Here is a 69,183-nt window from a genome sequence, read left to right on the forward strand (position 1 = left end):
CTTAAAGGCGCGGCCTTGGCTGGTAGGACCTCCCGCCGCCGGCGCGGGCGCGCCTGGGGCGTGGCAGGCCGCTCCTCCTGGCGCCGCCCGACGGTGGAGGCCCGGCCGCCGCCCCCCCCCGTCGACCTTCTCCTCCCGCCCCCTCCTCCCGACTCCGGCCCTCCGCTCCTCCCCGTTTCGCCCGTTCATCGCGCACTTTGGGACCTCGGGTCTCCAGGTGCAGGCCGTCCGACGGGTCTCCGTGATCCTCGCAGCGTGTGCCGGCCCTGCGCCGGTGGTGGCGGCGGTGGCCGCCGCTGGTAGGGTTCCCCTCCGAGCTCCCGCACTCCCCCGTCGTGTGGCTCGGACTGTGGAGGCGGCTGGGCTGCTGGGCCCCGGCCCACCTCGTCCGCTGGGCCCGGATCTGGCCAGGCCTGCTCCCTCCCCCACCTCTCTCCTGGACCGGCCATGGCCGGGTGGGCTCGCTGCCTGCCCTAGGCCCAGTGCGGACGGGTCTTCTGTTTGGCTCCCGTGCGGCCTTCCTCGTCCTCCTCCCTCCCGTGCCGCCTCCTCGTCCTCCCCCTGCCTCCCCTCGACACATCTCTCGCGGCCCCGGCTGCCCCCTCCGCCCCCCTCCGCCGCCCACCCGGCCGACCTCCCCTTCCTCGCCCTCCCCTCCTCCCCCGCCTCCCCCCCGTCGCGTCCCCCATGCCGCGCGACTGGGCGGATGACACTCCCCGCGCCAAGCGGAAGGTGGATGAGATCCAGCGCGAGAGCTCCCGCCCCTCTCCAGACGCCCTCAGGCGCGAGGAGGAGCTCCGACGAGAGCTTCGTGAGCTCCGGGATGGCCGCCGTTCGCCTGCGCGTCGGGATGACCGGGGCTGGTCCCGGTCACCTCGTCCGGCCGCCTCGGGGGATTGGCGGTCTCGCCGGAGATCCCCTTCGCCTCCGCCTCGCCGTGGGCGTTCTCCATCCCTATCCCGGTCGGTGCGCCCCAGCTCCCCCCGTCCCCGGGAAGGGTTCCTCCCTACTCTGGCACCCCGCTGATATGTGCCTCCTCACGCTACCGCCCCCGTGGCTTCGGTGTCGGCCCTTGCCCATGGTGGTGGTACCGCCCGCGGTCGTTCCGGGCCGGCCGGCCAAGAAGAAGAGGCGGGGTGTTCGCGACGCTCCTCCCGTGCCCCCCTGCACGGTTCCGGGCTCCTCCACCACACCCGGACCCGTGTTGGGTCTTCCTCGCCCTCCCTGCTTCAACTGTGGGGTGAGGGGACATTCGCAAGTCAACTGTGTCAATCCCCAGTGCTGCTACCTCTGCAAGGACCCTGGCCACACCGCTCTCCTGTGCCCGGATAGACCGGTGGCGTTGGAGCTCATGATGTACGGGCACGGGATCGAGGGGTTGGGATTCTTCCACCTCGAGGTCCCCGACGTCCCTCCGCCGTCCCCATCCCTCCAGGCTGTCGTCACGGTTGTCGATGGGGTGGCATCCCCGGAGATGATCGAGGCAGAGCTCAACCATCTCTACCGTTGCCAGTGGGACTGGGTGGTCACCCCCACTGTCGGCCACATCTTCTCCGTCGTCTTCCCCGACTCCGTCAGCTACGGCTACGCGACGCGTAGTGGCCGGATCACTCTCGCTCTCAACCAACTGGTTGTTGAGATCTCCGAGCCGATCCTCGACGCCCAGGTCGTGGTTGTTCTCGAGACCGCTTGGATCCTTATATCCGGCCTCCCCGACATTGCGCGGTCCGAGCCCGTCATCCGCCAGATGTCCCGTCTCTTGGGCAAGGTGGTGGCAGTTGATGAGATCTCTTTGCGCAAGGAGGAGGAGGTCCGGCTCAAGGTCAAGTGCCTCGACTCCTCCAAGCTTCACACCTCCGTCCACGTTTTCTTCAACGACCAGGGCTTCGACCTCAGGATCGCCCCCGAGCCCCCCAACCACGTTGGCCACCCCCGCTCCTTCGACGGCGGCTTCCCCGGTGGCAACTCGGGGACCGGTGGGGATTACCACGGCCGCCACCGCTCCCGCCACTGCTCGGATGAGGATGGGGCGTCGGAGGACTCCCGCTGCCCGTCCCCTTGGCCCCTCCTGCCGCGGCGGGCAAGGGCCGTCAGGCTGCACCCAGCCTGCTCCTTGGCGGGCCTCCGGCTTCTGCAGCGTCGCCCTTCGAGGGGAGTGACATCTCCAGTGTGGGGCTGGTTGTCTGCGCGGCTTCCTCCCCATGCTCCCCCTCCTCGCCTCTCCCCTCCGCTCGGGACTCGACGGCCCTGCCCCTCGGCCGGCTCCCGGATGCTCCGGCGGCGCCCTCGATGGGGATGTCGCCTCCTGGGTTGGACTTCCCCCCTCCGGCCTCGCCACCCCCTGTCGTCGCCCCCCTTCTCGGCCTGAGGCGCCGCCTCCCTCGCCGGCCCTGCGGGCTGCCCTTGTGGCGGGCCTCGCGGCCGTCTTTGCGACATTGCTCCCGCCCTCCGCGCCGTCGTCTCCAGCTCCGCCCCTCCTCGGCTGTTCCGGGCTCGCTCTTCTGGCCTCTCCTGTGGCGGCTCTGCCAGGAGAGGGGGAGGCTAGGTTACCACTCCGATGGCTGCCCAGCCCCCTCCCCCCCGCTCCACCGCCTACTCGCGCCGCGGCCAGTCGACCTCATCCCGGTGATCGCTTCCCGTTGGAGTGCGAGACTGGACGCTGCTCACCCTGAGGGCAGCCCGGCTTTGCCCATCCCCGAGTGGGCGGAGCTACGCGCTGCTGCTCATAACCTGGAGCTAGGTACACCCTCCGTTCCCCCCTCTGATTCGTCCTGCTCCTTCTCTACGCTTGAGTCCATCCCTCTTGGCAACCTCGCTAAGGTGGCCTCCGACTCCGCGATCATTTTTAGAGGGGAGGCTGGCCCCCCTTTAGCCCAGATAGCCGCTATCAGAGCTCGCGAGATTCTTGATGGGAGACTCGCGGAGGCCCGTGCGGCTCTCCTCATGCCTCCAGCCCCCCCTGCGGTTGGAGTGGCCCCCCCACTGTCCATGCTGCGGGTGACAGCCCCTCCCCCCTGTGATTGGGGGGGGGGAGATCCGTGGTCGCACCCGTTCCCGCACGATGGCTCTTTGTGTGCAAAGCGCCTCTCGTGTCCTGGGGTCAAGCAGCCCCCCAATGGCTCCTTAATGCGGGCTCTATTCTGGAACATCCACGATTTTGGCCATGATGGTCGTCGCCGCCAACTAGTGGAGTACATGCGAGAGGAACACATCGACATAGTAGCCGTTCAAGAAACCATGCGTCTTGATTTCTCGCTCCCTAAGCTTGACCGTCTGAGTTCCCACCTCTTTGCGTGTCATTGGTTCCCTTCTAGTGGGAGCGCAGGTCACTCAGGTGGCATCCTTTTAGGTGTGAAGGATGCCATCTTCGAGGTGGGCAGCATGGATCGGGGAGAACTCTTCGTCAGCATGGAGTTGTTCGAGAGATCTCTCAACTTCAAGTGGGAGGTCATCATCGTCTACGGGCCTGCCGACCATAGTAGGTCGCCCGCCTTCCTTGAGGAGCTCCACCGGAAGATCTCTGCTGCCTCCCTTCCGGTGGTAGTGGGCGGCGATTTTAACCTCCTGCGCGTGGCGGAAGACAAGAGCAATGGTAATGTCTGCTTTGCGAGGATGCAGATGTTTAATGACTTCATTGCCGACCTCGTCCTCTGGGAGATCGATAGTATTGGTGCCCGGTTCACCTGGACCAATCGGCAAGTCTCCCCGACCCAGTCTGTCTTGGACAGGGTCTTAGTGTCCCCAGATTGGGACCTCCGCTGTCCCCTAGCCTCCCTCCGCGCCATCACTCGGATTGGCTCGGATCATGTCCCATGCTCCTCTCCTCCGCGGACGAGCGTCCGCCGGTCACCCCTCGTTTCCGTTTTGAGACTTTCTGGCTCTCCCAGGCTGGGTTTACCGATGCCGTCTGCGCTCGGTGGATCGAGGCTCGGGCACACCTCCACCCTCGGCCTCCTTCAGCCATTGACGCGTGGCACTTCTGTGAAAAACGCGGCATGCAGTTTATGAAGGGTTGGGGTGCAAATTTGGGCCGTGACGTTAGGGAGCGTAAGAAGGTGCTATTAGCCACGATTCAAGCTCTCGACCTTCGGGCTGACGTGGTGGGTCTCTCTCCGGACAAGTGGCTCTCCCGGTATGACCTTGAAGACCAGCTCTCCGTCATCTACACCGATGAGGAGGCCTATTGGCGCCTTCGGGGCGCGCAGAAATGGGTTTTGAAGGGAGACGCGAATACGGCATACTTCCAGGCCATCGCCAACGGCCGCCGCAGACGCAACACCATCCCCCTCTTATGGGACGGTGAGACTCTCCTTCAGGACCCGCGCGACATCAGGGCCCACGTTGACGGCTTCTATAGGTCATTATTCTATGCCGCTCCTAGGAGCGGCATCTCTCTCGCCCCCGATTGTTGGGCTGGTGCCCAGTTGGTGTCTGCCTCGGAGAACGCGACCCTGACGGCTCCCTTCTCTAAGCAGGAGATTTGGGAGGCCATCAAGGGCATGAATTCTTCCTCGGCGCCAGGACCAGATGGCCTCCCGGTAAAAAATTTCTAGGCCTTCTGGAACATGATTAAACCGGAGGTCATGGCCATCTTCGAGGAGTTCTATGTTGGCTCCATTGATCTTGGGCGCCTCAATTACGGGATCATCTCTCTCATCCCCAAGGTCCCTGGGGCGTCCGACATTCGCCAGTTTCGCCCGATCACGGTGATTAATGTGATCTTTCGGATCCTGGCCAAAGGGTACGCCAATAGGGTGACCCTGCTGGCTGACCGGGTGACTCACCCTAACCAGCCGGCCTTCATTAAAGGCCGGTTCATCCTGGATGGGGTCCTTGTCCTTCATGAAGTTCTTCATGAAGTCCACGTCAAACGCCTCAAGGCGGTTTTTCTGAAGATTGATTTCCACAAGGCGTATGATACGGTTAGCTGTCCCTTTCTCCGGGAAGTCCTTCTTTGGAAGGGCTTCAATGACCGGTGGATCACTAGAGTCATGCAAATGGTCTCTTGCAGTCGCACGGCGGTGAACATCAATGGTGAGATTGGTCCTTTCTTCCCCACCGTTTGTGGGGTTCGTCAAGGCGACCCCTTCTCCCCGTTCCTGTTCAATATGGTCGTAGACGCTCTTGCCTCCATCCTGGATAAGGCAAAAGCCGCTGGCCACATTCGTGGGATTACTCCCCACCTTTCCGGTGGCTCTGGGATCTCCATCCTCCAATATGCTGACGACACTATCATCATGGTCAAAGTCTCGGAGGCGAACATCGCCAACCTCAAGTTCCTCCTTCTCTGCTTCCAACAGATGTCGGGCCTCAAGATCAACTTCGACAAGAGTGATGTTATGGTGATGGGATACTCCCCCTCCGAGTCTATGGCCATCGCCAACAGACTTAATTGCCGCCTGGGCTCCTTCCCCACTTCCTACCTGGGGACGCCCATTAGTGATTCACAGCTCTCCGTCGCGGACTTGCGCCCCTCTGTGGCCAAGCTCCAAACTCGTTGCGAGCCCTGGCAGGGGAGGTGGCTGTCCAAGGCCGTTCGGACTATTCTCATCAACTCATCCCTCTCCAGCCTCCTCTTGTTTCTTATGAGCTTCTACAACCTCCACGAGTCTCTCCACAAGGAGATCGCCAAGATCCAGTCCCGCTTTTACTGGGCTGGGGACAATGGCAGGCAAAAGTACCATATGGCTGGCCTGACATTTGCAAGCCCAGGGAGCAAGGTGGCCTGGGCATTATGTGCTCCAAAAGGATGAATATTGCCCTTCTCTCCCGTTGGCTTTGGCGCATCTCGCAAGGTCACGGTGGCCTCTGGCTTGACATCATCCGAAACAAATACCTGCGTGGACAGCCCCTAGCCTTCTGCCAGAAATCGGGCGGCTCGCAGTTCTGGCAGTCTATTGTCCAGCTTCTCCCGGTCCTCCGCATAGGGACCTCCATCTCGGTGGGTTCCGGTCGCTCGACGCTCTTCTGGTTTGATCGCTGGGCCGGGGACTCTTCCTTTGCGGCCCGCTTCCTCGTCCTCTTCTCTATTTCCGTCGATCCCATGATTTTTGTTGATAGAGCCCTACTTGACTTAGGGCGCCTTGCTTTCCGTCGGCCTTTTGGGCCCGCGGAATCCGCTTCCTGGCGTGAGTTGCTTGACTGTGTTGCTCTCCATGAGCCTTTGGTGGATGGTGGCCCTGACCTGGTATGCTGGCGCCTTGAGCTGACGGGCCAGTTCTCCACCAAGTTGCTTTACTTGGCCATTGCCCCATCCTCCGCCCCTTCCCCTGTCGATGGTTTGGTCCATCTGCGTACCCCTGAAAATTCGTATCTTCATGTGGCAGTGGATTCGCGGTCGGGTACCGTCCGGGACGGAGGTACGCAAGCGCAATGGCCCGGGTACCGGCATCTGTCCGCTCTGCGGCGTTCTCAAAGACTCGAAACCCATTTTCTTCTCCTGCGTTTCTGCCCAGTTCCTTTGGAGCTGCTTTCACGAGGTGGTCGGTGGAAATTGGTGCCACACCAATTTCCCGGACTTATTTGCTGAACTGCAGCTGTCCCCCGCGACCTCTTGCCACATTAGGTGGCTTGAGGTTGGGGTTCTTGCCTGGACCCTCTGGACTGTTCGCAATAAACTTGTGATTCAGCGTACTCCCCTCCGACGGGCTACTGACGCTCTCTTCAAACTCTCGGGTTTCTTGCAGCTTTGGCGGACGCTTAGCCGCCCCCCGGACCGCGACGCCATCTCAGCCTTCATCGCCGACCTCCGCTCGATGGCCGTCCGCCTGTCGCCGCCGCCTCCACCGCCACCGCCGAATCCAGACTAGAGGCTTCCCTCGACCGGCGTGTTCTATTTTCTTTTGATTTTATGGGCTTGTTGAGCTGTGCCCTCAACAGAACCTTTGTACTTTGTCGTGAGACTTGGGTGTGTGTGTGTGTGGACTTGACTCTGTTTGTATGCTCTGTGGCGGTTTGCTTTATATATAAAGCGGGGCGAAAGCCTTTTTCGGTGATCATGCAAACACATGGCGTCAAACAATGCAGATATGCGGACGGACAAGACGCAAGGTGGAGCATGGTTGCAGTCAAATAATTTCGGCTGGGTCGGACTGGAAAGTCTGATGGATCAACATCAATGTTGGTCAATATAGAAGACGGCGGTGATTTTAGCGACGTCGACATAGGGGCGTGATGATGATGGTGATTGACTTCTAGGGCGTGGAAACACATGGTACAATCTTGAGGGCTTGTGCGACTTAGACAAGACCATGACACGGGGTTGATTCAAGGCAGTGTGCACACGAGAGAGCATGAAGTCGACCGGGCGCGGAGTGAGCGACCAGCTACATGGATTCATGCTGAAGGTGGAGCTGGAGTCTAGCGGAAGACTTCACTCTGTGCTGATGGAGGGGCTACAGTGTAAGATATTGGAGTATCAAAACCTATTTCAGCGGGATAGCGAGACAGATGGATTGGACTGGGGCATAGTGGTCTCATGGAGACATATATCATACTCGACATCGATTGGTGATGATCGGTGGTTCTCTACAGTGGGGGTTGAGTGTGTGGGTTCGCGGCCCTGGAGACTCGACCAGGACAGCAGAGACTCCACGCAGTGGTAACAACAAGGCGTGTTGTAAGCACGAGACACATCAATAGACCAAGGCACTGGTGGTCAGACAAAGTGTGCAGATGGTGCTAATGCAGTGTTAACTAGTACTAGATTCAAATTGGTGGCCGAGTCTATCGATGCTAGTTGGTGGATGAGAGTTGACCATGGAGAATCTAAGAAAGTGGCAGGAAAGTCTGAAATTGTTAAAAGCTGAGAGATTGCATGGCAAAGTGTGGATGACAAGATAGAAGGAGGATATAGCGGTGGGAAATGTCAGAAACTATACGGAAAAGGGTGAGACAATTGCGAATTTGACTTAAGGTGACACATGGCAATGGCATTCCTTCAAGTTTCAGACAGACACTCAAGAACGGGTGAGGATTTTGAGTTCAGTTAACTCTTATATGCATCCTATATGTGTGTTGTTCATTTGCACGCATACAGTGATCGAATGGTGTCTCCGGAAGTCGGGAGCGCAAACTAGAGTAGAAGAGTAATTTAATTTTGCTCAAGACTTGATTGTGAAGAAGGCGAGAAGAGACTACAGTTGCAGGTGGAGTCACATGGAGTCTGGAAGTAGCAGCACTGCTCATGGTATAATTTCAAGTCCAATATATATGGAGGTTCGATGCATGGATGATTCCGAGGTGGTGAGAATATTCGGCAAGGTGAAATTTGTTAGAATTGTGTCGAATATATTTATACAAGCTAGGTTATAGTTGGACTTAGATTCAAACTATGTTTAGAAAGGGTAGGAGTCGTGCCCTATTAGAACACCTGTATCCTAGGCCTATTATAGGCCTGTTTGGATTGCGCCCATGCCTGCCCGACCAAAACAGGGGCGAGCCAAAATATTGGCGAAGGAATTCGCCGCCGGAAAACTCGCCAGCGTGCCTACACAGAAGCTCACCGGGTGACCAAATGATTGGCTGTGAGCCAAAACTTTGGCTGCAATCCAAACGGACGCCACGCACACCAGTCAACGCCAAGAATTTGGCATGGCAGCCGCAGGCTACCATCCAAACAGGCCCATCATGCCCATAAGAGTAGGGATATCCAAGTGTTTTCTCCCCTTCCCTTCGGTGGCTAGGGCAACCCTCCAGATTTCATGGTCGGCCCATGGAATCGCCTCCGCTATGTCTGCCGCTCTGACGCCCAGCGGTGGGGAGGGGATTCCAGCCTCCAGACGCCTTCGTTGCGGCTAATATAGTTTAGGTTAGGGATTTTTGTCCTAAAAGGTGTGGCACTCAGGTAGATGGCAGCGCTTCTTCTTCGAGTTTGTATTCGGGCTCCGATCCTCCTCGATTTCATCAACCTGTACGTAGTCGATGGAGCTCCGGCATAGATTCCCGCCATCTCCTTGGGGCGGTGTGATTAGGGTTTCTCGTCGTGCGTGCGCAACGACGAGATTTGGTGTCATTGCTTCAGATCTATTCAAACTATAAGGGTTCAACGCCGACAAATGCGGCTCCAGGACGGTGGTCATTAGGGACACGTCCACAAAGACTTCCTAGCTGTCACCGACAAGGTCAACTCGGCTCCGATAGGGGAGCAACAACAGCGACGCATCGGCGGCTCGTTCTGGCGGCTTTAGCGGTCGTTCATTTTTCTAGAGACTTTGATGTAGTCTTTATTATGTTTGAGGTACTTTACCGAAAAAGGCTTTTGTCCCACATTATATATAAAGCACCGATCATCAAGCACTCAGTACAAACATTTTGTGGTGGCTTCCCGAGGCCTGCTGTCCCATTTTGTGAATCACGCACGAAAGTGAGATGGGAAAGTCATAGACGATACAAAGCTATGGAATTGAAGGGTGGTCTCTGACGAGTCCAAATTTGCATCACATTTTACTTTTAGTTTTGTATCGTAGTCGTAGGTTTTGTCCGACATTTTACAACGTTCGCACAATCTTTCTTTCGATTTAACCAAAATCTGGATCAGCAGGAAATCTGGGGCATTAAATAAGAAAAACAAGATTATGGGTGAAAATCACATTAATTAATGTGATGGGAACCCACCGTATAAGGAGCGATAATAAAGGAGCAAAACCCAGCCGCACGACCATCTTGAGAAGACGACGCCTGTTATGAGCGCGCCTACTCGTACCAGGTGATGTCGCCTCCCACATGTCGACTATTTCATCCCGATGTCCTCGGATCGTGAAGCAAAGTTACAGAGACCCCATAAACTTTGACATAACAAAACCCTAGCTTCCGAAAGGGATCTAGAGGGGGAATCGATAGAAGGGCTTTACCGAAAAAGAGTTTCTCCCACTTTGTATTCCAAAGCACCAACACTGATGCAGGATCACTGGGGCGAACAGCACATCAAGCCCAAAAAAAAGAAGAAGAAACAAATGCCAACAACGACAGCTAGACAAAGCGTGGATGACCTGCCACCGCTATGCCTTCCAGAGACACACCACCACAACCCGAGGCTCTGAACCGCCGCGTACCAAGCAGCACCTCCAAGAAGGAATACGACGCCGACGACGCTGCTGCCCGGACAACTCCTAGAGTTTCCCCTGGCACGCGGAGGGAGGTGGGGGATGGATATCACCGACACCCTCCAGGAAGGAATGGTGGCACCCGCAGGTGTCACCGCATCGGAGCCGAAGACCCGGCAAGGATTTCTCCCGCACTCCAACCCCACCGCCCAACGGACCGGAGCCGACCAGCCGGACCGCCGCCCACCACCATGCGTCATCGCGGTTGCGCCGCCACCCACGCCGGCTCACTGCGGACACCAACACGAGGCCAAGAGGACCGGCGAGAAGCGCCCCACGGAGGGAGGAGCAACACCGGAGCCGAACGGGAGGGAACCACCTCCACCGCCATCGTGCGGGAGGCCAGAACCTCCGGCTCCGTCGCAACCAACATCTCAACCAGTGAGACTCAGCCATGGACCATCGTCATTACCATCCCCTATCCATCTCTATGTAATACCAAAACCTAGGTGAAAACCTATGTTTATTACTTTGTGTTAGACTGTAAAATACGCAGCCTCTGTACATGCCTTGTATTATGTATTGTACACCTTGGTGTACCTCTATATATATGAGATAGCCACACCCGTGTCCAGCAGTTTCCCAACAACCACGTTTTACATGGTATCAGATTAGGTTGGTCTCATGTCTTCCGCTGCCGCCGCCTCTCTCTCGATCTCCGCCGCCGTCGCGATTCCCGCGTCCGCCGCCGCTCCTCCATTTGTTGCCTGTCAGTCATCGTTCCTGGCGTCTGGTCCGCTGGCTTGGGTCCACTCCGGGTCGGCCACTGCGGCGGCGCCCCCGTCCCGCCCTCACCCGTCATCCCTGTTGCATCTGCGCCGTTCGGCGCTAATCCGGTGGCCCCCTACGGGGAACCTCCCTCTGCACACGGGGCTCCGCCGTCCTATGGTGGAGCTGCATCTGCGTACCCGCCCTACGGGGCACCCCCATCGCTGCCCTCTGGAGCGCCTCTGCCCCTGTCCTACGCCTCCCATCCGCCACCGCCGATGAGCTACGGCGTCTATCTGCCGCCACTGGAGACGAAGGTCTCCTTGCCTGTTCCCGTTGCTGCAACGCCTTCGGGGTTTTACCCACCTGCCTATGGGCTGCTCGCCCCGCCGCCGATGCCATTTGTTCCTGGGGATCAGACTGCGGCCGCGTTGCCATTCTACTTTGCGCACCTCATATCGATGAAGCTCATGCCGAACAATTACTTGGCGTGGTGTACAGAGGTGCTGCCCCTTCTCCGTAGCCGCTACCTCAAGGGGTACGTCGATGGTACCCTGCCGTGTCCACCACCGTATCACCCGTCGTACCATGCATGGGTGGCCTAGGATCATGCCATCCTTTCGGCCATATAGTCCTTGCTCATGGAAGGCGTCTCGTCACTTGCTTGTCCTCTTCGTTGCACCTGTCGGGATGTGTGGTCTGCTCAACACATGAGCTTCACATCTCAGCAGCAGGCACGTGCTCATGCCATCCGCATCGAGCTTGGGGAGACCAAGCTTCTTGACCTTAGCATCACCAACTACTTCTACAAGATGACGAGCCTCACCGACACTCTGGCCTCCATTGGCTAGCCTCTTCGTCCAGAGGATTTTACCACCTTTGTCATGAACAGGTTGGACGACGACTATGATAACCTCACCTAGAACATCAATGGTCGTGAAAACCCGCTCCAGCCCTGTGAGCTCTACTCACGCCTCCTCGCTATGGAACAGCGTGTCAACTCCCGCCGCGCCAACCTGAGCTTTGCTTCTGTGAATGCCGCCACTCGCGGCAAAGGGAAGCCCTACAAGCCACCTGCTGGAGGCAAGGCGGTGCCTCCGTCTCCACAGAACCCGTGGCCAGATGGTTCCATGCCACGACCAGGGGGGGCCGCCCGTGTGCCTCCTGCCCCTCATGCGGGGTTCAGCTCCCCTGCCAGCTTTGCGCTCTTACGGAGCACATCGCCTCCCGCTGTCATTGCCGCTTTAACCAGGACTTCCTTGGCATTGGCAACAACGGCAAAGGAAACGAAAAACAGGTTGCCTTGGCAACTCATGATCATGGACACACTCCATCATATCATATTGACTCGACATGGTACATGGATACGGGCGCTACTCGCATCACCTAACAAGTGAGATGGGCAAGCTCTCCACTCACGAGCCATATCATGGTCATGATCAGGTTCGCACCGCCAACAAAGCAGGTATGCACATATCACATGTTGGTCAGGCTTTGCTCCTTACTCATAAACCCAAACAGTTGCATCTTCTCAATGTCCTTCAAGTTCCTTCCGCTACACGTAGTTTGTTGTCTGTTCAAAACTCTAAGAAGAACGTCCCTCATGTCTTGGGCATTGATAAAACAATGAAAAGGGTGAAACTCAGTGAAGACATTATTATCAAGGCCCAGGACACGAGGGACGTTCTTATTAGAGGTCGTCTGTGCCATGGACTCTATGCAATTGATGTGCCGCCTGTCCATCAGGTTTTTAGTGGTGTGCGTGTGTCGTCTACTCATTGGCACGTGCAGCTTGGTCATCCTGCCACTCCCATAGTCCATCATGTTCTTCGTCGTCATGATCTTCTAGTTGTTGTGTCCAATAAAATTGTTGAAACAGTTTGTGATGCCTATCACCAAGGCAATCGTCATCAGCTTCCGTTTTCAGAGTCGAGTCATGTAGTTAAAACTTCACCTGAGATTGTGTATTCTGATGTGTGGGGACATGCCCAAACATCCGTTAGTGGCCATAATTATTATGTCAGTTTTATTGATGCTTACAGTCGATTTACTTGGTTTTATCTTATTAAGCGTAAATCTGATGTGTTTGATGTTTTTCTGCAATTTCAAGCACATGTTGAGTGTCTCCTTAAGCATAAAATTATACATATCCAATCTGATTGTGGGGGGAGTATCACAACCTCAATGGGTTCTTAAACAAGCTTGGGATTTCGCATCGTGTGTCTTGTCCTCATACGCATCAGTAGAATGGCACTGCTAAACGTAAGCATCGTCATATTGTTGAAACTGGCCTTGCTTTGCTTGCTCATGCATCGATTTCTTTTCGCTTTTGGAGTGATGCTTTTTTCCATCGTCTATTTTATTATTAATAGGCTTCCTACACGACTCCTTGGGATGAAAACACCGTTGCTTCCTACGTTGCTTCCTAACCATGCTGCAGGTATCGGTCGTGGAGCTCGTGTCGAGTTGATGGAGGGTCAGGAGCCAGCCGATATACTTGAGGGGGGGTGGTGGTGGTCATGTGCATGCCGCATGCATTCCTAGGCCGCCCTCGCCTGCTTTGTCGCCTGAGACGGCCTCGCTGTCGCCTGGGCCGGCCTCGCCTGCCATGCTGTCGCCTAGACCGGCCTCGCCCGGGTCAGGAGCAGCCTCCCTGGGCCTCTTCGATGGGGCTCCTACCGGGATGTCTTCACCAGGCCTCGTGACCAGCTCGGCTGCGTTGCCTCGCTCATCATCAATAGCAGCCTCGCTGACCGCGTCTCCGGACGCGCCTTCCACGTCGCCGTCACCACCTCCGGCGCCACTAGCTGCTGCTACTAATAGGCCTCACACATGCATTCGGTATGGTATCGTTTGTCCCAAGCAATGCATGGACGGGACGGTTGCACGGCTTGCAACTTGTGTGGCACAGTTGTAGGATGATCTGTCTGCTGAACCACGACACTTTCAGGATGCTCTCGGGATTCCACACTGGTGTAGTGCCATGGAGCAGGAGTATCAGGCACTGTTGAAAAATGGTACTTGACAGTTTGTTCCTCTAGTCTCTGGTGTCAATATCATTGATTTCAAGTGGGTCTTCAAGGTTAATAGGCATGATGATGGTTCTATTGGATGCTATAAAGCACGGTTAGTGGAAAAAGGGTTCAACCAACAGTATAGTCTTGATTATGAGGATACTTTTAGCTCGGTTGTTAAGCCAATTACCATTCGACTACTGCTTTCTTCGGCTGTTACTCGAGGCTGGTCTCTTCGCCAACTGGATGTCCAGAATGCCTTTATGCATGGTGTCTTGGAGGAGGAGGTTTACATGCGTCAGCCCCGGGATTTGTTGATCCTGATCGTCCTCATCATCTGTGCCGCCTGGTCAAGGCACTTTATGGGCTGAAGCAGGTCCCTCGTGCATGGCATGACAGGCTTGGCTCCGTTCTTCGGGCCCTTGGTTTTGTTCCATCCATGACTGATACCTCGCTCTTCCTTCTTCATCGGCCTGAGGTGACGATGTATATACTGGTCTACGTTGATGAAATTATTTGCATTAGCTCCTCCGATGCTGTTGCTGACCGTCTTTTTTCTGCCTTGAGTGGTGATTTTGTCGTGAAGGACCTGGGCACTTTGCATTACTTCCTTGGATTGGAAGTCTCTCGGTCCTTTGTTGGGTTCACCCTCACACAACACAAGTACTCTGTGGACTTATTGAGACAAGTAGGTATGCTTAAGTGCAAACATGCTATGACTCCTATGTCTGCCACTGATCGCTTGTATCTGGGACCCCCTCACTTACGATGATGCCACTGAATACCGCAGTATTGTTGGTGGCCTGTAGTACTTGACTATCACTCATCCTGACATCTCCTATGTAGTCAATCATGTGTGGCAGTATCTTCATGCTCCTCAGACTTCACATTGGTCAGCTGTAAAGCGTAGAATACATCTGTCTTACTGCCTCCACTACTAGGGAAAACCCTAGCAGTAGCGCGGGTATTTTGCCTATCAGTAGCGCGGGACGTTGCGTTACTGATAAGGCGCTACAGTTAACGTGTAGCAGTAGCGCATTTCATCCCACGCTACTGCTATACATGGCTAGCAGTAGCGCGTTTTAGGTAAGAGCATTGCTGCTAATATCTGCAGCGCTTTTTAGAAGTAAGCTCTACTAGTAAGGGAGCGCTACTGCTAACTTTGTTCCCCCTCGCTACTGCTAGTTTTATTAGTTTCTGTTTTTTATGCATATTTGTTTTGTATTTGAATAGGCTTTATACAATAATCTTTAACATATCATACACATACAAATGTAATCATAGCATATACATATAAACAGTCTCATCAAATCATGTCATCATCATAATCATCATCCAACACAAAGTGGTCTCTCGTCATCATCTCAAAAATAGCGATACAAGTCTCAATTACTTGCAACTACATCGTCATCCATCTAAAAAATGATATACGCGAGAAGAGCTACACTATGAGTGAGAGCGGAACTATGAAGTACATGAGTTCGTATCCCTCTCTCGCATTAGCGTGAACCTAAACTAACTACTGGCTATCACTCGGAAACCGGAAACCGGTACACCTGGGCATGACACTCCGGCCACTCGTCGTATACTCCTGGCGTAGCACTTCTTTGCCATTGATGATCTATGCACGTGCATCGTCACATGAGTCGATGATATGCAACATATATAGTTGAGCAATAGAAAGAGACAGACTTGGCAAAAATTCAAGCAACATATCATAAGCATAAATAACAAAGTTCATCGTACCCAAAATGCCCTAACTAGAGTGATCTTCGCTAGTCGAGGAGGAGGACGGTTTAATTACATCACAAATAAAGTTTCACCGTGCATAACTCAAAGTTTTGTCATACAGAAAGTATGGACTAAACGGACACATTGTCATATATCGACAATCACTCCAACATGTCGTGCCATCCATCCATGTCAGGGAGAAAGTCCCCGAGCCTAGTGAAAGGCTTCATGTCGAGACGCTGAGAGGCTACGCGTGTTCGGACGTCTTTCCGCGACATTTCTCCTTGTTCGTAGACCATCCCTGTTTTTTCGAGGACCTCCTTCATGATGATTTGGGCAAGTTCGCGCTGGATGTGATAGAACTCAGCTCGAAGTCGATGATCCTCGATATCTCCTAAGTGCTTTTCCCATTGCAGAATATGGGCATCACTGGATTTAGGTGACATGTGAAGTTTCTGGTGATCCCGCCTATAATCCAGCATGTGGTGTAGGACATAGAATCCATCATTAAGAGAATCACTCGGTTGCTGGATGCAGCAGAAGTTGGTCTTATGGCTGAAGGCGGGCCTGCTGTTCCTTGTCTTCTTGTCGTTGACCTCTCCAGCCCCTTTGCCGTAGTAAAATATAGCACTTTCGAGAACAAACTTGATGTGGGTGTAATCCTTTTTGGTAATGTTCTTCAATGAGTCCAAGTAAAGAGCGTGGGAGTATCGGGGGTAGAGGATGATGAGGACGGCGCGCCCGCCGCTGCGCAATATAAGTACACCTCAAATTAATTAGCCTCCACCGTGCAAATGAATGATTGAAGTCGAAGGAAGGATATCCGCGCGGATGACTTACAAGGGATGATAAGGCACGAGAATCGCCTCCTTGTCCTTATTGGCAAGCATGAAATTGATGAGGTAGTCCCTCACGAATTCATAGTGCTTTGCACAGACTGCTAAGAAGCCCTCGTGCATGAAGTACGTGTCAGCGACACAGATAAAAGGTATCTGCTCAATCCCGATGAGGTAGTTCATGTGCAAGGCATAAAGGCGGACAAACATAAAATCCAGCTTCTTCCAGTGATACATGCCGAAGATGTAATCGAATCAAAGGAATAACTTGTCCGCGGGGATTGTGTCGACGTACGACAATTGCCGCGACACGTTAACCATGTAGAGTGGGTATCCTGGATTTTTCGAGGCGATGAGGCCTTTCTTTCTCCGTAGCACATCGTCATGAAGTCTCCTTACATTGCCGAATCTGGCCCCTATCGCTGCTTCGGGTAGGATTGGTTCACCGGCGATATGCCATTTTGCCGCACCAGGGATATCTATACGGTCTTGAACCCGAGGCTGTGAGGTGGCTGGATCATAGAATCACGTTTTTTGCCTTTCCTCGGTTTGTTCCTAGACTTCTTTGGTACCGGAAGTTTGTCCATAATACGTTCAGACTCCAGAGGCGGCAATTCAGGCACGGATCATGATGCTCAAACCCTAAGTAGACACCACTGTTGACATATTGTTGAGTGTCATCGTCATCGTCATCCTCATCTTTGGCGACGTCACCAACGACTAATGGAGCCTCTTCCTTACCCCCTCCGCTATCACCCAACACGACAGCCGACGCTAATTGAGTAGGTGAGGTGTTGACGTTCATACCTAACTGCATGCTCGTGGGTGTGCTCCCGGCCACAACAGGACCCACCCATTGCAACAATCACCAAGACATCGCGGGGTCTCATCATCATCCCCCACTACTACCAGAGGAGCCAAATTCTCGTCGCCCGGTTTGACACTGGCCACGGAAACCTTCAAGACATCCAGGGGGATCGGCCGGCTGTGGAACAATGGTTCCTTCGGCTCCATTATCGTCGCCTTCCCCACGTCCACCTTCTGGTCGCCGATGGTGTACAATATGGTGCACGGGGTTTCGTCGGCCTGCAAAGAAAAGTCTGCGACGTGAGACATCCGAAAGGCAACGAAAACGGGAGATTATGCATTTATTGAAGAGGGCCGGTGTGACAGATACCGCGAGGGCGTCGAGCTTAGCCAAAGATGAAGCACCGCCGAGCATGTCTGGTGCCGAAGCCGGTGCGGGAGCTGGTGCGGGAGCAGGTGCTGGTGCAACGCTAGTCAAGCTACTCCCCAAGAAGTCAGCAAGGGGAAAGTCCACTGCATTTTTTTTGGATTTTGCCTGGTCGATTGAAAATGGCCGGAACCAAGGTAGTAGACATATCTACAACCACCTATTTTGCGGCAGCTACCGCCGTTGCGACTGTCTCAGATGATTTTTTTCTCAACCGCAATCTCAACCTTCTTGTCGATGTTTTTTTCAGTTAACCCCCGTCTTTCCTTTCTCTCCTCCATGGTCTCATGGTAGTACTTCTTCCACGTGGCGCCGTCTCCGACACCGTGCACGCGTCCATACGACGGTCGAATCTCCACCGGGAGTCCTTTCAATATGTACAACGCCCGATTGAATGGAGTGTCCCACTTGGGCCTCGCCAACGCCTCAGACGGTGAGTCGCTTTCGGCCACAATCCTGTGCTGCTCTCTCTACAAAAGGCACAAGGATCGTTTACAAATATGACTAACTTGCAGTCGAATTGATCAGAAACTAAAATTACCAGCAGTCTCATGAACTCCGTCATGACCCTGTTCGTGTCGAAAACCTTCATCACTGGGTCCCAACGGTGCCGGGCCCTGAGGACGTCACGCTCCTGCGGGACGGTGAACTCCGCCAAGGGGTCTGAGATGCCCAGACTGGCGGCTTCCACGTCCTCCTTGGCCCATATGGACCTCTTCCCGCCGTAACCATGGCTTCCGAGGTGGTGGCTCCCAATGTTCCTCTGTTGAAGCCCCTTCATGTACTTCAACTTTTTTTGGCAGCTTCGGCCTTGCAAGCCGCCTTGAATATTTGAAAGTCCTCTGCCGTGATTGTCAGATTATCCTTTACAATCTCGGAGTAGGGTTCCTTTTTGATAATGATCCAATATTTCACCCTTGATTCCCAGGCGGCCAACACGTCGCTAAACTTGGTCATGGCGTGTTTGTTTATCTTCTTCATTGCCGGGTCCTTATCTGGATCTTTATAATCCTTTTCATTTCGGCCCGGGAACAAGAATATCTGGTGCAGCTTCTTTAGGAGGGAGGGCCTCATATTATCTATTTTCTTTAGTTTCTCATCGTTGATGGTGGCGGTTGTCCGTATGATGCAGCCTATTTGATTGTCGTAGCACGCACGTGCTTCCTCGGGCGCGGTTAGCTCAAAATTGCCGTCATCCACCTCCGTGACCACCAGTCTAGTAGTCCTGAGCTTGTTAGGAAGCCGTTGCTGAAGGAAATATGCCCTAGAGGCAATGATAAAGTTATTATTTATTTCCTTAAAATCATGATAAATGTTTATTATTCATGCAAGAATTGTATTAACCGGAAACATAATACATGTGTGAATAAATAGCCAAACAAAGTGTCACTAGTATGCCTCTACTTGACTAGCTCGTTAATCAAAGATGGTTATGTTTCCTAACCATGAACAATGAGTTGTTATTTGATTAACGAGGTCACATCATTAGTTGAATGATCTGATTGACATGACCCATTCCATTAGCTTAGCACCCGATCGTTTAGTATGTTGCTATTGCTTTCTTCATGACTTATACATGTTCCTATAACTATGAGATTATGCAACTCCCGTTTGCCAGAGGAACACTTTGGGTACTACCAAACGTCACAACGTAACTGGGTGATTATAAAGGAGTACTACAGGTGTCTCCAATGGTACATGTTGGGTTGGCGTATTTCGAGATTAGGTTTTGTCACTCCGATTGTCGGAGAGGTATCTCTGGGCCCATCTCGGTAATGCACATCACATAAGCCTTGCAAGCATTACAACTAATATGGTAGTTGTTAGATGATGTATTACAGAACGAGTAAAGAGACTTGCCGGTAACGAGATTGAACTAGGTATTGGATACCGACGATCGAATCTCGGGCAAGTAACATACCAATGACAAAGGGAACAACGTATGTTGTTATGCGGTCTGACCGATAAAGATCTTCGTAGAATATGTAGGAGCCAATATGGGCATCCAGTTCCCGCTATTGGTTATTGACCGGAGACGTGTCTCGGTCATGTCTACATTGTTCTCGAACCGTAGGGTCCGCACGCTTAACGTTACGATGACAATTATTATGAGTTTATGCATTTTGATGTACCGAAGGTTGTTCGGAGTCCCGGATGTGATCACGGACATGACGAGGAGTCTCGAAATGGTCGAGACATAAAGATTGATATATCGGAAGCCTATGTTTGGACATCGGAAGTGTTCCGGGTGAAATCAGGATTTTACCGGATTACCGGGAGGTTACCGGAACCCCCCGGGAGTCATATGGGCCTTATTGGGCCTTAGTGGAAAGGTGAAAGGGCTGCCCATAAGGGCTGCACGCCTCCCCCCCTCCCCTAGTCCTATTAGGACTAGGAGAGGTGGCCGGCCACCCCTCTCCCTCTTTCCCCCTTGGGAATCCTAGTTGGAATAGGATTCGGGGGGGGGGAGTCCTACTCCCGGTAGGAGTAGGACTCCTCCTGCGCCCTCCTCCTGGCCGGCGCACATCTCCCCCTTGGCTCCTTTATATACGGAGGCAGGGGGCACCTCTAAACACACAAGTTGATCATTGAGATCGTTCCTTAGCCGTGTGCGGTGCCCCCTGCCACCATATTCCACCTCGATCATATCGTTGTAGTGCTTAGGCGAAGCCCTGCGTCGGTAATACATCAAGATCGTCACCACGCCGTCGTGCTGACAAAACTCCTCCCCAAAGCTTTGCTGGATCGGAGCTCGGGGATCGTCATCGAGCTGTATGTGTGCTAAGAACTCGGAGGTGCCGGAGTAACTGTGCTTGGATCGGTCGGATCGGGAAGAAGCCGTACGACTACTTCCTCTACGTTGTGTCAACGCTTCCGTTGCGATCTACAAGGGTACGTAGATCATACTCTCCCCTCGTTGCTATGCATCACCATGATCTTGTGTGTGCGTAGGATTTTTTTTGAAATTACTACGTTCCCCAACAGTGGCATCCGAGCCTAGGTTTTGTGGTTTGATGTTATTTGCACGAGTTGAACACAAGTGAGTTGTGGACGATACAAGTCATACTGCCTACCAGCATGTCATACTTTGGTTCAGCGGTATTGTTGGACGAGACGACCCGGACCAACCTTACGCGTACGCTTACGCGAGACCGGTTCCCTCGACGTGCATTGCACATAGATGGCTTGCGGGCGACTGTCTCTCCAACTTTAGTTGAACCGAGTGTGGCTACGCCCGGTCCTTGCGAAGGTTAAAATGGAGTCTATTTGACAAACTATCATTGTGGTTTTGATGCGTAGGTGAGATTGGTTCTTGCTTAAGCCCGTAGCAGCCATGTAAAACTTGCAACAACAAAGTAGAGGACGTCTAACTTGTTTTTGCAGGGCATGTTGTGATGTGATATGGTCAAGACATGATGTTGAATTTTATTGTATGAGATGATCATGTTTTGTAACCGAGTTATCGGCAACTGGCAGGAGCCATATGGTTGTCGCTTTATTGTAGGCAATGCAATCACGATGTAATGCTTTACTTTATCACTAAACGGTAGCGATAGTCGTGGAAGCATAAGATTGGCGAGACGACAATGATGCTACGATGGAGATCAAGGTGTCGCGCCGGTGACGACGGTGATCATGACGGTGCTTCGGAGATGGAGATCACAAGCACAAGATGATGATGGCCATATCATATCACTTATATTGATTGCATGTGATGTTTATCTTTTACGCATCTTATCTTGCTTTGATTGACGGTAGCATTATAAGATGATCTCTCACGAAATTATCAAGAAGTGTTCTCCCTGAGTATGCACCGTTGCGAAAGTTCTTCGTGCTGAGACACCACGTGATGATCGGGTGTGATAGGCTCTACGTTCAAATACAACGGGTGCAAAACAGTTGCACACGCGGAATACTCAGGTTATACTTGACGAGCCAAGCATATACAGATATGGCCTCGGAACACGAAGACCGAAAGGTCGAGCGTGAATCATATAGTAGATATGATCAACATAATAATGTTCACCGATGAAACTACTCCATCTCACGTGATGATCGGACATGGTTTAGTTGATTTGGATCACGTGATCACTTAGAGGATTAGAGGGATGTCTATCTAAGTGGTAGTTCTTAAGTAATATGATTAATTGAACTTAAATTTATCATGAACTTAGTACCTGATAGTATCTTGCTTGTTTATGTTGATTGTAGATAGATGGCTCGTGCTGTTGTTCCGTTGAATTTTAATGCGTTCCTTGAGAAAGCAAAGTTGAAAGATGATGGTAGCAATTACACGGACTGGGTCCGTAACTTGAGGATTATCCTCATTGCTGCACAGAAGAATTACGTCCTGGAAGCACCGCTGGGTGCCAGGCCTGCTGCTGGAGCAACACCAGATGTTATGAACGTCTGGCAGAGCAAAGCTGATGGCTACTCGATAGTTCAGTGTGCCATGCTTTACGGCTTAGAATCGGGACTTCAACAATGTTTTGAACGTCATGGAGCATATGAGATGTTTTAGGAGTTGAAGTTAATATTTCAAGCAAATGCCCGGATTGAGAGATATGAAGTCTCCAATAAGTTCTATAGCTGCAAGATGGAAGAGAACAGTTCTGTCAGTGAGCATATACTCAAAATGTCTGGGTATAATAATCATTTGATTCAATTGGGAGTTAATCTTCCAGATGATTGCGTCATTGACAGAATTCTCCAATCACTGCCACCAAGCTACAAGAGCTTCATGATGAACTATAATATGCAAGGGATGAACAAGACTATTCCCGAGCTCTTCGCAATGCTGAAAGCTGCGGAGGTAGAAATCAAAAAGAGCATCAAGTGTTGATGGTTAACAAAACCACTAGTTTCAAGAAAAAGGGCAAAGGGAAGAAGAAGGGGAACTTCAAGAAGAACGGCAAGCAAGTTGCTGCTCAAGAGAAGAAACCCAAGTCTGGACCTAAGCCTGAAACTGAGTGCTTCTACTGCAAGCAGACTGGTCACTGGAAGCGGAACTGCCCAAAGTATTTGGCGGATAAGAAGGATGGCAAGGTGAACAAAGGTATATATGATATACATGTTATTGATGTGTACCTTACTAATGCTCGCAGTAGCACCTGGGTATTTGATACTGGTTCTGTTGCTAATATTTGCAACTCGAAACAGGGGCTACGGATTAAGCGAAGATTGGCTAAGGACGAGGTGACGATGCGCGTGGGAAACGGTTCCAAAGTCGATGTGATCGCGGTCGGCACGCTACCTCTACATCTACCTTCTGGATTAGTATTAGACCTAAATAATTGTTATTTAGTGCCAGCGTTAAGCATGAACATTATATCTGGATCTTGTTTGATGCGAGACGGTTATTCATTTAAATCAGAGAATAATGGTTGTTCTATTTATATGAGTAATATCTTTTATGGTCACGCACCCTTGAAGAGTGGTCTATTCTTACTGAATCTCGAGAGTAGTGATACACATATTCATAATGTTGAAGCCAAAAGATGCAGAGTTGATAATGATGGTGCAACTTATTTGTGGCACTGCCGTTTAGGTCATATCGGTGTAAAGCGCATGAAGAAACTCCATGCTGATGGACTTTTGGAACCACTTGATTATGAATCACTTGGTACTCGCGAACCGTGCCTCATGGGCAAGATGACTAAAACACCGTTCTCCGGTACTATGGAGAGAGCAACAGATTTGTTGGAAATCATACATACAGATGTATGTGGTCCGATGAATATTGAAGCTCGTGGCGGATATCGTTATTTTCTCACCTTCACAGATGATTTAACCAGATATGGTTATATCTACTTAATGAAACATAAGTCTGAGACATTTGAAAAGTTCAAAGAATTTCAGAGTGAAGTGGAAAATCATCGTAACAAGAAAATAAAGTTTCTACGATCTGATCGTGGAGGAGAATATTTGAGTTATGAGTTTGGTGTACATTTGAAAAATTGTGGAATAGTTTCGCAACTCACGCCACCCGGAACACCACAGCGTAATGGTGTGTCCGAACGTCGTAATCGTACTTTACTAGATATGGTGCGATCTATGATGTCTCTTACTGATTTACCGCTATCATTTTGGGGATACGCTCTAGAGACGGCCGCATTCACGTTAAACAGGGCACCATCAAAATCTGTTGAGACGACGCCTTATGAACTATGGTTTGGCAAGAAACCAAAGTTGTCGTTTCTGAAAGTTTGGGGCTGCGATGCTTATGTGAAAAAGCTTCAACCTGATAAGCTCGAACCCAAATCGGAGAAATGTGTCTTCATAGGATATCCAAAGGAAACTATTGGATACACCTTCTATCACAGATCTGAAGGCAAGACTTTTGTTGCTAAATTCGGAAACTTTCTTGAGGAGTTTCTCTCGAAAGAAGTGAGTGGGAGGAAAGTAGAACTTGACGAGGTAACTGTACCTGCTCCCTTGTTGGAAAATAGTACATCACAGAAAACTGTTTCTGCAACACCTACACCAATAAGTAAGGAAGTTAATGATAATGATCATGAAACTTCAGAACAAGATACTACTGAACCTCGTAGATCAACCAGAGTAAGATCCGCACCAGAGTGGTACGGTAATCCAGTTCTGGAAGTCATGCTACTAGATCATGATGAACCTACGAACTATGAAGAAGCGATGGTGAGCCCAGATTCCGCAAAGTGGCTTGAAGCCATGAAATCTGAGATGGGATCCATGTATGAGAACAAAGTATGGACTTTGGTTGACTTGCTCGATGATCGGCAAGCAATTGAGAATAAATGGATTTTCAAGAAAAAGACTGACGCTGACGGTAATGTTACTGTCTATAAAGCTCGACTTGTTGCAAAAGGTTTTCGACAAGTTCAAGGGGTTGACTACGATGAGACCTTCTCACCCGTAGCGATGCTTAAGTCTGTCCGAATCATGTTAGCAATTGCCGCATTTTATAATTATGAAATTTGGCAGATGGATGTCAAAACTGCATTCCTGAATGGATTTCTGGAAGAAGAGTTGTATATGATGCAACCAGAAGGTTTTGTTGATCCAAAGGGAGCTAACAAAGTGTGCAAGCTCCAGCGACCCATTTATGGACTGGTGCAAGCCTCTCGGAGTTGGAATAAACGCTTTGATAGTGTGATTAAAGCATTTGGGTTTATACAGACTTTTGGAGAAGCCTGTATTTACAAGAAAGTGAGTGGGAGCTCTGTAGCATTTCTGATATTATATGTGGATGACATATTATTGATTGGAAATGATATAGAATTTCTGGATAGCATAAAGGGATACTTGAATAAGAGTTTTTCAATGAAAGACCTCGGTGAAGCTGCTTACATATTAGGCATAAAGATCTATAGTGATAGATCAAGACGCTTAATTGGACTTTCACACAGCACATACCTTGACAAGATTTTGAAAAAGTTCAAAATGGATCAAGCAAAGAAAGGGTTCTTGCCTGTGTTACAAGGTGTGAAGTTGAGTCAGACTCAATGCCCGACCACTGCAGAAGATAGAGAGAAAATGAAAGATGTTCCCTATGCTTCAGCCATAGGCTCTATCATGTATGCAATGCTGTGTACCAGACCTGATGTGTGCCTTGCTATAAGTTTAGCAGTGAGGTACCAAAGTAATCCAGGAGTGGATCACTGGACAGCGGTCAAGAACATCCTGAAATACCTGAAAAGGACTAAGGATATGTTTCTCGTATATGGAGGTGACAAAGAGCTGACCGTAAAAGGTTACGTTGATGCAAGCTTTGACACTGATCCGGACGATTCTAAATCGCAAACCGGATATGTGTTTACATTGAACGGTGGAGCTGTCAGTTGGTGCAGTTCTAAACAAAGCGTCGTAGCGGGATCTACATGTGAAGCGGAGTACATAGCTGCTTCGGCAGCAGCAAACGAAGGAGTCTGGATGAAGGAGTTCATATCCGATCTAGGTGTCATACCTAGTGCATCGGGTCCAATGAAAATCTTTTGTGACAATACTGGTGCAATTGCTTGGCAAAGGAATCCAGATTTCACAAAAGGACCAAGCACATCAAGAGACGCTTCAAATCCATCCGGGATCTAGTCCAGGTGGGAGACATAGAGATTTGCAAGATACATACGGATCTGAATGTTGCGGACCCGTTGACTAAGCCTCTTCCACGAGCAAAACATGATCAGCACCAAGGCTCCATGGGTGTTAGAATCATTACAGTGTAATCTAGATTATTGACTCTAGTGCAAGTGGGAGACTGAAGGAAATATGCCCTAGAGGCAATGATAAAGTTATTATTTATTTCCTTATAATCATGATAAATGTTTATTATTCATGCTAGAATTGTATTAACCGGAAACATAATACATGTGTGAATAAATAGACAAACAAAGTGTCACTAGTATGCCTCTACTTGACTAGCTCGTTAATCAAAGATGGTTATGTTTCCTAACCATGAACAATGAGTTGTTATTTGATTAACGAGGTCACATCATTAGTTGAATGATCTGATTGACATGACCCATTCCATTAGCTTAGCACTCGATCGTTTAGTATGTTGCTATTGCTTTCTTCATGACTTATACATGTTCCTATAACTATGAGATTATGCAACTCCCGTTTGCCGGAGGAACACTTTGGGTACTACCAAACGTCACAACGTAACTGGGTGATTATAAAGGAGTACTACAGGTGTCTCCAATGGTACATGTTGGGTTGGCGTATTTCGAGATTAGGTTTTGTCACTCTGATTGTCGGAGAGGTATCTCTGGGCCCATCTCGGTAATGCACATCACATAAGCCTTGCAAGCATTACAACTAATATGGTAGTTGTGAGATGATGTATTACGGAACGAGTAAAGAGACTTGCCGGTAACGAGATTGAACTAGGTATTGGATACCGACGATCGAATCTCGGGCAAGTAACATACCAATGACAAAGGGAACAACGTATGTTGTTATGCGGTCTGACCGATAAAGATCTTCGTAGAATATGTAGGAGCCAATATGGGCATCCAGGTCCCGCTATTGGTTATTGACCGGAGACGTGTCCCGGTCATGTCTACATTGTTCTCGAACCGTAGGGTCCGCACGCTTAACGTTACGATGACAGTTATTATGAGTTTATTCATTTTGATGTACCGAAGGTTGTTCGGAGTCCCGGATGTGATCACGGACATGACGAGGAGTCTCGAAATGGTCGAGACATAAAGATTGATATATCGGAAGCCTATATTTGGACATCGGAAGTGTTCCGGGTGAAATCAGGATTTTACCGGATTACCGGGAGGTTACCGGAACCCCCCGGGAGTCATATGGGCCTTATTGGGCCTTAGTGGAAAGGTGAAAGGGCTGCCCATATGGGCTGCGCGCCTCCCCCCCTCCCCTAGTCCTATTAGGACTAGGAGAGGTGGCCGGCCACCCCTCTCCCTCTTTCCCCCTTGGGAATCCTAGTTGGAATAGGATTGGGGGGGGGGGGGAGTCCTACTCCCGGTAGGAGTAGGACTCCTCCTGCGCCCTCCTCCTGGCCGGCGCACATCTCCCCCTTGGCTCCTTTATATACGGAGGCAGGGGGCACCTCTAGACACACAAGTTGATCATTGAGATCGTTCCTTAGCCGTGTGCGGTGCCCCCTGCCACCATATTCCACCTCGATCATATCGTTGTAGTGCTTAGGCGAAACCCTGCGTCGGTAATACATCAAGATTGTCACCACGCCGTCGTGCTGACAAAACTCCTCCCCGAAGCTTTGCTGGATCGGAGCCCGGGGATCGTCATCGAGCTGTACGTGTGCTAAGAACTCGGAGGTACCGGAGTAACGGTGCTTGGATCGGTCGGATTGGGAAGAAGACGTACGAGTACTTCCTCTACGTTGTGTCAACGCTTCCGTTGCGATCTACAAGGGTACGTAGATCATACTCTCCCCTCGTTGCTATGCATCACCATGATCTTGCGTGTGCGTAGGAATTTTTTTGAAATTACTACGTTCCCCAACAGTTGCCTCTTTGCTTTCGGTTCAATACCGGCTCCGCTAGTCTCGGCACCGGTCTCAGTCTCAGCGCCGGTCTCGATGCCGGTCTTAGTCTCAACGCCGGTCTCAGTCTTAGTGCCGGTCTCGATGTCAGTCTCAATTTCCGATGTGACAGGTGGACCCACCAACATCAACTCTTGATCATTGGCATCCCTCAAAAATTCTTCTGCCGCCAGGTAGACGTTGTCGCAGTCACCAGAACCCTGTCCTTCATCGTTGCTAGCCATGTTTCCTATGATTAAATCTAGTATTAATTCTAGACCTAATAAAATGAATAATGACATGCAGGAACGTTGACTCTTTCCCGGTGTGACAAATCCCGGGCACTCGATATGTCCTAGTTTGTAGCACAAGTCATGCCGAAATTCACGGAAAATTTCAGCATGACTTTTGCTAAAAAGTGGACAAATCGAGAACCTGAAATTTGCCGGAACGGAAATGAATCAACATTCCGGCAAAACATAGGCCACTCGGCTTCATTCCCTGAAAACAGCAAAGCCACTTGGGCACAATCGAACCACTTCAATGAAAAGATATAACATGACCACTTCAATGAAAAGATATAATCAACAATAAAAGTCTAGGAAGGGATCATCTTTAAAATAAAACTTGCCTAAATTATTTTCCTTGAAAAATAGTGGTCTTTTCAAAAATCAAAAACCTTTGCAAAATGACCTCACTAAACACTTCTCTGCCTAGGACAGAACTCAAATTATGTTGATCTAGCTATTCCTCTCTCTCTCACACACACACATTATTTTCTCTAACCCTTCTCTGCCTAGGACAGAACCCAATTAAATTGCAAAGGAACTCCATTTCTCTAACCTTTTTGACCTAATGCTCTAAAATAAAATTTTGCTCTAACCTAGCCAACCTACTTATAGCTTGTTAATCTAATGAACCTAATTAACCTACCTATTTAACCTAGTTTACCTAGATAATTAACCTAATTAAACTAGTTAACGTAGCTAGTTCTCTGTCAAAGCCCTAAATAAAATTTTGCACTAACCTAGATAATTAACCTAATTAAACTAGTTAACCTAACTAGTTCTCTGTCAAAGTCCTAACTAAAATTTTGCACTAACCTAGATAATTAACCTAATTAAACAAGTTAACCTAGCTAGTTCTCTGTCAAAGCCCTAACTAAAATTTTGCACTAACCTAGATAATTAACTTAATTAAACTAGTTAACCTAGGTTCTCTGTCCAGTGTTTGTGCTATATATACATGAGAGAGAGAGGAGGAGGGGTGGGGGCTTACAGAGGATGGCTCCGGTGGTGGCGAGGGAGGCAGTGGTGGCGAGGGAGGCAGGGGCGTCTCCAGTGACGGCGAGGGAGGCCGTTGTGGCGAGGGAGGATCTGGTGGCGTCGACGGCGGCTCCGGTGGTGTATGAGGCCGCGCGGCTCCGTGGTGTTGGGGCCGGCTCCGGTGGCGTCGATGGCGCGCGGCTCTGGTGGCTCCGGGAGCGTCGACGTCGACAGGAGACGGCGGTGAAGTGGGCGATGGCGAATCGGGGAGACGGCGCCGGGATGGGTCGAGGGATTTGGGGGAGAAGTGGTGGCCGGGGTGAAACAGTTTTTTGGTTAAGTCAAACTTAGCGGTAGCGCATTTCGCAAAAATCGCTACTGCTATAGCTATGTGATTTCCTTCCATTTTCTTATTTCCTTTTCTGTTTCTATAGCGGGGGTCTAGGAAACGCGTTGCAGCTACATTAGCTATAGCGCCTCTTAAGAACAGACGCTACTTCTATGGCTTTCTCCCTTTTTTCGCTTTTTCATTTATTTTGCTTTACATTTTTTCCTTTCTCATTTTTCTATTTCTTTCATTTTCATTTACTTTTCTATTTGTTTTTCATTTTATTTTATTTCCATTAGCAATAGCGCTCTTAGTAGGAAACGCGCTACTACTTATGTCCTAGCGGTAGCACGCTTCTTTCAAGCCCGCTACTACTATGCGTAGCCTATCATCTTAGCAATGGGAATATTAGTAGTAGCGCTTTTACATGTGCACGCGCTACTGCTACAATTTTATCTTTAGCGCCGTTTTTGCTCACGCGCTACTGCTATCTAGCACTAGCGCCCCTTTTTTGACCCACTCTATTGCTAAATTTCTATGTATAAGGTTTTCCCTAGTAGTGCTCGTACGGTTTCTTCAACCTGCACCGTCCAGTGAGCTTTCAGCTTTCTCTGATGCCGATTGGGCTGGGAGTCCTAATGACAGACAATCTACGCGGGGGGAGGGGGGTATGCAGTCTTCTTTGGTCCCAATTTGATCACCTGTAATGCTCGGAAACAAGGTACTGTGTCTCACAGTCGTACTGAAGCTGACTACAACACGGTTGCTAATGCCATAACTGAGATCATATTAGTACAGTCCTTAAAGAAAGAGTTGGGAGTCTCTCAAGCTCAGCCATCGGTCCTTTGGTGTGACAACATCGGTGCTACATACCTATCATCTAATCCAGTATTTCATGCCCAAATGAAGCACATCGAAGTTGGCTATCACTTTGTGAGGGAACACATTGCACAAAAGCTACTTCATATCAAGTTCATCTCCTCTAAAGACCAACTTGCTAAAATCTTCACGAAACCTCTACTGCAGCCACAGTTTGTAGGTTATGCGCAATCTTAACTTGCTTTGTACCTCGGGACACAGTTAAGATTGAGGGAGGGTGTAGACTGTATAATACGCAGCCTCTATACATGACTTGTATTCTGTATTGTCGCGGGGCATCTTAGTTAGTTAGCTGATCGATGAGTGTCTCACTGACGACCGCAGCCCCTTGAGTGGGTACTTATACATCCAAGTTAATCTCACCGAGGCACCCAGCTTAACCTTCCCCCAGCGAACTGCTTTCAACGAGTCAAAAATGAAGAATAAATAAGCAGTTTGAAGGCAGAAAAAAGAGGGGAACGCGTCCATTCCTACCACGACGCGAAGACGAAGACTGTACTTCAGAGTCCATACCACACACATAGAAGAATAAAAGGGCAGCCAGGTGCACGTAGCTCCCGCTTGCGCAGGGTTCAGGGAAAGGTCCGACAACTTTGAATCTTTTGCACACAGTTTTCCTATATTTTTGCGAGCGGCTATTTCTCGGACTTGAACCCGTGACCTTATGGTCAAAAGGCAGCAGCTTTACACACGTCAAAGAATAAAAAGGATAAAAAGTTTCAGGTTTCCAGTGCATACAAATTACTTTTGGGCCGATCACTTGTCATTGCAGCAATTAGGTGGCTTTGGAAGACTTGCTGCCTGAACCGCGGGTTGCTGCGGAACATTTGTACGCAAATACCAATTGAAGAGATGCACATAGATCAAAACATTGTAAAAATTTGACAATTGGTCATAAACAATTGTATGGGTCATTCACAATCTTACTGTTTGCACCTAAATTCCTAACATGTTTATACTAAAAATCGCATTATCCAATTAAAAGTTGTCTGGGATTACCATCAATTAATATGTAGTAATATGATTGTCCCAATAAATATTAGAACGTTTGAACACAACACGATGAAAACTTGTCTAGCTTGCCTTTTTGAAAATTGAGGCAAATATGTGCAATGTGCTAAACAGGTTGGTTGAGATAATAGTGCATATAAATTGAAATTTTCACCGACCTTGATGACTAATTGTTATGAAAATACTGCATTATGCAAGCAAGTGGAAACCGTTACTCATCCTGCAGCCTTGTTTTCCATGTGTCATTATCCCCAACTATGGCAACAAATACAACTTTTCTGCCTTCGAGAATTTCTCCTTTTAGATTATCGAACAACAAAGATTAGTGAAAAGCTAAAATAAGAACTTAAGTGCAGCAACCGAATGTGCAGGAATCAAGAATAAAAAAGGATCCACTGACTTGAAGGATACACGGAGCATGGCAAAAGAAATCAATGGGATGAAAGCACTAATGCGAAAGAGCACCTATGGGGCTTGAACATGCACACCTAGTAATTAACGTACACACTCCAATCTAACTACACACATCTGACTGAAATCAAATTAATAGGTACGATAAGAATAATCCAAAGTAATAGAGAAAATCACTATGACAATAGGAAGGATGAGTGGCATAGGCTAGAGGACACTGAGACGATGGGGAGCGGCGTCCGTGCCACAAGAGCATACCACACGCGGAGATCGCCTCCTAGCCGCCACACCCTACTTAGCCTAGGTAAAAGATTGATCGTTCTTTATTTAAAAGAGAAAGATGGAAACGGAAGCAGGGCATGGAAAAGACATTATACGGTTGGGCTTCCTTTGTTTTAGATCAGGGCTAGATATTTTTTAGATCAGGCTTAGATGAGACGATTGGGCTTCCCTTTTATTTAGAATAATTTGCTAATGGGATGGCTTCGTTGTGCAGTATAAATAAGACTGGAATCCATTTCTTTTACATTTTTTGCATGGCAGTTATGACGGCCCAAAGGATGCATGTCTCACGGCTGCATGTAGACCCATTGCTTGGTGGAGAATTGATGATGTGGCTAGATGATGATGTGGACACCTTGCATGTTTAGAAAAATAAGATAGTGAGGATGAACTATTTAGGTATTATAGATTATAGATACATGGTTTTCAATTTGAATAACCAGGAATGCATGCAGGGCCAACTTCAAGCAGGAGATGTCTCTGTTAGTTCACAGAGCAAAGACAAAGTCTCATTTAGGCCTCCAATCATGGGTTCAAGCCTTTATGCGATTATACAGTTAGGGAGCCTTCGGCCTTGTACCAGTCTTTGTACCTTGCAGTATGGAAACCTTCTTGTACATACTTTGGAAAATATAAATACATGCAGTTGGGAAACCTACTGCCCTTCCTCGAAAAATCATCGTATCACACACACATGCACCTAATAATCTCTTAAGTTATCGAGGGATCAAATAAGCAAGTTCAAGTGTTCAATACAGCACCAAGCCACAAACACACAGCAAGCAGCAGCAAGCAAGCGAGCCAAGCAAGTAAGCAACACCAAGCAGCAAACGGCAAAAACAACAACCCTTCATAGCTCCACGTAGCACCAAGTAAAAAAAAACACAAAAGTTTCCACATCATGGGTACATGACAAATTGATAACAATCAGTACATCACCAACAGGCATCAACAACACTAAAAAATTTTCACTTATTTTACACACCACTTAGTAGTAAATAAAAATATTAGCAGGGAGGATGCAACTAACCCAAAACTTTAGCAGAAGATGGAGATGGCTCGCTGCTAGTTTGGGATGCCTTTGAATTGGATGAATTTCCACCATCAAACGCTTCAATTAGTTCAAACAAACTGAAATAAATATGTAATAAGCCCACAGAGTAACAAATGCAAATATAGTAAAAGGAAATTCCAAAACAACATGTTCCTTTTTGCAAGATTGCTAATATCTCCATATCCTCATCAATATTGATAGGAGTAGAATGTCTTAGCCGATCTTGGCCCATACATGCTAAATGCCAACTCTGATGCAACCATTGATACGGGGTATGTTAACACATCACGAGCCAATAATTATATTGCAAATCTAGAAGCATTAACCTCCCACCATGCTAGAATATCAAATTTGATACTGTCCTATTTATTTTCTTCATGCAGGTCTTTCTCATTTTCATATTTGTTCGTGCTAGTTTCACACACCAACGCTCAACTTTTTAGCAATCTGACACTGCATATATATATGTCCTCTTTTGCTTATATTTCCAGGCTGTTCTATGTTGGAAACCCCGAGAAAAACTATGTTTCTTCCTTGTACACTGGTATCCCCAACAAAACTATGCCACTTTCGGTCCTTGAAGGGTTTTATAAAGCAGTTGTTATAATAGCACATATATATGTTACTTTCTCAGTCTGAACTCTGAAATCTCAAGTCAAGAGGAGTAAGTACGCCAGTATAGAACGACGAAAGAAGCATTTAGCAATCGTCAGGATCCCGCTTTTTTGTAGTTGACTATGCAAGACAACTTTCGTCTCGTTTTGGCAGTGTGTATGTGAACTTTCCAATCGATGGATGCTCATCCATGGAATGACCCTTGACTGCTTGATTTTATATGACGAGCCTGGGGTTCCCGACGATGACTAGTACTGACAATCATCCAATGTAATCCAACAACAACCTGACAACGGACAACTTGCTAAGAACTCCATATTGCAGGTACAAGTGGAGCGCCAACAACCGCTTCCAGCTGATCCAAGGGTCGCCAGCAGGCAGATATATACTCCAAACACGCCTACCATTGTACTGGAAGCATGTGTGTTAGCACTTTATTATTAATATTATTAATTGCCAGGGCTAGTACATTCCAACTTGCAGATATCATCTAGTTTGGCTGAACAGGACAACCAACCAAAGCATTTGTTCTATCCAGGATCCCCCCAAAGGAAGCTGAGCTCACAACCTAACTCATTTCGACTCCTGGTACCTTCGAAACCTTCCTCTCTCCAGCGAGGAAGCTTCTCACCTCATTAATCAACTAGTGCATTTGTCTTGATCTCGCTGAGCTGGGCCTGCAGTTCTAGTAGTCAGTCAGTCAATTATATGCTTACCCTTACCAACGTCGGCATCTAAGCTGGGTGTTGTTTAGGAGTCCACATAGCTGCAATTTTCTTTTTTATTGCATATACTGGCTTGTCATGCGTCACTTGGTTGTGACCCTGCCAACGTCATCAGTGTCATCACACATTCTGCTCTGGTATTGCATACCTGCTCCCCCGCCAGCACGATCGCATTGCTGCCCGTAGACTGCATGCAAACCACACCTAGAACTCCTCTGCCTCCACTCCACAGATTGCGTCCACATATTCCTCCTCGCCACTTTCCAAGCAAAGATGCCAACCTTCTATTTAAAGTGGGTGAGCTACCACTACACACCACACCTAGAAATCCTCTTGCAAAGCGAGAGCTTCCATCCATCTCGATAGCTGAGTAATGACATCTTTGTTGTTTCCAGGCCTCGTTCGGTTTCTCTGCCTCTTCCTGGGTTTCTCTTGCAGCCTACCATTATTAGGAATTTGCGATGAAACACCGAGCGATAGACAAGCCCTCCTTTGCTTCAAATCCCAGCTCTCGCGTCCCGCTGGATTTCTAGCTTCATGAAGCAACGTGTCCGTGGAGTTCTGCGACTGGTACGGGGTCACCTACAGCGCGACGTCCCCCCGGCGTGTCATCGCGCTGAACCTTGAATCCCAAGGCATCTCTGGCACCATAGCACCTTGCATTGCCAAGCTCACTTGGCTGACAAGGCTCCAGCTGTCGAACAACAACTTCCATGGTGGTGTGTCGTCCGAGCTTGGCCTCCTGAGTCGACTCGCCAGCCTCAACCTCAGCATGAACACTTTGGAAGGTAACATCCCACCTGAACTCTCTGCATGTTCCCAGCTCCAAATTCTGGGCTTGTGGAACAATTCCCTCCGTGGAGAGATCCCACATAGCCTTAGCCAACACAAGCGCCTTCAAGAGATTAACCTTGGCAACAACAAGCTCCAGGGGAGCATCCCTCTTGCTTTCGGAGACCTTCCTGCACTGCGCATACTAGTTCTCGCCAAAAATATGCTTACCGGCACCATACCGCCGTCTTTGGGCAGCAGTCGCCATCTCACATATGTCGATCTTGGGACGAATGCCCTCGGAGGGGTCATCCCACAGTCCTTGGCAAATAGTTCATCTCTTCAAGTACTTCGGCTCATGAGCAATGGTCTTACTAGGGAACTCCCAAAGGCTCTGCTCAACACTTTGTCACTTGGTGCCATTTGCCTTGAAAAGAACAATTTTGTTGGTTCGATACCTTCTGTTACTGTCGCATCGTCCCCTATTAAGCAACTCTCTTTAAGGTTTAACAATCTTTCAGGAGGAATACCTTCCTCACTAGGGAACCTTTCTTCCCAAGTTCATCTTTATCTTACAAACAATCATTTAGTTGGGAGCATCCCAGAGAGCTTAGGTTATATTCCAACCCTAGAGATATTGACCTTGACTATGAACAACTTATTTGGGCCGGTTCCACCATCTATCTTCAATATGTCATCCCTGAAAAGTCTCACCATAGCAAAAAACTCACTTGTCGGCAGATTACCTTTTGACATTGGCTACACCCTCCCCAATGTCCAGGACCTGATATTCTCATATAACAGTTTTGATGGACCAATCCCAGCCTCTCTTCTCAAAGCATACCACCTACAAAGGCTTGACCTGAACACTAATAGATTTACTGGATTCATACCATTCTTCGGCTCATTGCCAAATTTAGTGCTACTCGATTTGGCAATCAACAAACTAGAAGCAGATGATTGGGGCTTTGTCTCTTCACTATCTAACTGCTCCAGATTGAACATGCTGGCCCTGGATGGGAACAATCTCAATGGGAAATTGCCAAGTTCTATTGGAAATCTTTCAAATAGTCTTGACTACTTGTGGCTAAGTAGCAACAAAATTTCTGGACCTATACCACCGGAGATTGGCAACCTTAAGAGTCTCAGTGGCTTGTATATGGGTCACAATCTTCTCACTGGTAATACACCATCAACAATTGGGAAATTGTACAAATTGGTCGATCTATCCTTTGCGCAAAACAGGCTTTCGGGTCAGATTCCAGATATCGTTGGCAATCTTGTCCAGCTGAGCATACTGGAATTGGATCATAACAGCTTCAGTGGAAGAATACCTGCAAGTATAGCACGATGCACTCAACTCACCATACTCAACCTTGCTCACAACTCACTAGATGGTCATATACCAAGTAAAATCTTGACAATCCCTACGTTTTCTAAAGTGCTGGACTTGTCAAACAACTACTTGTCTGGAGGAATGCCAGATGAAGTTGGAAGTCTCCTTCATCTGAAGAAAATCAACATGTCAAATAACAGGTTGACTGGCAACATCCCATCAACTCTCGGCCAGTGTGTTGACCTGGAGTATCTTGAGATGCAGAACAACTTATTTGCAGGAAGGATTCCAAAAACATTTGCCAACTTAGTCAGCATAAAACACATGGATATTTCTGGGAACAACTTGTCTGGAAAAGTACCAGAGTTCCTCAAATCCTTGAAATCACTGCACGGCCTGAATTTATCATTCAACCATTTTGATGGAGCAGTTCCGACAGGCGGTGTTTTTGACATCGCTGGTGCAGTCTCAATCGAAGGAAATGATCATCTGTGTACAATAATCCCAAAGACAGGTATGTCTCTTTGTATGGCACTGGCTGACAGCAAAAGAAAGCAGAAGCTACTGGTTCTAGTCCTAGTGATTCTATTGCCAATTGTTTTTGCCTCTGCAATACTTTTCTCTTGTATTGCAACAATTTATAGGACGAAAAGGATGCAAGCAAATCCCCATTTGCAGCATGACAATGAGCACATAAAGAAGCTACAGAAGATATCATTTGAGAAGATATCGTATGAAGACTTGGTAAGGGCAACTGCTAGGTTTTCTTCTGCAAACTTAATTGGCTATGGATCATTTGGAAGGGTTTATAAGGGAAGTCTGTAGTTTCAAGAAGATCAAGTTGCCATCAAGATTTTTGACCTTGACATTAATGGGGCAGATAGGAGCTTCATAGCAGAGTGTGAAGCTCTAAGAAATGTTCGCCATCGGAATCTTGTGAAAATCATTACCTCATGCTCTTCTGTGGATCATACTGGGGCAGATTTCAAGGCTCTAGTGTTCCCATATATGCCAAATGGGAATCTAGAAATGTGGTTACATCTAAAAGATCCTGAAGATGGTGAAAAAAATAATCTGAGTTTAAGCCAAAGGATTAACATAGCCTTGGATGTGGCCGTTGCTTTGGATTATCTTCACAATCAGTGTGCACCTCCAGTCATACATTGTGACTTGAAGCCAAGCAATATTCTTTTGGGTCTTGACATGGATGCGCACGTCATCGACTTTGGCCTAGAAAGATTCTTGTTCAGCACAGGAAATGGACATCAAGATAGTTCAGCAAGTTTGAGCCGCTTAAAAGGATCCATAGGATACATCCCACCAGGTGACATAAGATTATTTGCAAGATATTGATTCTGTTTGTTCCTTAGGGAGTTGTACAAATAATCATAATTCTCTAATTTTGTTACGTTTCTTACATGTAAATGCAGAGTATGGAATGAGCGGAGAGATATCAACCAAGGGTGATGTCTATAGCTTCGGAGTGCTTCTGTTACAACTGATAACAGGGTGTAGTCCAACTGATGAAAAATTTAACGATGGTATAAGCCTTCATGAATTTGTTGATAGAGCATTTACGAAGAATATTCATGAGGTTGTTGACCCTACAATGCTACAAGATAACAACAATGCAACTGACATGATGGAGAATTGCGTTGTTCCACTTCTAAGAATAGGCCTCTCTTGCTCCATGGCATCACCCAAAGAGCGGCCTGATATGGGACAAGTTTCTACTGAGATCCTTAGAATAAAGCATGTGGCCTCAGACACATGCATGTCTGATGAAGCAAAGAATTGGCAGGATAGTAGCAAGCAACAGAAGATCATGTAAAGAAGAATAGTAATGTACTGTTTTATGTTTTTTTTCTCCTTTCTGAATCCATTTTGAGTCATTTCATAGGTAGCTAATACATCCATGTCAAATGGCTTTGCCCATTTGCTCTGCTAATGTATGTTTTTATCTATACAAAGTAGGGAATGTGTCCTTCTGAGTTAGAGCAAAGATATCTACTTATACATGGGGTGGAGAGGAATGAAGAGCATAATGGCACATGCATATCGTATATGGACAAGCAATTTTCACTGAACTAGGTGACTCGACATATAAAAGTTCAAAAACAAATCAGTGTTCCAAACCTGATTTCCCAATGAATTTCTGAAACAAGGACTTTTATTCAGCAGACAGATCTCCCCTTCCCATCTTGTGCAAATCCTTGGAAATTCTAACATAAGCAGAATGATCAGGCGTGAGGCCCATTCCCATCAACTCATGCAGGACACTTCCCGCTTCGATGATCCTGCCAGACTTGCGCAACAACATGCGAGCAGGCTGTACTTCCTGTTTGTGGGGTGCATATCCCTGGTTCTCATAACCCCGACATGCTCGCAAGCATCTTCGATTCTCCTGGTATAAACATACCCCTTGATGTGTGGATTGTGATCCTTGGCGTCAGCATTCCAGGAACATCTGCCGTCTTGCCGAATCCATCTTCACTACTTTTCAGGCGTGGTGTGTGAGAACATCGTACGTCAATTATTTCTGGACTTCATCAGGTTCTTAGTTCTTACTTAAGACCTCTCCATGGCCTCAAGGAGGTCGCACGCTTCGGTGGCTCTGCCATTCTTGAGCAGCCCACCGAGGAGGTAGTTCCAGGAGTTGGCATTGCGTAGTAGCTCCCCTTACTCATTTCATCGAACACCTAGCGGGCGCCCTGGAAGTCGCCGGCCTGTCACCTTACCGCCAACATGACGTTTTAGTAGCTGGCCCTCCTCGATCACCCACACGGCCGCGTCGGACTTGCTGATGGAGGCCAACGCCTTCACCAGCGATAGGCACGGGCCACCGGCACCATCCAAAGTCCTCAGAGGCCATACAGGCTTGTAATGTAACTGTGGAGGCATCTTTACCCTTCTTCTTTAATATATGATATGCACACATATGCACACTCGTCCAAAGTCCTCAGAGGCGCCCTCACCGTGCCATCCACGCTCGACCTCGCCGCGGCCAAAAGGAATGCCAACACTTGCTCGGTAAGGGAGGGTCGCCGCGCTGACGCTGCTCGAGCGCGTGGGCGATAGCGGGGTGGCCGGCCAGCCTGCCGGCGTTCTCTTCTGGACGAGCAGGTTGTGGGCGCGGGCGCTCGTGGAGATGCCCTTCCCTTGTGTTGGGAGAGCTGGGTGAAGGAGCGGCAGGCGGATATACGAGTTTTCCTTGGGTGGGGGGGGGGGGGGGGGGGGGGGGGGGGGTGGCATGAATTTTATTCCTTAGAAACTTAGAAATAGTGTTACAGTCTGCTAATATGAACTCTGAAGCAGCGCCTGGAACTCGGTGCCTCGTCAATAGAAACATATACAAGTATTCTTTTTAAACAAAACTTCAATCTATTCATCAAATATTATGTCAATACAAAGAACTCCATAACTAACAATTGCATTCATGTTTGTCGACCTGATTCCAGCCCACCGTAACAATCACCAAGTTCATAAGTAACAATGGTAGTACTACGCAGCAGCCGAGATCTTGATTCCAGCCCACCGTATCAGGATCTTGCAGGCCGCGCCTTTCTTCTCGAAGGATGTCCGGGTTCATGAGTCAGGTGCTTAGGAAACATTCTTGACCTCCCAAGATAGTTCCAGGGTCGCTTCCCCTGCTGCGACACGAGCAGCAGCAGCTGGGACTGTGGCATGGACGCCATTAATCTGCGGGGAGGTTCACGAATTACGTGCCCAGGGAAGCTTTTGGAGGAACTGGTTAGAATCTGGTTTCCAGCAACCATGTTGTCGGCCAGAGAGTAGATAGCGCCATCTTGGAGGGCGTGCTCAGCATCATCTGAAACTGCAACGCCATGGAGTAAGTTAGCGCGCACGGATATGATCAATAGCAAGGAGAACATGCATGCTGAGAGTAGATGGTTGAGTGCACTGCATACCTGCAGGAGTGGGTGGAGGCTGCCGAACCAAGGCTTGAGCAGCTGGAGAAGCCGGAGCATCATCGACAGTTCCTGGCTTGAGCAGCACAGCGGGGATGCCATTGATTCTCACTACCAGCTACCTAGCTTAGGCAAAGGACAGCTTAATTAAGACGGATATGTCGTTTTCAGAGTTGCTAGCTATTGCTCACTCCATAAGAACAGTTTGAAAGTCTCAATCATCCGAGCTTAACCTACTAGACTCATATTTATTTTTCGTTTTTCTGGCAAAACAAGTCGACGACGGAGGCAGAGCAAAGAGAGGCGACCTCGTCAAAGTTTTAGAAGAGACATGAGACAGACGATGGCCTATATGCTTCTTTACTTGCGTTAGTTATGGCTCAGTTGTTCTTCTGGGACTGTGTCCAAGACATGCTTGGGTGCACCTGAGCGCCATCATGTCTCCCTAATCAAGTTCAGCAGCTCATTTGGATGGGATTTGCTGCTACGGCTTGGGCTCTTTGGAATGTTAGAAACAACTGACAGAAAAACTTTGTTTCTTCCTTGTAAGCGTTATCCCCAGCTATGTCGCTTTCAGCCGGCTTTATAAAAAAGTTGTTGATTAGCAGGAGTATCTGTTACTTTCTCAGTCTGAAACCTCGAGTCAAAAGGAGTCCATAGGCGGTTTACAAGGATGAAACGACCATTTAGCAATCGTCAGGACCCCGTGTTTCTCTAGTTGACTCTGCAGAACAATCTTCACCTTTCAGTGTACTTCTTTCAAATCGCTCGATGCCCATCCATGTAACGACGATGACTAGTACCTTGAGATGTACTATCATCCAATGCGTCTTATACTACCTTTCCCAAATAATCCAACAGCAACCTGACAAGGGACAACTTGCTAGGAATCCCATATTGTAAGTCCAAGTGGAGTGCCGACAACCGCTTCCAGCTGATTCAAGGGTCGCTGGCAGGCACATACTCCAAATTAATCACGCGCTCATATGCACCTGCCCTATTGATTTCGACATTACCGTTAAACTGGAAGCATGTGTGCTAATATATTAATTGCCAGAGATAGTACACTCCGAGTTGCAGATATCATCTGCTTTGGCTGGACAGGACCCCAACCAAACCATTGTTCTATATCCTGGAAGCTAGCTCATGACTTGCAGCAATGACTCGCAGGTATTATTGCTGGAAGCCTGGAACAATGACTTGCAGATATCACCATTCAGTTTCAGGCAGATTTTCCAGAAGGTCCAAAATCCATTATGTTTCGGTGTTGAGTACCTTACCTGCTCCTCTGTCTGTAGCATCCAGCACGGTCGCACAGCCGCCCATTATTATATCATAGCTTGTTGCTCCAATCCCCTACTATCTAAAGTGGGTGAGGTACTGCAACACACACATACTTTAACATCCTCTTGCAAAGCTAGAGCTTCCATCAAAATCGTAACACTGAGTAATGGTGTCTTCGGGTGCCTTCTTGTTTCCAGGCCTCTATCGATTTCTCTGCCTCTTCTTGGGTTTCTTCTGCAGCCTACCATTACTAGGCATCTGCGATGAATCAGAGAGCGACAGGCAAGCCCTCCTCTGCTTCAAGTCCGGGATCTCGGCACCCGCCGGAGTCCTATCTTCATGGAGCAACGCGTCCATGGAATTCTGTGACTGGCACGGGATCACTTGCAGCGTGACACCACCCAGGCGTGTCGTTGCACTGGACCTTGAATCCCAAGGCATCTCGGGCTCCATAGCGCCTTGCATCACCAACCTCACTTGGCTGGCAAGGCTCCAGCTGTCAAACAACAGCTTCAGTGATGGCCTGCCGTCGGAGCTTGGCCTCCTGAGCCGGCTCACCAACCTCAACCTCAGCATCAACGCTTTGGAAGGTAACATCCCGCCTGAACTCTCTGCGTGTTCCCAGCTCCAAATCGTGGGCTTGTGGAACAATTCCCTCCATGGAGAGATCCCACCCACGCTCGGCCAATGCAAGTGCCTTCAAGAGATTAACCTTAGCAATAACAAGCTCCAGGGAAGTGTCCCTCCTGCTTTTGGAGACCTTCCTGAGCTGCGCATACTAGTCCTCGCCAGCAACACACTTACCGGCAACATACCGCCGTCTTTGGGCAGCAGCCGCCATCTCACATATGTTGATCTTGGGATCAATGCTCTCGGAGGGGTCATACCGGAGTCCTTGGCAAATAGTTCATCTCTTCAAGTACTTAGGCTCATGAAGAATAATCTTACTGGAGAACTCCCAAAGGCTCTCCTCAACACTTTGTCACTTGTTACCATTTGCCTCGAAAAGAACAGTTTTGTTGGTTCGATACCTTCTGTCACTGTCACATCTTCCCCTATTAAGCACCTCTCTTTAAGGTTTAACAATCTTTCAGGAGGAATACCTTCCTCGCTAGGGAACCTTTCGTCCCTAGTTCATCTTCTTCTTACAGACAATCATTTAGTTGGGAGCATCCCAGAGAGCTTAGGTTATGTTCCAACACTAGGGGTATTGACCTTGACTATGAACAACTTATCTGGGCCGGTTCCACCGTCTATCTTCAACATGTCATCCCTGAAAAGTCTCGCCATAGCAAAAAACTCACTTGTCGGCAGATTACCCTTTGATGTCGGCTACACCCTCCCAAAAATCCAGGACTTAATACTCACAGAAAACAGTTTCGATGGACCAATCCCAGCCTCTCTTCTCAAAGCTTACCACCTACGCTGGCTTTACCTGATTAATAATAGCTTCACTGGATCCATACCATTTTTCGGCTCATTGCCAAATTTGGAGGAACTCGATTTGGCACACAACAAGTTAGAAGCAGGTGATTGGGGCTTTGTCTCTTCACTATCTAATTGCTCCAGGTTGACCATGCTGGCCCTGGATGGGAACAATCTCAAAGGGAAACTGCCAAGTTCTATTGGCAATCTTTCAAATAGTCTGGAGTGGTTGTTTCTAAGTAGCAACAAAATTTCTGGACCTATTCCACCGGAGATTGGCAACCTTACGAGCCTCAATAGCTTGTACATGAATTACAATCTTCTTGCCGGTAATATACCACCAACAATTGGGAAATTGCACAACTTGGTATATCTATCCTTTGCACAAAACAGGCTTTCAGGTCAGATTCCAGATACCATTGGCAATCTTGTCCAGCTGAGTGTACTTGAATTGGATCATAACAGTGTCGATGGAAGAATACCAGCAAGCATAGCACGATGCACTCGACTCACCGAACTAATCCTTGCTTACAACTCACTAGATGGGCGTCTACCAAGTTAAATCTTCAAAATCTCTATGCTTTTGGCTTCAGTGGTGCGGTGTCAATTTATCATTCAACCAGTATGATTGAGCAGTTCCGACACATGGTGTTTTTTACATTACTGGTACGGTTTCAATTGAAAGAAACTATCATCTGTGTACAAGCATCCCAACAAGGGGTATGCATCTTTCTTCAGCACTGGTTGACAGGAAAACAAAGCAGAAGCTACTGGTTTCTTGTACTAGAGATTCTATCTCTCGCCAATTGTTGTTGCCACTGCAATCCTTTTCTCCTGTATTGCAACAATTTGTTGGATGAAAAGAATGCAAGCCAATTCCTATTTGCAGCATCATAAATAAGTACATAAAGAAGATAGAGAAGATTACGTCTGAGAAGACATCTTATGAAGACTTGGTAAGGGCAGTCTGCAGTTTCAAGAAGATCAAGTTGCCATCAAAAGACCCTGAAAATGGTACAAAGAATATTCTGACTTTAAGCCAAAGGACTAACATAGCCTTGGATGTGGCAGTTGCTTTGGATTACTTTCAGAATCAGTGTGCACCTCCAGTTATACATTGCGACTTGAAGCCAAGCAATATTCCTCTGGGTCTTGACATGGCTGCATACGTCATCGACTTTGGCCTAGCAAGATTCTTGTTCAGCACAACAAATGCACATCAAGATAGTTCAGCAAGTTTGAGCCACTTAAAAGGATCCATAGGATAGATCCCATGATGTGAGATAAGCTTATTTGCAAGATATTGATTCTGTTTGTTCTGTATGGAGTTGTACAAATGATGATAGTTCTCTAATTTTATTATGTTTTTTACATGTAAACGCAGAGTATGGAATGAGCAAAGAGATATCAACCAAGGGTGATGTCTATAGCTTCGGAGTGCTTCTGTTACAATTGATAACAAGGTGTAGTCCAACTGATGAAAAATTTAACGATGGTATACGCCTCCATGAATTTGTTGATAGAGCATTTATAAAGAATATTCATGAGGTTGTTGACCCGACAATGCTACAAGATAACAGCAATGCAACTGACATGATGGAGAAGTGCGTCATTCCACTTTTAAGAATAGGCCTCTCTTTCTCTATGACATCACCCAAAGAGCGGCCGGGTATGGCACAAGTTTCTACTGAGATACTTAGAATAAAGCATGTGGCCTCAGACACATGCGTGTCTGATGAAGCAGATAATTGGCAGGATAGTAGCAAGCAACAGAAGTTCATGTAAAGAAGAATAGTAATGTATTGTCTTATTTTTTTCTCCTTTCTGAAGCCAGTTTGAGTCATTTCAGAGATACTCCTTCTGTCCCATAATATAAAAGCGTTTTTGAAACTACACTAGTGTAAAAAACGTTTTATATTATGAGACGGAGGGAGTAGCTAATAAATCAATGTCAAATTAGGGAATGTGTCCTAATTGTTCTGCTAACGTATGTTTTTATCTATACAAAGTAGGGAATGTGTCCTTTCTGATTTAGAGCAAAATAATCTGTTTATACATGGAGTGAAGAGCATAAATGGCACATGAATATCGTATATGGACAAGCTATTTTCACTCACTAGGTGACTCCATAAGTTCAAATATAAATCAGTGTTCCAAACCTGATCCTCAGCGTCAACTTCCAGGCAAATCTGATCGAGAATCTCTTGACGAATCCATCTTCTCTGCTTTTGAGGCGTCGTGTGTGAGGACCTCAGTGATTTCTGGAGGTCATCAGGTTCAGACTTCAGACCTCTCCATGGCCTCAACGAGGTCGGACGCTTCGGTGTCCCTGCCATTCTTGAGCAGGAACCTGAGGAGGTAGTAGTTCCAGGAGTTGGCATTGGGGTCGCAGCCCCCCTTTCTCATTTAGTCGAACACCTGACGGGCGCCCAGGAAGTCGCCGACCGCCAACATGACGTTTAGTAGCTGGGCCTCGTCGATCAGACGATCACTCACACGGCCGCGTCGAACTCGCTGATCGAGGCCAACGTTGAGCAGCGAGAGGCATGGGCCGCCGGCACCGTCCAAAGTCATCAGAGTCGCCCTCACCGTGTCATCCACGCTCGATCACAAGGAACGCGAAGGCTTGCTCGGAAAGGGAGAGCCGCCCCTCTGACAGTTGCTCGAGCGCGTGGGCCATGGCGGGGTGGTCGGCCAGCCTGCCGGCGTTCTGGATGAGCGGGCGGTCGGTGAGATGCCCTTCCCTTTGTTTGAACGAACACAAAACATGGCATCTCTCTAGAACATTCCAACGAGACAGCTCACCAAGAAAATTACAGGAAAACCCCAAGAATAAGAAAATTTGCAGAAGGTCCCCGTAACCACCATCTTCACGCCCATGGAAATCAGCCGCCACCGTCACCATAACATCCGTCATCTTCATGCCCTTCCCTTGTGTTGGGAGAGCTGGGCGAAGAAGTGGCAGGCGGCAGTATTCATTCTTTTTTTCTTTTTCTTCGTAGTATGGAGGAAGCCTCGTTAGTAGAAACATATGAGTATTCTTCGATCAGGCCATCAAACAATATGGCAGTACAAAAAAATTACATTCATGTTCGTAGATCACCTAGAGATGACTAAAAAGTATTGAAGCGAGCCGAAGGCATGTCACTGTCATCGCCCCTCCCTTACAGAAGCCAAGAAAATCTTGTCGTAGTAGACAATCGAGAGGTCGTCACGCTAATACCTCAAAGGACCAGCACACCATAAAGCAACAACCGTTGCTGATGAAGATAAGTGTAGGTCAGAAGGATGCTATCCGTAGACACATGAAGAAACGCCAACTGAATCTAGTGAGATCCGTCGGAGATGAACCTCCACACGCCCACTGAAGACGCGAGACGCGATACCGAGATGAGGACTAGTTGGGGAGAACTTTATTCCATCTTCAAGGAGCCACCGCCGTCTCGCCTTCCCGGGCAAGGGACAAATCCTAGGGTTAATTATCCTTTTGCCCTCAGTGGTGTCCATGTGCTCAGTTTTGCCCTCAGATGCAAATTGTCCTCAGTTTTGCCCCTAGTCCGAGCACAGCAACTACGACGAGGCCAAACGGCCATATTTGAGTCCATTCCGTCCGCCGGCGTTAGTAGTTGTGGGTCCGGAGCTTACACGTGGGACCGCGTGGACGTGGGTCCGGAGCTGACATGTAGGCCCCTGCAACTAAATCCCCAAATCATTCTAGCTCACACCCATCCGCCCGGCCGGCTGTCCTGCGCCGCCGCCGCCGCCACCTGCGCCGCGGCCAGCACCTGCCCCGCCACCAGTTGCATGGCCTGCTCCGCCGCTACCTCCCTGCGCCTACGCTCCACGGCTCATTGTGACGCCCACCACCTTCCTGCGACGCCACGGGTGGGGCGCCCGCCACCTGCTCGATTCGCGGCGCGGCCTCCTTCCGTGCGCCCGGCCGGAGCGCTCAAAGGTGGGGGGCTGCTGGAGCTATTTGAACTAGGAGGAAGAACCCTAGGGCGAAATGGTGAGCAGCGGCGACCCCGGAGTATTTGGCGAGGCAGGCATCGGGCCGGAGATCCGCCGCGTCCACGACTGGGTTCCCGAGGGGTAAGTCTCGCCTCTTGTTTAGATTGAGCTTAGTTGTGCATTTGAACACTCGATTCGAGTAGGTTTGCCCAATTAGTGTGCTGATTGCGTCTCTGTTTTTCGCCGGTTAGGATGGAGTTGCGGTTTGCTTTCATGGTGCACATTAGAAGGGACCGGTACATGTTCGATGCAAAGGATAAGAAGAAATACCAAGGAGGTTTTGATTATCGGTTGCCAATGGCTAGTAATTGGAGTTTCAGACAATTTGGGGAGGTAATTTGTAGCCAATATCCTTGGGGTTTGCTTGATGAAGTGGTATACAAATACTATGATGGGGAAAAGAATTGGGTGACAGTTAGTAATGATGAAGAGCTAGCTACCATGTTTGTTAGGCATAAAGAGAAAGATAATTTTCATGTGAGGCTGCAAGTTGATGTGCTTGAGCAGGCATTTGGACCTAGGATGGCGGGTGCAACATCTCGGGGAGAATCAAGTCGTCGTAATGGCATCTCTAGCCAGAACAGTTCAGTTGGTGCACGGCGACGTGGTGGCTCGACAAGTGTGGGCAACAGCAGTAGGGTCCCCCTTGAAGTGGAGCCTGATGGCTACAATTCTGGGGTTGATGAAGAGAAGTTATATTCTGATGTTATTCAGAATTTACGACGGGCACCTCGGGCTGAAAACCAAGATGAGGCTCACAATGCAGTCCGTGTGGATGATGACGCGATGGGTGAGGACGAAGACCTTGCAGCTGTTGAATGGGACCCTTTGAACCCTCAAATGGAAGAAGGTACAGTTTTTGCATCCATGAATGAGTGTAGAAATGCACTTGTGACATACTGCATCAAGGTAGAACGTACTTTCAAAGTTGACAAGAGCGATCAAGTACGTTACAGAGTGCACTGTCCGACTGAGGGTTGTCCATGGAGGCTGCTTGCAGCTAAAATGCGGAATAGCACTAATGTTCAGGTCAAAGTGAATCCTTTTAAGCACACATGCCAGGAATCAACCCTTAGGAAGGATACAATCAGTAGAGCCAAGTCAAGATGGGTGGCAGAAGAAGTAAAAAAGTGGGTGAAAGAAAACCAGCAAGTGGGTCCAAAGGAATTGCAGAAGAACATCAAAGATAAGTTCAAGATAGATTTACCATACATGAGGTTGTTCAATGGTAAACAACATGCTATGGATTCTATTTATGGTAACTGGCAGGAAAGTTTTCAATTGTTGTATTCATTCAAAGGTGAAGTGGAGAGGACAAGCCCAGGTAGTATTGTAGATATTGATCACCACACCGTGGAGTACACATTCAGGGGAGTGACAAAGACCAAGGAATGCTTTAGAAGGGTTTTTGTCTGCTTTGAGGCTTGTCGCCGGGGTTTTTTGGCAGGCTGCAGGCCTTATTTGGCTATTGATGCCACTTTTCTCACAGGAAGGTTTAAAGGACAGTTAGTAGCAGCTTGTGCAGTTGATGCACATAGTTTTGTATTTCCAGTTGCCTATGGTGTGCTGGAGACAGAGTCTGAGGAGAGCTGGACTTGGTTTTTGCATAATCTCCGCCGGGCTATTGCACATCCCAATGGGTTGGTCATTCATACAGATGCCTGCAAAGGTTTAGAAGTGGCCGTGGACAATGTGTTCCCTGGAGTAGAGCATAGGGAATGCATGCGTCACCTTGCTGCAAATTTCATGAAGAAATTCAAAGGAAAGGTGTATACCGACAATTTATGGCCAGCATCTTTGACATGCAGTGTGAAGAAGCACAACTACCACTTGAGGCAGTTATACATGAATCCCAAAGTGAAAGAATACTTGGAAACACACCACTCCAAGTTATGGGCCAGAAGCCAATTCAGTGAAGTGAGCAAAGTTGACTATGTGCACAATAATCTAGCAGAGTCTTTCAACTCAACGATCCGGAAACTAAAGGGTCATTATGTGGTGGATTTGCTTGACAGGATAAGGATAGAATACATGCAGAAATTTCATTATCGTGCAGGAATAGCCGAGGCAAAATTCATGGGCCACATTATCATCCCTGCCGTGATGAATGAACTGAAGCAGAAGACAATAGGCTTGGAAATGAACATGACGCTTTGCTCGGGTACCACAGCAGAGATATCATATTTGGATAAAGAGAAGAGGGAATGGAGATATCCAGTGGATTTAGAAGCTAGAACTTGCAGTTGTAGGCAATGGCAGATAACTGGGTTGCCATGCATTCATGCCTTGTTTTTCATCACTTCTCTCCCAGGTCCAGCAGGGAACATACAGCAGTATGTGCATGATTACTACTCTGTTGCAAGGTTCAAAGCCACATATGCTTATGCCTTGCCTGCTATGGAGGGAAAACAACAATGGGACATGGTGGACCCTGGATTCAAGCTTTGCGCTCCAGTTCTGAAGAGAGCAGCAGGTAGACCAAGGAAGAGTCGAATAAGACCTCGCAGCGAAGGAGCTGGACTTGGAGCGAGGAAGCGTAAGTGCACAAGATGTGGTGGGTCTGGTCATTTCGGTAAGTATTGTGATAACACAGTAGATCCAGCGTTCGGAGAGAGTTTCGATGAAGGCTTCGATGAAAATGTTGGTCAGCAGCCGGTTGCCTCAACAGATGATGAAAATGTTGGTCAACAGCCGGTTGCCTCAACAGATGATGAAAATGATGGTCAACAGCCGGTTGCATCAGATGAGGATTTTGACGAGGTTCCAAATGATGATGGTCAACAGCCGCATGATTTTGACGATGATCCAAAATATCCTCCAAATAATGATTCAAGTGAGGCTCCAAATGGTGATCCAAGTGAGGCTCTAAATGGTGATCATGGTGATCCAAGTGAGGCTCCAAATGATGATCCAAGTGAGGCTCCAAATGGTGATCCAAGTGAGGCTCTAAATGGTGATCATGGTGATCCAAGTGAGGCTCCAAATGGTGACCAACCTTCTGTTGTTGTGAGTTCTGCTAGGTATGTAAATCTTGCAAGGGTCAAATACTACTGTACATCTATCACTTGACACGATCTCATTACCGTTTATGTTTGGACCCTTTATGTTTTGCACAGCTCTATGGTAGGTTTGAAGAAGACGCGCAAGGTACCGACAACCAAGAGAAGAAGAGAAGAAACAATGAGCACAAGGTGCACGAGGAGCAAAGTGATGGCAAGAAGCTCAAGGAACAGACAGAAGCCCCAACGCTATCTATGAACAATTATGAAACATTATGAATAAGGAATGATGTTGTATTATGAAACATTTATCACTTGACATGTTGTATTTCTGTTGGATGATGTTGGACCTATGTTAGAAGTATGTTTGACATGATGTTTAAATATCTGTTGGATGATGTTTGAATGAGCACATGGTTTTTCCTTTTTTTGATTTTTTTGAATTTTGTTTTGCTCATTTAAATTCTGGTCAAACCTAACTTTGACCAAGATTTAAGCAAGTCTAAAACATCAAAATGAAAAACTAAGCCTGGATACTTCTTAGTCAATCCAAAATGAAGTTGTGGTGAGGTTTTTGAAATTTTCATGAAAAATGTGCTAAAAAGAGGGGTCCAAAGGTAGGGTAAACGGCCTCATTTCTAAGCAAGGTTTTTTTCGACCTTATCTAAATCAGCCAAATAACTTTCCTACACATATATTCTATATGTACAGACTATGTGCGCTGGTTTTTCCATTTTTTGATTTTTTTTAAATTTGTTTTGCTCATTTGAATTCTGGTCAAACTTAACTTTGACCAAGATTTAAACAAGTGTAAAACATCAAAATGAAAAACTAAGCCTGGATCCTTCTTAGTCACTCCAAAATGAAGCTGTGGTGAGTTTTTTGAAATTTTCATGTTCATTTCCCCAAAACACTTCTCTTCACTTCATACAGAGAGTTTGAGATACTCGAGATATCATACAATACACATGAACTTATCATTTAAATGTATGTAAAGCTTGTTTATCAACTTAAATCGTTAGTATATGACATAAGAAGACTATGTGCGCAGGTTTTTCATTTTTCTGATTTTTATTTAATTTATTATGCTCATTTGAAATCTGGTCAAACATAGCTTTGACTGCTCCAAACCCCTCCCAAACCCCGCTAACCCTAGCGCTGAATAAGGACCGTTCATCTAACCCTAGCGGTGATCAAGGGCCGTCGATCTAACCCTTCTAGAAGAAATCTGCGGGGAGGAGGGGGGCGATCCGCGAGATGCAATCTGATTGGCTGGGAGATTGTTTTTTTAACAAATATCGGACGCGCTGGATGGACCGTTGGGCCGTCTCGTTGTCTGGGCCTGAGATCGCAGTAAATAGCCCGTCTCAGCCTTTCCAGGCCTTGCATGCATGGAGGCGGCTACGTGGGTTTGCGCATGCGCGGGAGGCGGCGACGTGCATGCATGCGAGTGAGGCGAGCGAGGCGCGCTAGGCGAGCTAGGCGAGCTAGGCTAGCGAGGCGAGCTAGGTGGTTCAGGGCAGTGGTTCAGGGCAGCGGTTCACATGCACTGCCCGGTCAAAGATGCATCGTTTTCGTGCAAAAATTTAAGTGTGCAAAACGTAACGGATACACACACGCGTCCGGATTCACGCACGCACCGTTCTCATCCTTTCTCTCTTCCTCTCCCACCCACAGGCCTATAAATGGGGTGCCTCTCTTCCTCTCCCACCCACAAGCCAGATCCGATCCTCTCCAACTTCAAACACCCAAGCGACCAAGCCCTCCCCAAGCGAGACCAAGTGAAGAAGATGCAGTTCAACGGGCCGACCTTCCGCCGTCCGCCTGTGGTGCCGGAGCTGCGCTACCCACCGGGCGTGCTCGTGGAGAGGGAGCTCCGTGTGTGGGCTATTTCAAGGTGGAGGGGTTCCGTCGAACTCACCCGCGCCTTCCTCAGAGCCGGCTATGCCCACCTCCCACGGGGCTCGCCGAGGATGTTCACCCTCAACGAGGTTCGTGACCGCGGCGGCATCCTCCTACTGCTCACGGTCACCTTCACCAACCCATTTGACGCGCGCGAGCTCCTCGGCCAAGTCTTTTGGTGCGGCTGCGAGGCCATCTTCTTCACCATCTACAACATCTACACCAACTACGAGCGCATCTTCCCCGCTCCAGGCCAGATGCACTCCCTTCCCTACGACGACGAGGAGGAGGTGTGAAGATGAAGATGGTGTTGAAGGGGCGCGCGCGGCCAAGGTGGAAGAAGGAGGTCAAGATGAAGATGTTCAAGCCCGGAGTCAAGCTCGTCATGTTTGGTTTTTTATTTTGTTGCTTTTCTATGTCATGTCGTGTCGTGTCATGTTTCGTCATGTGTCCATGAACTGTCCGTGAACTTATCTAAGTTATTGTAATGGTACGGTGTGTTCTATCTCATTATGTGTGTTAAAAAATGTCCGTGCCCAAACTTATCATTTCTTCCCTAAACAAGTCATGAAGTTCAAGAACTTGTGGTTTTCATTAATGAAAATCGTAGGGGGTGAGAAGCCCTCTGTTTCATTCAAACAAAAAGTCATGAACTAACATGTAAATTTATTCCCTTTAAATCCTAAACCAAGTGCCACTCTAACCCTAAACCAAGTGCCACTCTGACCAAAATCATGTGGTAGTGCAACATACATTTTCAACCTTCCAACCCTCCAAAATTTAAGTGCAAAACAAAGGAAAACCACTCTCACGCGTGTGCAAACATTCACGGTCTCACTATTTTTTTTAAAAAAAATTCACAGTCTCACTATGTATACCTTCCTTCCCTACCCATGTCAAAGTCTTGCCATCTGTCCTAGCGGTTACCAGCGCAGCCCTAAACACCACAAACCCACGCGGTCCTGGGTTCGAGTCCCCAGCCGCACCAATTTTTTGTGCATTTTCCACCCTTCATTTTTTATACATATTATGTTTTCCTCAATGTAATGCCCTTAAAAAATGTTCATTTATTTTGGCACCTGGCGTAAACCTCTACCAGAGCTGAGGCACATTTTCCATGACATTTTGGTCTTTGATTTAAATCACGGTGTATTTGAATTGGATTAATTAACAGCTCCAAAAAATTTCTAACCTTAATTGTTTGGCTCCGGAATAATTCAATTAGCTTCCACAAAAAGTTTCAGCATTATGATTTACTGCCTAAATTAAATCAGAATAGAAAACAAAAAAATACGCAAGAAAACCCCTGAATGGGCCTAATTGGATGCAGTTGGCCCATTAGTCTAGCCTGCACTTGGCTCTACGCTCTGAATTTGGCCCAAGAGCAACCTTTTTTTCGGACAGAAAGGCAGAGCAGAGAGCTGCATTTCATTGATCAAAAGTTTCTGAATTCCTAATTTCTTCTCTTTTTTTCCAACATATTTAAATGTTGGTCACTTCTTCTCTTTTTGTTTCAACATTTAAACAACTTTAACCAACATTTAAACTAGGTGAATTTCTCAAACAATTTCAAGATTACAAATTCCTTCATAATTCATGCCTTTCCATACATTTTCAACATTACAACCAGTGCGATTACCATACCTACAAATGCCCAAAAGTATTTGCAAATGGGTATTGGTAGTGCTTGATCTTCAAGCTTCCTAACCTTCTTCTTCAACATCCTAAGCTCAATAGCTAGCTCTCTGTCAGTGCGTGCTTCGCCATCCATCTCTTCTTCCGGAGCTCGTGGTGTGGCCACTGCCGTTCGTGGCAGCATGCGCAACCATTCTTCATGCTCTTCTTGCAGTTCATTCATCAGAGTCTTGGCCAGAGCATCGACCCAAAGAAAGAAGCATGTCACCTGCATGAACACTAAACAGATCAACCCATTGCTCAAACATCCCGACGACGAAAATGGTGCAATTGCCCCGATTCTTACCCCATTCTCGCTGCACACGTAGAACGGACGATTCTGGTTCCTCGGTGTCTGAGAAACCCTTCGATCAACGCCCGCCCGGCACCGCGGACAGACGAAGACAGGCATGTCCACACGCGCCCGGCTCTGCATCCGCGAGGTGGCGCGGGAGCTTGAGGAAGACATGGAGCTCGGAGCCGAAGGGGATCTCAACGCCGCCGCGCCCTCCACTGCTAGCTTCCCACCGCCGCGCCCTCCACAGCTAGCTTCCCGCCGCCGTGCTCTCTCTCTCGCCGTGGTCACCGCCGTGCTCTCTGTCGCCATGGTCACCGCTGCTGTCGCCCGCTTATATAGCGCACCCGCCAACGGCTCTCTGCTCAACGGCTCTTTGCTGGGTCCCACAAGCCACGCGTGCAACGGTCTGAATAAAATTGGCCGTTTCTACCGCCTGGTCCCACCTGTAAGGGCCGAGTCAAAAGGTTGACCTGACGGAGACGGCAGAGTTCACGGAACGAGTCGGTGCGCACAGACCAGGGGCAAAACTGAGCACAATTCGCATCTGAGGGCAAAACTGAGCACATGGACACCACTGAGGGCAAAAGGATAATTAACCCCAAATCCTAAATAGACTAAAAACACCTAAAATGAAGCAGGAGCCACCCACCGACAATGGACGAGATCCACAACGCCTCCATGACCCTAAGGCCACATAAGACAAGGTAGATCGGTGCCGGCGCCGAGTGGAGGCAGGGATACCCTAGACTCGTGGGATCGATACTCTCACTTGGACAAGGCTACAACTATACCATGTTCACTGGCAGGGCATCACTCATCTGACATGGCTTTCTTGGCCCCGGGCCTTATTATGGCTCTTCTTTGTTGGCTCATCATGTTGTGCACTGGGCCGGGCTCCGAATCTGGTGTGGACCACTCCTTTGTCAAAAGTGTCGCTCCCTCAAAAGTCAAGATCTTTGTTTGGTAACTTATGTGTGATCACCTTCCCCTTGTGGATGCAGGTGACATCGACATGGCCCTGACGATTGGCTATGTCCTTAGTGCGGTGTCCCAGAGTATGGGATCCACATTTTTCTTCTTATGTCGTGTTACCCGCCTCCTATGAAGCTTTGTTCATGAGGCTTTGAGGTCCGAGTGGTAGGCTCCAGACTTTGGAAAATTCATGGAAGTCCAGGCCACACGTACCGGTAGGAGGGGCCGTCTCTTCTGGTTAGTGTATGCGGCGATGGCCTGTGATTGAACGAGTGTTTTTGCTGCATGCCATGGACTTCATATTTAAATTTATGTTCTTCTTGCAGCATTGACACCCGCTTTTTAAGCAGTGTGATAGGGATCGGCTAGGCAGCATGATTGATTCTTTGTGTGTGGTAGGACACTGTCTTTTGAGCATGTTTGTGATGTTGCTCGACAGACTTATTTTTTCTATTTTTATCGGTTGAACTTGATGTTTGGACATGATGATTGTTTTATACATAAAGTGTGGCTGTTTTGAGATGTTATTTGCCTTTAATGGATCAAAAATAGTGCAGCAAGGCGAACTTTCGGTTCCAGTAGAATCAAACTCAGGTGGATAAAAAAGAACAACCTCACATCCTTTCCTTGAAAAAAAAAACAACCTCACATCCATTCGCATCATACATGGTCGTTCCTCCAACTAAGAGGCTGATTACCAAAATAGGCTTTCGCCCCGCTATATTAATATATCAACCACCCGATACAACAATAAGTGCAACGTTGGAGCAAACAACACAATCACGCCCAAAAGAAAAACAAGAGAAAGACATGCCAGCAGCACCGGATCAACGAAAGTTGTAGTATCGCGCAACCGCTGCGGCCACCAGATACATCCACCACGCTCCAATGCCACGAGTCACCGCGTACCAAGCAAAACATTCAAGAAGGATTGTGACAATGACGACGCTGCTGCCCGGACGAATCCTAGGATTTCTCCCGGTACATGGAGGGAAGTGGGCGAGAGGTACTCCCGACACCCTTCAAGAAGGTTGGTGGCGTCCACAGTCGTCACCGCGTCGTTGCCGGGCAGACCCGAGAGGGATTTCGTCCTGCCCCTCATACCCACATCCCTGGACCAACCGACGACTCCACCATGCCAACCGCCCACCAACATGCGCCACCACAGTCACGAGGACACCACCGTCATCTCTCCACCGTAGACGCTGTGAGGCCAGCCAAACCAAACGAGGCCATCGACGAAAGGTACCGGTAGTACCACAACCACGTGGATGGGACAACCTCCACTGGGCGGGGAAACCCTAGACTCATTGGAGTCTCTCGTAGGATCGACACTCTTATTTTGACAAGGCTATGGCTGTACCATGTTCACTTGCAGGGCATCATCACTCACCTAGCATGGCTTCTTGGCCCCAGGCCCCATCACGACTCTTCTCTGTTTGCTCATCATATTGTGCACTAGGCTGGACTCCGAATCTGGTGTGGACACAAGTGCCGGAGCGACACAACCATGATGATGGGCTATGCCCTCAGTGTGGTGTCCTAGAGTCCGAGACCCACATTTTGTTCTCAGGTCCTGTTTGCCCTCCAGTGAAGTTTTGTCCATGAGGCTTTGAGATTTGAGTGGCAGGCCCAGACCTTGGATAGTTCCTAGAAGTCCAGGCCACATATACCGGTAGGAGGGGCCGGCTCTTTTTGTTAGTGTATGCAGCAATATCTTTAATCCTAGTGATAGAATGTGTCTTTTTGCAGCATGCCACAAACCGTGTGATTAAATTTCTAGCCTTCTTGCACCACCGACACCCACAACACACAAGCTTGACATGAGTAAAGCCTATCACAGGGTCGAATGGGGGTTCCTGGAGAACATGATGCTCAAGATGGGTTAAACTGGTCATGAAATGTGTCTCCACTGTGAGGTACCAGATCAAGGTTAATAATGATATGGCTGATGTGATTATACCAGAAAGAGGCTTAAGACAGGGTGATCCTCTATCCTCCTATCTTTTCCCGATATGCGCCGAGGGGTTTTCAGCAATGTTGAACAAGGCGGAAGCACAAGGCAAAATTTAGGGCATCAAAATCTCAGCAAGAGGGCCAAGTGTCAATCACTTATTGTTTGTGGACGACTCTCTTTTGTTGTTTAAAGATGACTCCCAAAATGTAAGAGAGGTGGGCAATATTACTCAAAAATATGTAGTAGGCTTGGGTCAAATTATAACAGAGATAAGTCAGCTGTCATGTTTAGCAAAAATACCAAAACACATCATAAAAGGGAAATAATGGATGCTATACAGCTTATGAATGAAGCATGGAATGAAAAGTACTTGGGGATGCCTGTATACATAGGGAAATCAAAATCAAAGGCTTTTGGAATTCTCAAGGAAAGGGTTTGGAAGAAAGTGCAGTGCTGGAAGGAAAAGTTATTGTCTATAACAGGGAAAGATATTCTCATTAAAACAGTAGCTCAAGCCATTCTTGTTTACACCATGGCTTGCTTTGACCTCACCAAAATGATTTGCAATCAAATAAGTGCCATAATTAACCGATACTGGTGGAGCCAAGTCGATAGAGACAACAAAATCTATTTGCTGAGTTGGGACATGATGTCTCTCTCAAAGAGAGACGGGGGAATTGGTTTGTGATCTGCATGCTTTCAACAAAGCTATGTTGGCGCAACAGGCATGGTGATTAGCCAAAAATCATGATGGCCTATGTACCAAGGTATTGTCCTCTAAATATTACCTAGATGGCAATATCTTTAATGCAACAACAAAGCCGGGGATATCTTATACATGGAGAAGCATCCTCAAAGGCATGACAGTTCTGAAGGAGGGGATGATATGGCGCGTAGGGAATGGTGCCAACATCAACATCTGGGAGGATCCATGGATCCCTGGGAATTTCTTCAGAAAACCGTTAACACCAAAAGGCCGGAATCTGCTATGCAAAGTCTCTGACCTAATTGATTTGACATCGGGGGATTGGGATGTCCAATTAGTTACCCAGACTTTTTGCCATGAGGATGCAACCAATATTCTGGAAATCCCATTGGTAGAGGATATGGAGGATCATATAGCATGTCACTTTGACAAAAGAGGCCAATTTTCTGTCAAATCTGCTTACAAGGTGGCTATAAATATGAATGCAAGGAGCGCGAGAAGATTTGTTGGCTCCTCTTCACAAATAGGGCTACCAATTAAAAGAACTAGATTGGGGGTTGATATGGAGGATGCCTGTGCCAGGGAAAGTGCAACATTTCTTGTGGCGCCTTGCTCATCATAGTTTGCCGTTCAGGCCAAAGTTGGCAACCAGAGGTATTGATCTTGACACAAAATGCTCTGTTTGTTATAGAGTAGAAGAGGATGGTGGCCACTGTTTCTTTAAATGCATGCCGGTTAAGCAATTATGGAGATTTACAATGATGGAGGAAACTAGAGAAATTTTGTTGGGATGTAGGAACCCCATGGAAATCTTAGCCTCCCTGTTAGGCATGGAATCAGAGAGATGTATTAAGGCCTGCACCATACTTTGGCTGTGGTGGCACGAAAGAAATAAAGCAAATGCAGGTGAACTGAGGAGAAAAATGTAGCAACTATTGCACATTAATTCTGTAGAGGTACACACCTAGGAATTTCACGAATACTATAGGAAGAAGAAGACCCATAATTTGTCATCAACAGAGCAGAGGAAATGGACACCACCGCCTATGGCAACCCTCAAAATTAAGTTGATGCAGCTTTCAAAGAGGGGTGTGCCAAAGGTGGCTCGGGCTTCGTGGTAAGGAATGATGAAGGGGGTGGGGGGGGGGGGGGGGGTGGAGGCTGCTGGAGCAGGCAATCTGGAGCTGATTACTTATGCACTTCAAGCTGAAACACGAGCACTTCTTAAAGCAATTAACAGAGTGGTGGAACTCCCTTTTTGAAAAAAAAGAGTGGTGGAACTTGGGTTGAGTAGCATTATCATAGAAACAGATTGCCTAATCTTGAAGTAGGCGATAATGAGTGATGCTTATGACTTGGCAAAGCATGATAATTTATTTCAAGAAGTCAAGCATTTGCTTAGTTTAAACTTTAGTTCATGTAATGTAGTTTGGTGCTCAAGGGCATGTAATACTGTAGCTCATCTTTTAGCTGCCCATGGAGCATGTATGGATGAAGGGGAGTCAGCTTATTGGCTCTCCCAAGTCCCTGACTTTGTATCTGTTGCTGTCGCTAGCGATTTAGCTGGGCAGACTGTCTAATGGAATGAACTCTGGGTCGTTCCGTTAAGAAAAAAAGAATGTTAAGAATACTCCTCCTACACTTCAGACAAAAAAACTGGCGCTGAGTTATGTTCATTGGGCACTGGGGTGACCGTGATGTGCAGAATATGAATGTTTTTTTAGGCAGAGACCGACACGTTATAATCATGTGTAAAGTTCGTTAAAAAATGAGTTATGCGGTATTTTGGGTGTTCTTTTAAAGATACTACATTAAAGTTACTATTCATGTTTTTCATGGTAGCAATTTTGTTATTTTTGTGAAGAAGTCATGGGAGGTCATTTTGTCATGAAACATTACGCAGGGATGTACCACTTGGATCATATTTGTTGCAAGAAAGTTTCAGATTTTGTTTGACATGTTTTACTAATTTTTTTTGTTTAATCGGATGTGCCTAGACCCAAGTTCCAAAAATCCCCACAGATCATTGATCCTCTTTTAACTTGGGTGGGTTTGCAAAAAACATATATGAGGTACAAGTTTTATATGGCCTGACCCCGTTCTACTCTTACTGCAAATATACAAATTGGATCGAATCATACTCCGCTGTTGTGGCTTCTAGGGAATCTTGCCACAGGCCTCTGGCCGCTTCATTTGTCCTGACGCTTGACAATAAGAATCCAACGGTTTGACACCTCTATCGCACCTAAACAGCTTGCTTTAAAAAACAACAAGCTACCGTATGCAAATAAAAGGTGGTTAATGCATGGCACCGATGGAGCCACTTGAATTCCACCAATCTGAGATAAATGATCTCTAGATTTGGAAGCCTGAAGAGCCCTCTGCTGGCAACAAGAACATGTAAGATGATATGGGGTCTTCCTGACGGATACCTCTCGACGATTTATAATCCTCAAACTTCTTCCCATTCAACAAAATTGAGTATTAGACAGACTTGACAAAATTCATCACAATTACACCCATTCTGTCTGGACGAAATATGTCTTCATGTCTTCATAATGTCCAATTTTAGTGCTTAATGACGGTTCATTAAAGTTTTGTTTCTCTTCATGAAGTATAAACACTCATTCACAACAGTAATATTATTTGTGATGAGATCGCCTGAAACCAGCTGAAACAATCTCCGGAAGCACTTCTTTCAACTGATTAGCAATCACTTTAGAAATAATCTTATAAAGGACAATGCAAAGGCTTATGGGGCGGAATTGTGTAAGCAAGATTGGATTCTTTACCTTGGGAGAGACCAGACATGTATTATTGACGCTCTCCGCACTCTCTTCACCCTCGACAATTCGAAGAACAACCTTTGTCACCTCATCCCCATAGATATCTATCCCACTGTTTCTGAAAAAAGCGTGTTGGGAATCCATCCAGTCGGGTTTTTAGTAGGGAACATTTGAAACAAAGCATCTTTGCCTCTTCGACTGTATGAAGGAGCTGGCAAGATGGCACGCATTTCAAGGGCGATTTTATTGGGGATGGAGTTTAAACTCCTTCCATATTCGACATTCCTTCAGAAGTGAATAGCTCCTTATAGATTTGAGTTGTAACAACCTCCAACTCAACTTGGTTGTCAATCACCCCACCATTCGCTCTAGCAAGGGATTTTATCAAAAAAAAAAAATCTTCTGCGCATAGAGGCCCGAAGATGAAAGTAACACGTCTTTTTATCACCATGAGAAAGGCATTCAACTTTTGATCTTTGCTTCCGAAGGTCTCCACCGTATAGTATAATTTCACAAGGCGCTCTTTGGTCTTGAACTCGACATGAATAGGGCCGACACGAGCATGAACATTGTGCATAATCTCCAACTCTCTATTCAGTTATTTAATCTCCGGTCTCACACTTTCGAAAGTTTGCCGATCCCAGTTTGCAAGGCCTGACAGCGACAGAAGTTTCTCATGCACCTTCTTAACTAACATGCTTGAAGGATTCTTCTTCCATCTTGATTCAACAGCAAAAATTCAGTTTGGGGTGCATCTCCCACATAAGTTCATATTTAAAAGGACACACACCCCTCCTCATGCGCAAACGGTACATGATCAGAGCAAGCACACCACGAAGGATCAGCTACTGCTCTGTCCAGTCTGACTCTAGTATAGGATCCACCAGCGACTTTTTTCTCAAATGCCCATGGCCTACCAGAATAGCCTAGATCAGCCAAGCTACATATATCCAATGCATCCCTGAAGCCATCAAGCTGCTACTGGCTTCGCTGACCAATCCCGTCATAGGCGATGAAGGGCCTCGTTAAAGTCTCCAATCACGAGCCATGGCTGGACGTCCGATACGGCGATAGATTTCAGAGTATCCCAAGTTTTGTATCTTCCAGGACTTGAGTCTTAAGTTTCCCCATAGATGCATGACAAACGCCATTGCTCAGAACCCAGCTCTTCAACGACCGCATTTATATGATATTTTGTGGACGCTTTAACTTCAAGTTTTATTCCCTCAAAAAGAAGTTTTATTTCCTCATTCCCAAAGATCACAAGACCTCCACTCCGGCCCAAATTACTAACAACAAAAGCTTTATTATAACCAAAAGAAAGCGATAAGCGCTCAGCACATGGTCTGTGCAATTGAGTCTATACTAAATACAACACTGTTGGGGCAAATTTATTCAGCAAATTGAGTTTATACTCTGTCCAATTGAGTTTGTACTAAACACAACACAGCACGTGCTCCTGCAAGCTAAGGAAGGTAAGATAGCTCCACAGCCACTTCCGCTGCTGCGACATGAGTAGCGCCAGCTGGGAGCGCATAGACGCCATTAGTTTCTGTTACGTTCCTCTTCGCTAACTAGCACTGATTCATATACAGATACAAGGTTTTTGGGGAAGGAGATTGGGGATCTGGAGGAGGAAGAAGGGTGGGTTCGAGAGGGGAACAGGGGAACAGGGGAAGGGAGAACAGATTACAGCCAAATGATAACTCAGTTACTCAGATGCCTCACTCGTCTCAGCCCTCGGTTAATTATCCTCACAACTCCCACGTAGCTGGATCAAAAGGGTGATTGGGATTCCTCTTTCTCTTGGGCCGTGTCGAGCCATCCTCTTTGGCCTTGGAGTCCTGGGACGCACCAACGGATGTGACAGTTCCGTTCGAAGAATAGGTGTTTTTGTCTCCGCAGGGAGGTTCACCACAACCCGTATGAGTCTGGTCCGTCGTGTTGGCCAGACCGACCTGAAGTGTGCTCCATGAACCATCAGGACCAGGTCCATCTGAAACTGCAATGCCATGGAGTATATATGTTAGCAAGAAGATGTGTGTAATTCATTACTGAATGGGTGCATGCAGAGTAGGTAAGTAGCCAAGTGAACCTGGAGCGGGTGGAGGATGCTGGACGGCCCGAGTGACTCGGGCTACTTGAGCAGCCCGAGGCATAACAGTTATTCGCCCGACGGAGGATGAGGAGGAACGAGAGCTCAACAGACGTCCCTTCCCGTGCGACATGACTAGCTGGGAGCCCGTATATGCCGCCATTGATTCTCACTTGCTACCTATGCAAAGGGACAGCTTAGTAGTTGATCAGTACTTGAGTAGTAGGTGGTTCTATCACTGATGACTGCCTCCAGACAAGCCGCCTGCGTGGGTACTTATACATGCAAGATTGATATCACCAACGCACTCAGCTCTGCTATCTATCTCATTCTTACCCAGTGAGCTACCACACGCGTTCGACTAGTCAAGATGAGGAATAAATAGTGGATAATTAAAGAGGGAACGCGGCTCATACCACCATGTGCGAAGACGAAGACAAGACTATACTACTTCAGACCATACCTGTCAAAGAATAGAGAGAAGACTGCACTTCAGACAAAAATTGTGGCGCTGGCACAGTTTGGCTCATTGCGGATTTCATTTTCGGAGTTGCTAGCTAGTAAGCTATTACTTCCATAAGATTTCTATTAAGTCTCAGTCGTCCGAGTCGAGTTACTCCATCTACCGGATTCGTCTCACCAAGGCACTCAGTTTAGCTACCTATCTCATTCTTACCCAGTGAACTACAACTACCACACGCGTTCAACTAGTCAAAATAACGAATAAATATTGAATAATTAAAGACGGAACACGTCCGTTCATACCAACCATGTGCGAAGACGAAGACGAGACTATGCTACTTCAGACCATACCCGTCAAAGAATAGAGAGAAGGCTGCACTTCAGACAAATATTGTGGCGCTGGCACAGTTTGGCTCAATGCGGATATCGTTTTCGGAGTTGCTAGCTATAGTAGCTAGTAGATATTGCTTCCATAAGATTACTTTTGTGTCTGAGTCGTCCGAGCCCAGTTACTCTATCGGATTCATATTCTGAGGGTTTTTCTAGCCAGGGATAGTATATTCCCACTTGAAGTTGAAGAAACCATTAGTTTGGCTGGAGAGGACCGCAACCAAACGATTATATTTGTTCTAGCTATTAACCTGCATCCTCACCTTTGAAACATTTCTCTGCCTCTCTCCTGTGAGGAAGCTTCTTGCCTCATTAATCTACCAGTGCATTTCCCGCAGACCTGGGCCTTCATGTTTTTTGCTTACAGCACGAGTAGTCGGTCAATCATATGCTTACCCTAAACTAGGTGTTTCTTTTCTATCGTACGTCACTTGGTTACGTGTGTGTGCCAGCATCATCAGTGTCATCACACATTCTGTTATGGTATTGCATTGCCGTCCTTCTACTTAAAGTGGGTGCAGTGAGCCATACCGTCACACCACAGTTAATAATCATCCTCTTGCAAAGCGAGAGCTTCCATTCATCTCGATAGCAGAGTAATGGCAGCTTTGTCGTTCCCACGTCTCGTTTGGTTTCTCTGCCTCTTCTTGGGTTTCTTTTGTAGCCTACCACTATTAGGCATCTGCGATGACACAGAGAGTGATAGACAAGCCCTCCTTTGCTTCAAGTCCCGGCTCTCGGCACCCGCCGGAGTTCTACCTTCATGGAGCAACACATCCGTGGAGTTCTGCGACTGGCATGGGATCACGTGCAGCGCGACTTCCCCCCGGCATGTCGTTGCGCTCGACCTTGAATCCCAAGGCATCTCAGGCATCATAGCTCCTTTCATCGCCAACCTCACTTGGCTGGCAAGGCTCCAGCTGTCCAACAATAGCTTCAGTGGCGGCGTGCCATCCGAGCTTGGCCTCCTGAGCCGACTCACCAACCTCAACCTCAGCATGAACACTTTGGAAGGTACCATCCCGCCCCAACTCTCTGCATGTTCCCAGCTCCAAGTTCTCGGCTTGTGGAAAAATTCTCTCCGGGGAGAGATCCCACCTGGCCTTAGCCAATGCAAGCGCCTTCAAGAGATTGACCTTAGCAACAATAAGCTCCAAGGTGGCATACCTCCTGCTTTCGGAGACCTTCCTGAGCTGCACATACTAGTTCTCGCCTACAACATGCTTACCGGCAATATTCCGCCATCTTTGGGCAGCAGACGTCATCTCACATATGTCGATCTTGGGAGGAATTTTCTTGGAGGGGTCATACCAGAGTTCTTGGCAAATAGTTCATCTCTTCAAGTACTTAGACTCATGAGCAATGGTCTTACTGGGAAACTTCCGAAGGCTCTCCTCAACACTTTGTCACTTGGTGCTATCTGCCTCCAACAGAACAGTTTTGTTGGTTCCATACCTTCTGTTACTATCACATCTTCCCCTATTAAGCATCTCGACTTAGGGTATAACAAACTTTCAGGAAGAATACCTTCCTCACTAGGGAACCTTTCCTCCCTAGTTCTTCTTCGTCTTACAAGCAATCATTTAGTTGGGAGCATCCCAGAGAGCTTAGGTTATATTCCAACACTACAGATGTTGTCCTTGAGCGTAAACAACTTATCTGGGACGGTTCCACCATCTATCTTCAACATGTCATCCTTGATAGGGCTAGCCATAACAAGAACCTCACTTTTCGGCAGATTACCCATCAACATAGGCTACACCATCCCCAATATCCAGGACTTAATACTCTCAGTTAACAGTTTTGATGGATCAATCCCAGCTTCTCTTCTCAAAGCTTACCACCTACAAAGCCTTGAACTGAGCAGTAATAGATTTACTGGATTCATACCATTCTTCGGCTCATTGCCAAATTTGGAGGAAGTCGATTTGGGACACAACAAGCTAGAAGCAGATGATTGGGGCTTCATCTCTTCACTATCTAATTGCTCCAGGTTGGCCATCCTCGCCCTGGATGGGAACAATCTCAAAGGGAAATTGCCAAGTTCGATTGGCAATCTTTCCAACAGTCTTGAGACGTTGTGGCTGAATAGCAACAAAATTTCGGGACCTATACCGCTGGAGATTGGCAACCTTAAGAGCCTCAGTAGCTTGTACATGGGTGACAATCTTCTCACCGGTAATGTACCACCAACAATTTGGAAATTGCATAACTTGGTCGATCTATCCTTAGCACAAAACAGGCTTTCGGGTCAGATTCCTTAGGATACATCCCACCAGGTGAGATAAGCTTATTTGCAAGATATTGATTCTGTTTGTTCCTTATGTTGTACAAATAATGATAATTCTATTTTTTTTATGTTTTCTACATGTAATGTAGCGTATGGAATGAGCGAAGGGATATCAACCAAGGGTGATGTCTATAGGTTTGGAGTGCTTCTGTTACAACTCATAACAGGCTGTACTCCAACTGATGAAAATTTTAAAGATGGTATAGAGAAAAAAATGGCAGGAGTTGGCATTGGGGTATAAGCCTTCATGAATTTGTTGATAGAGCATTTACACAGAATATTCATGAGGTTGTTGACCCCACAATTCTACAAGATAAAAACAATGCAACTGACATGACAAAGAAGTGTGTCATTCCACTTCTATGAATAGGCCTCTCTTGCTTCATGACTTCACCCAAAGAGCGGCCGGGCATGGGACAAGGTTCTACTGAGATACTTAGAATAAAGCATGTCGCATGTCTTATGATGCAACGAATTGGCAGGATGGTAGCAAGCAACAGAAGTTCATGTAAAGAAGAATATTACTCTTAGTGATCTAAGCGTTCTTATATTTCTTTTTTTTTGACACGTCAACGGCAGGCTTACGCCTGCCTGTACCTTTATTTCCAACCGCCAGGGTGTTACAGATCTCAGGGGGAAGAGAGAGTACATGGGGATTAGAGGAGGGAAAGACAAAATTACATGTAGCAAAAAGCTATAATCTCCCGGCAAGGTGAAACAACATGGAGCCCCAGTCCCGGAGCCTAATTTGCTTCTGAACATTATTACAGCGGTGGGACCAAAGTTTAAGATCATCCGCAGCGGAGCCTGCAACATCATGAAGCCCAAGTTGAATGTTCCGAAAAACCTTGGCGTTCCTTCTCTTCCAGATGTTCCAAAGAACGGCCAGCAGAACTGTTGATCTAGTTCCGTTGTGCCATTCACCCTCCCATGCTTGGAGCAGCCCCTGCGGTGCATCTGGACATAGGCTGTCAAGCTCCTCCCAAAGAGGAGCGAGGTGCTGGCACCCGAAGAGTAGATGGTTGATGGATTCGCCGTGGTCGCAGAAGGGGCACGCGGCCGAAGTGGAAATGCCACGTCTGAAGCGTCGCTCATTCGTGAAGAGGCGGTCCTTGCGTGCAAGCCAGAGGAATAGCTGGCATTTATTTGGGGCGTAGTTTTGCCAAATGGCCGGGGCGAGCGTGTATGTGGGTTTTGCCGTCCAAACCGCGTGGTATGCAAGCGTAGCGGTGAAAGGTTTCCCAGCATCCCTTGTAGTTCTCCTGTCAGCTACCTGCAAATTCAAGTTTACCATGGCCAAAATAGTGCGTAGTTCAAGCAGTTCGCAATCGGCTGCGTGAGATAGCCTAGGGGTTAGGTCCAAGGTTAGGTTGTCGAGGCCAAAGCGCGTGCCACCGAAGTGTGGACTCGGTTGTAGTGAGAAAACAGGGCCGGGAATTGTTGGGCTAGGGTTTGGGATGAGTGAGGGAGCCAAAGATCTAGCCAGAAGGGGGTAGTGACTCCATTACCGATGCTGACCCTGGTAGAGTCCCCGAAAAGGGTGAGGCCTTTCATGATGTCCTTCCAAATCGGGGTATGCTGGTTGTCTGACATGCCCACATCATTGGTGGTCGACCAGCCATATTTGGAGATCATGTATCTAGTCTCTCGTGAGATTTGCTCGTCATGCAGCTTGGAAATGTGTTTAAGTAACAGACAGAAGTTCATGTGTGGAAGAGAAAGAAAACCAAGGCCCCCATTGGCGAATGGAGCACAAACGAGGTCCCAAGCGACCTCGCAGTTGCTGCCCGAGGTTGTTTCCTGGCCAGACCAAAAGAAGGCCCTACATCATTTCTCGATTTCCTGAATGGTTCCAGCGGGGAGAAGAAGGGCACTCATGGCATAGATTGGCAGGGCGCGTAAAACAGATCAGACCAGGATAGCCCTTTCGGCCAAGGAGAGCAAAAGGCCCCTCCAACCGGCAAGATGGAGATCGACCTTGTCAATGATGAAGAAGAAGTCAGCCAGGTTTAGTTTGTGAGTGGATAGAGGCAAGCCCAAGTAGGATTGGGGGAAGGTGGCAATTGGACAACCCAGGGTTGCGGCAAGGCTAGTCGAGAGGTCGGGGTCGACGTGGATCGGGGCAAAGGTGCTTTTGTGGAAATTGATTTTCAGCCCAGTAGCCTCGGAAAATTGGAGCAGGATACTTTTGAGAGTCCGGAGTTGAGCAGCGTCAGGGGGGAGGACAATTAGCGTGTCATGTGCATATTGAAGCACGGTGTATGGTATATCATTAGCGATCGGGTGAGTGAGGAGTCCACAGTCGGAAGACTGAATAATGAGTCATTTTAAGACATCAACCACCAAGATGAAGAGATATGGAGATAGGGAATCGCCTTGTCGCAAGCCTTGGCGGCACTGAAACCAGTGCCCCGGCTTACCGTTCAGGAGAACAGCCGAGCTGGCTGTGGTGTTTAAGCTTTGCACCCAACGGCACCAGAGCGGTGGGAATCCTTGAGCCTTCAGGATGTTGGCAAGGACAGTCCAAGAAACTGAGTCAAAGGCCTTGTGAAAATCTAGCTTAAGGACGATTGCAGGTAGCCGTCGCTTGAAACAAGTTTGGACAATATCAGTAGCGTGAAGAAAGTTTTCGGCAATCCCACGTCCTTTGACAAAGCCGGTTTGATTGTAGTGGATGATTTGAGTGACGAGGGTTTGAGCCCTTAAGGAGAGGCACTTGGACCTAAGCTTAATTGAGAAATTTTGGAGGGAAAACGGCCTATAGTTCTCAGGTGTAGAAGCATCTGATTTTTTGGGAAGGAGCAGAATGTGGGCAGTATTGATGCGCAGAAGATCAGTGGTGCCTGCATGGAACTCGTTCATCAGATTAAGGAGATCCGGTTTGACTAGGTTCCAATTAGATTTGTAGAAAGACCGGCCAAATCCATCCGGCCCAGGGCTGGCATCATCCTTCATGGCCCAAAGGGCGTCCTTTATTTCCTCTAGAGTAAAAGGTTTCAGGAGGTGGCTTGGGTTGTGCTGAGTGTGTTAGGCAAAAGCAGATTTTCTAGGTCGAAAGAAGTGGATACATGGGCGCTTGTGCCAACCAAATTCTTGAAAAAGCGAAGTAGGACAAGTGGTGCCATTGTGAGAGAGAAATTTTATTTGATTTTTCCGATGTCTCACGGACGCACAAATATGCATATAGGCCGAGTTCTCGCCCCAAAAACACAGTCCTTGATTTTTTCCCGTTGCCTCCAGTAGGTAGGGGTAGGCATATAAACCGAAGACCAAAGTACCGAACCGAAAGAACCGGGACCGACACCGAACTGACCGAAACCGACTATTTCAGTTGTTACATCGGTCTCCACTTCTCAAAAACCGAATTTACTTTGGATGTTTCGGTCATGGCACTCAGTCACCCGAAATAACCTATAAAACCGAGATATTATACATGTGGCCCAAAATCTGAGAAGAACCCAGCCCATTACACGTAAGTGGCTACCTCCCACTGGGCCCTTTTCTGTCCGCAGGCCAGAAGCACCACGTGAAGCACCCATCCACTCCCACAGGGCCCCAGCCTAATTAACTGCTAATATCCCCGATCCAGCGGCACGACGTGAGCCGCCCGATGCCGTAACCTAGCCGTCTGACTGCTACAGGCCTACAACCCCCATGCGTAGTCCCCTGCTCTCCTCGCTGGCCGGCGGTGGTGGCGGCGCTCGCTCCAGGAGCT

At 47.9% G+C, this 69,183-nt stretch overlaps 2 protein-coding genes and 2 pseudogenes across 2 annotated transcripts; 3 read left to right on the top strand and 1 right to left on the bottom strand.

Annotated features, from left to right (window-relative positions):
- The first annotated feature begins 34,554 nt into the window (after positions 1–34,554).
- Positions 34,555–38,119, top strand: LOC123090329 (receptor kinase-like protein Xa21; annotated as a pseudogene).
- A 339-nt stretch (positions 38,120–38,458) lies between these two features.
- LOC123090331 (pentatricopeptide repeat-containing protein At5g16420, mitochondrial-like) lies at positions 38,459–39,189 on the bottom strand (annotated as a pseudogene).
- A 2,402-nt stretch (positions 39,190–41,591) lies between these two features.
- On the top strand, positions 41,592–44,178 carry LOC123089540 (LRR receptor-like serine/threonine-protein kinase FLS2). The gene has a single exon (XM_044511194.1). It carries the CDS (start codon positions 41,668–41,670, stop codon positions 43,486–43,488), a length of 1,821 nt encoding a protein of 606 aa, XP_044367129.1. The 5' UTR covers positions 41,592–41,667; the 3' UTR covers positions 43,489–44,178.
- A 19,599-nt stretch (positions 44,179–63,777) lies between these two features.
- Positions 63,778–65,442, top strand: LOC123090332 (LRR receptor-like serine/threonine-protein kinase RGI5). Its single transcript, XM_044511681.1, has one exon. It carries the CDS (start codon positions 63,778–63,780, stop codon positions 65,440–65,442), a length of 1,665 nt encoding a protein of 554 aa, XP_044367616.1.
- Positions 65,443–69,183: the final 3,741 nt, after the last annotated feature.

Source organism: Triticum aestivum, chromosome 4B (assembly GCF_018294505.1).
Source record: "Triticum aestivum cultivar Chinese Spring chromosome 4B, IWGSC CS RefSeq v2.1, whole genome shotgun sequence".
NCBI classification, from domain to species: domain Eukaryota; kingdom Viridiplantae; phylum Streptophyta; class Magnoliopsida; order Poales; family Poaceae; genus Triticum; species Triticum aestivum.

What these genes read in the sequence shown, in the direction of transcription:
- LOC123089540 (XM_044511194.1), top strand. Translation starts at nt 41,668, where the DNA reads ATGGTGTCTTCGGGTGCCTTCTTGTTTCCAGGCCTCTATCGATTTCTC.
- LOC123090332 (XM_044511681.1), top strand. Translation starts at nt 63,778, where the DNA reads ATGGCAGCTTTGTCGTTCCCACGTCTCGTTTGGTTTCTCTGCCTCTTC.